The sequence below is a fragment of the Chenopodium quinoa genome, unplaced genomic scaffold, assembly GCF_001683475.1.
Source record: "Chenopodium quinoa cultivar QQ74 unplaced genomic scaffold, ASM168347v1, whole genome shotgun sequence".
Classification (NCBI taxonomy): Eukaryota; Viridiplantae; Streptophyta; class Magnoliopsida; order Caryophyllales; family Amaranthaceae; genus Chenopodium; species Chenopodium quinoa.
The window spans coordinates 2,636,235-2,707,371 of record NW_018743204.1 but is presented as its reverse complement, the minus strand read 5'-3'; the positions used below and the strand labels follow the sequence as shown (position 1 = coordinate 2,707,371).

Below are 71,137 nucleotides of genomic sequence, written 5' to 3'. Positions count from 1 at the left end.
ATTATTTAAATACTTTATAAAATAATATTTTAAATTAATATACGTATAAAAATACGGGGTATTACAAAAAAATGTTTTTCAAAAAAGTCTAAAAGACAAAAAAAAAGTTTTTTTGCCCGCATTCGGGGTATCCAATGTGCACTTTGTGTTCATTATTATTCCTCTTTCCTCATTAATCTTGAAACGGAATTCCTTAAACAGCTTGATCTAACTTTAAAATTAAAAAGAATAAAATGGGCTCAAAAGGCAGGAATAGACTGGAAGGATTGAAACACGAAATACTTCCATATTCTTGCTAGGGTTAAGAATAGTAAGGGAAAAATTTTAGCCTTAAAGGATGACCAAGAAAACTGGGTTAATGAGCAGTCTGCTTTGAAAGATATATGTGTTTCCTATTTAAAAAAAAATGTACCACTACAAACTTCACTACCCAGAAATATTCGTTTTACTCCCATTGTGGCTATAGATGATGCTAACTGTGCTTTTATTGCAGCTCCCGTGCATATTTATGAAATTACTAATGCCCTCAAGGCTATGATGCCCATGAAAATTCCAGTGACGGCATACAACCCATGTGTTTCCAAAGAAATTGAAAAGTGGTGGGTGTTGTGGTACAACTGTCGCGTGTCTACCAAAAATAAACCTAACTCCAACCTCCTAAAATGTAGTAGGGTAAGCTAGGGTCGATCCCACAGAGAATTGGTTTATTAAATTATAACATGTGTAAGTTAGAAACCCCTGTTTTGAAGAAATAGTACTACGATCTAATAAATAAACTACTATGAACTATGGGACAAATAAAATATGAAAGATAGACTACTAAAATTGAAATACGATGAAAATCAATAATATTAAAACAGGGATCGGGAGACATATTATAGCATTGGAGTATTTATTGATCATCGAATTATAAAAATTATGTTCTTATCTCAATGTTAGCCGATGAACGCAAACAAACATTCAACACTTCCCTTAATTACAAATAAACCAAACAAGCTCTTGGAGTATTGTCTAACTAACTAACAATCTAGAACAAGCTCTCTAGACTCGATTAATTAGTAGCATTAATAACTAGGAAGTAGCTAACTTAAGCCACAAATCACACAAGCTCAGATTTGTGCAACTTAAAGGGTTGATAATCTTAGGCATTAAAACAAGTTTTAGTCACCCATTAACCCCTAATTGCAACTAAGGAGTACTAACCCGGGTAATAACGTATCACAAGTTACTACTCTAGCAATTAAATTAGCAAACTATACTAAAGATGGCCGGTCTAAAATATAACTTGACTAACTCATATCAATAAAAACAGATCATCAATCCAATCAAGAAATAAACATAATATTCTCAAATCACAACATACTTATTCTCACATTACAATAATCCAATGCATTGTATATCTCCCTTCCCGTATTAAATTTAGCCTAACTAAAAATTGAAATAAAAACAAAGAAAGATTTATAAATCATACTGCTAGATCAGACATACATAATCGAAATGAAAATCGGTAAAAAAAAAAATAATAAAACATTCAACAAAAGTCTAATTGAAATTGCTCTAAACCACCTAATTTAACAAAAAGAATAAAAAAAACGAAAGCAAAATTAATTGGCAGATCCTATTACTTATTTGCAACAAATCATAAATTGCCAAATTACTACATGCAAATCTATAAACTAAGAGTGTAAATTAAAAGTACCAAATTCCTACAACTGAGAATGGGAAGTAGTTGCGAACAACACCCAAAGCAGGCTGCTCTCCTTCGCTGTTCTTCCTCTCTGTTCAGCTACTTCACCTCCTCTGCTACGCTACTTTGCAGTAGCTTCGCGAGCCCAGAACACAACCCCAACCAAGTTTGCTGATTTCGTAGCAATTGGAGCTCAAAAACGCTTCAGCTTCCTTCTGGTTCTGTTCTGAATTCCGCTGCCCAGCAATTCCCGTAGCAAAGAAGGATTACAGAACACAGCTAAGTCACCTCGACTCCGGCTGCTTCGCTTCACCGCTGCTAAACTGCTCTGAGGTCGTTCTCCTCTTCCTTTGTTGCCCAGAATGTCCTTTCTTATCGCATGCAATTCGACCTCCCTTCTGTTTCGGTGTAGCTCATCTCCAGCTAATCCGAATTTCTCGCTCCAATTTTTATCCAATTTCATCTTTATCTCTTGCTTGACATTTCAATCCCAGAAATTTCGCTCAAGGTGATTTGAGGGTCCTTGATTTTCGGTTGCCAGCATAGGATGTATGGTTGGATGCGTATTGTGAAGGCTGCTGGTGTGACTTAGCCCGGAAATATAAAGTAATCCATTTGGTGCCGAAATTCTCCTTCCTGTAGACAATTAAATAAATAGTAGTAACTCATGTCTTGAAAGGAAAATTGCATAATATACACTTAAATTATAAAAAAAAATCAATATAACATCAAGAGTTCAATATATATAAATGTTATATTTTACGACCCTATCATGTTGCTATTTTCACTCTCATCTCGGACTGTTTCAACAGCGGGGTGCTCCACCCAGATATTAATGAATCCTTTATAGCTCTTATTCCCAAAGTTGATAATCCCTCCTTAATGAATGAATTTAGACCCATCGGGCTTTGTAATTCAATATACAAATTGCTCATGAAGGTTCTAGCTAAAAGAATTAAACCTCTTCTTAATGACCTTATTAATCCTGTCCAATCCAACTTTATTCAAGGTCGGTCTATAGAGGAAATATTCTTGTCATAAAGGAGGTCGCTCATATGTTCAAAAGTAGAAGCAAGAAAAAACTTATGGCTTTTAAAATCGATCTTTCTAAAGCTTATGATAGTTTAGAATGGAGCTTCATCTGGGAAACTCTATTTTGTATAAACTTTTCGGAAAATGTGGTCAAGATCATTCTAAGCTGTATCACTACCCCCTCTATTTCAATATTGTGGAATGGTGAGAAAACGGAGAGTTTTAAACCTTCGAGGGGCATGGAATAAGACAAGGAGATCTCCTTTCTTCTTATATTTATTGTTCTTTGTCTTGAAAGACTTTCCTTAATGATTGAAAGAAGGATAGGTTTTGGGTGATTGGAAATCGATTAAAATTGATAGGGATGTTAATATCTCCCATCTCTTCTATGTCGATAATGTTTTCCTATGCCAATGCTTCTCCGGAGAACCTTGAAGTTATAAAGGAGACTTTTTTAGTGTTTGGTACCATGTCGGGATTGTTCATTATCCCTTCTAAGTCAAAAGTTATCATCCCGCCAAAAATGTGTCATTCTCTAAAGCTTTCCATACTTAATGCTTCCAACATTTTGGGGGATCCTTCTTTTGGGAAGTACCTTGGGGTCAACATTAGTCCAAATAGGTTGAAAAATTCAGATTATGGGGATCTTCTTATCAAGACTAAGGATAGAATTAAGGGGTGGCAAGCCAATTTTTTAAATATGGCAGGAAGGCGTACTCTTATCAAGTCCATCCTTACTCTTACCCTCTTTATGCTATGCAAACAACTCTTCTCCCTTGCTCTATTCTAGACGACCTTGAGCGAAGTTATAGGAGATTCTTCTGGAACAAAGTATATCAATCCCATCAACTTCCTAGAACTTGTTGGGAAAAGATTTGTCTTCCTTCGGATTTAGGGAGTCTTGGTATTCGTTATTTAAGCTATTGGAATCTAGATTTCATGGCTAAATTGGGGTGGAAAATTATTCATTAGCTGAACAAACTTTGGGTTAAATTCTTAAAAGCCAAGTATTTGAAAATTCTTCATTCTTTAATAGTTTTATTGCCCCTAATGCTTCACCTCTTTGGAAAGATATCTTAAAGGGCAAAGAGTTGCTCATGAAAGGTATTGCTTATCGAGTAGGAAACAGAGAGGACATTTGCTTGTGGTATCATCATTGGGTGGGGGATGCCCCTTTATATTTAACTTTAGATAAACCTATTCCCAACTCAATTACACATTGGAGGGTTAGTATGATTATTAGGAATGGTCAATGGGAATTGCGAAGAATTAAACATATTGTGCCTGACTATTTGTAGAGCTTGATTGAATGCATCCCTCTGCCTACTGTTGCGTCGGTTGAGGATACAATTTGATGGAAGAATAAGTATAATGGTCAATTTACAGTTAGTAGTGCTTATGCTCTTGCTTCAAACTTCTCCTCTCACCCTAACATCCCCTCCATAAATTGGAAAAAGCTTTGGCACATAAAAATCCCTTACAAATACAAGATGCTCATGTGGAATGCTTGTCACTATATTCTTCCTATTGCTACTGTCCTAGCCACAAAAATTTCCAATTTTGACACCTTATGTAAAAGATATGAGTTAGGGAGTGAAAACAATATTTACCTTTTTAGGGATTGTATAAATTCAAGGATTTTTTGGGCTAAAATTTTTTAGGGAAATAGGATTGAACCTAATTTCAATATCCATACTTTCTTCAATGTGGGTTGGGAGGAATGGCTGAATTATAATCTAGGGAAAAATGAAAATTGAAGAACTATTTTCTCAACCGCCTTGTGGAATCTATGGAAGGCAAAAAATGGATCGACGTTCCAGCTAGCAATGATCCGTCCTATTTCCATGTTCAACAAATATATGTGCGATTTGGTGTACTCTTCGTGTTTTTCAGGGTAAGGGCAAGGAGCCGATTATTGGAATCAATGTAATGAAATGGAAAAAGCCGAGAGAGGGGTTCATCAAACTCTACACTGACGGAGCCGGGAATTAAATCTGTTGACAAAGTTGGGGGGGGGGGGGGCTGCGTGACTGGGAGATGATGGTGGATGGAATATTGGAAGATCTTGGAAGACGAAAGCAAAAAACTCAAAGGAAGTAGAGCTCATTGCAATCAGAAATATGCTAGCCACAACAATAGGAGCTTTGTTCAAGAAGACTATTGTGGAGACGGATGCAATTTCACTAAAAAAACACCATTGAAGAGGTTGAACAATATGGAACAAATGAAATGGTGGTAATTCGTGAGACTTCGGAGAAATTCTCCAGCTGGATTGTGAGGTTGAGTTCAATTATGTAACACCCCCAAATCTCCCTCTACGGAAATACGAGAATAATATGTATAAAATACCGTAGAGATAGACTTGGGTGTATTGCCACTGCTTGAAAACTTATGGCTAACTCAAAACAACGAACATAGCAGCGAAAATCAAAACCAAATTTATTATATTAAAACTTGATCAAAGTTGTTGAGTACAATCTTATAATGAAACTTCAAAAGAAACCCTAAACTAGGTGATCAATCCCGAACTCCTGATGCAACATATAGAGTCCACCTGAAATCATGACTACCAGAATTGGTAAACAGGGCGAACAAAAAAAAAAATAGGAATACGTGTTAGCAAAAACGCTATGTACATATAAATGCAAGACATGTCAAATTCTTTTTATTAGGAAAACATGCTTCCGAAATAGTTATATTAATTTAAACATGCCAATATGACTTTCCAAATTTATAATTTTCAAATGTAGGCTTTCCCAACAAAGGAATATTTAAAGATAGAAACTTTCTAAAAACCAAATCCTCTCCTAAAGGACAATAAATATTAAATACTCAGCCTCATAATGAGCTGCAAATTTTAAATTAATTTCTTTAATTCAATAATTTGTAAACAAGTGATTTATAAACAACTTTTACTAAATCAGTTAACACTTTTAAAGATCAAACTTTTTATTTGTAAAATTATATTAACCCGTCATCAAAATCGTTAATTCAACCTTTTAAGTATTCAAACATATTTTTCATTCATTCAAATCAATCATCAAAACATGTAATCACAACTTCTATCAAAGGCCTAGCCATCTATACGTACCTCAACCTTCCAGAATTATTATCCTACCAATAACAATCACAACGATCTCCATGGAAGAATTAATGGAACATGATTAAAAGATTGAATTCGCGTTACAAATAATAGGCATAACTTGCAGAGGCCATAACTCCTAGAATATAACTCCGAATTGGGTGATTCTTGTGCCTAAACTCAAGGGTTTTTTTAGTGGAACAACTTTTTGTGAAATAGTAAACTGCAAAATGTAGGGAATTTTTCCTCGCCCTGCATGTGGGTCATGTTTTTAAGCATGGCGGCGCTCCAATCAAGGAAAAGAAGCTAAAGAAAAAGAGTCGCCAACAAGTTTTAGGAACTTGTAAACCGTTCACGATTCTGAAGGTTACACCCCATTCACAATCACGGAGATTGCTAACTCCATAGTGGTCTGGAACCATGACTAGATGTTCGGGGATGATGGTATGAATTTGACCTAAGAGAAGCTAAACCCGCCCTAAATAGGCCTCTACTTGATTCTTATTGATATTCATGTGCGCTTTTCAATTCGATCAACATACATACATCAAATTAACCCTAAACCTGTTTAATCTACGTTGGTTAATTATTAATGCACAATTAAATCTAATATTGGTGATCACTTAAATTAAAATCATGTTAAGCCTAAATCAAATTATTAATTATCTTATTAGGCGTGATTTCAAGTACAAATTCCCTTTAATCCTGCAAGAAAGGAGCATGATCAAGCAATAGCAATAAATCATGAATAATCAAGCAACATATGATTAACATAACAATCATCATCATAAGAACATCATCAAAACATTGTTAGTAGTAAGATCCTAGGCATGATATTAAACGGATTAATAACAATCCTAGCATGTCACGAATAACAAAATCAACACGTTATCCTAAACATAATACTAGGAATCAAAATAACATCCTAAACATGATTTCTAATCCAAAATTAGAAGAATAAATAAAAGGGTAACTGAATTACTCACTTTGATGCCTCAACCTTCTTGCTATTAAAATAATACACACGGTCGTAAACTTCAAGAAAGTTAAATCAATAAAGTAAATAAATCAAATATGAATTGAAATATAGATTTGGGACCAAACCCCCAGAACTTATCAACCTTTCACATCGAGGTCGAAGACAACATCGAGTATGGTTTGGAGTATTCAAATCACGCAAAGGAAGTATTGTGTCTTTTTTGGGGTGTTTAGGCTAAGAAGATGAGAATTCTGGGAAGATTTTTTAGGCTAATTGTGACTGGTTTTTTTATGATTGTGACTAGATGGTTAATTCAAGCTGATTTTAAAACGGGGAAATCGGCCTCTATTATAAGGAAAAAAGAGTCTGGACGATCAAAAAAAGATCAGAAGTTCTGGATAAATAGAACTTTACTATTGCGGGACGACAGGATTGTCGCGGCGCGTTGGCCTCTGTCGCGGCGCGACAGGGCTGACGTGGAGCGACAGTTTTGTCGTTATACGACAGTTTTTGAAGATAACAAAGTTATACGGAGTTTGATTTCTAATGGAATTATGTTTGCAGAAGATATCCGAACGTCTTCGTATTCGAATAGAACAAGGATTCTTTTATGAGAAGTTTTATTCAATCTCGAACTTCTTTGATCTTTATCTTTTCGGAAGGGATAGATTAGAACCTTCTAGAGGATTCTAAAAGCTCCTAACTGATCAGGATTAGGATTATGATCATATAGGGCCTAAATAAGATATTTGGACTCCATATAATCATTGGGTCGTTGCTAAGGTGGTCCTAGGCTCGGTTTAGTGTTTTGGCCATAACTTATTCGTTTTAAGTCGGATTTAGGCTTATAATACATCGTTGGAAAACTCTTTTAAAGCCCCATCCAACTAAACAATAATTGGACTGGTAACATGGACCAAAAAAATTAGGTTTGGACGTTTTTATAATTTGGGCACGAAATGAATGATTTTAAAGACACGAAATGGATGATTTTGGGTCTAAGGACACGAAATGAATGATTTTGGATTAAAACATTTTAATTAAAGTTAGAAATAAAGTCAAGGCTTAAGGAGACTTTGCGAGACTCTTCAACTCTTTGCCGAACTTGTCATTCAAAACGTGAAAGGTACTCATCACTGGGTTTGGTTTTTGGGGAGAAACAATCAGGTGTCTACACTAAAAAATGATCAAAAGTGCCCGAAAACTAGTTTTAAATGTATACGAGCTAATTATCGATCTTACGAAAAAGGTTTAGAATGTAGGAAAAGGTTTAGGGAAAAGAAAGTTGAGAAAAAAGAAGAGAATTGGGTTTTGGTGTGAAGAATATGAGAGGTGTGCAGGGGTATTTATAGTGTTTATGGAGTATAGAATTAGGGTTTTATGATTAGTAAAAGATAGAATTTAGAGTGTGAAAAGAAATAAGATTATTATTGATATATTATTTAGGAAAAATTTACGACAATAATCCTACCTTTTGCAAGTCTTCTCAAAATAGTCCCACCTTTCAAACATGTGGGAATAATCCCACCTTTTAAGGGTATCTTCTCAAAATGGTCCAAGTGACCTACAACCTAAAGAACCGGTAATTTTTTTTTCTTACATTAAATCATCAAAAATAATAATTAAATTTAATTCTAAATTAAAAAAAAAACAAAAAAAAAAAAACAAAAACCACCCCACCACCAACCAGCCACCCCCTCCCCCGCCGACAACTCCCTCCCTTATCAAACCAGCCGCCTAGAATCGCCCACCCCCGGCAACCAAGCCCCACCACCAGACAACCCTCTCCCTTTTCCTTTACCCTCGCCGCAAAACCCTAACTCCAACGCGAAACCCTAACCCAGCGGCCTCTTCCTTCTTTTCCCCACCTGAAACAACCCTAACTCCGACGCAAAACAGCGAGGGGGGTTATTTTTGGGTAGGGGAAAGGAGGGTGGCTGTTTCGTGATGGGTAAGAGGGTGGTTGTTTTTTTTAGGCTAGGTTGCGTAATGTGTTGTGTGGCTGTGTCGTGGTAGGATAAGGGAGGAACGAGGGCGAGGGGGAAAGAAAGGGGCTCGCCGGCGAAAGTAGTTACCTGCGCATCGGCCGAGGGTGGGAAAGCAGCCGCCGGCGTTGGGTTAGGGGACTTAATTATTTCTTAATTAAGTATAATTATTTTATTTTCTGATTTTATAAAAAAAAATGTTAAGGACCACTTAAAACAAGACACATATCAAGTTTACCTGATATATTACTTAAAAACAAGTTAAGAACCGTTTTGAGAAGATACCCCTAAAAGGTGGGATTATTCTTAGATTTTTTTAAAGATGGGACTATTTTGAGAAGAATTGGAAAAGGTGGGATTATTGTTGTAAATTTTTCCTATTATTTATTTCTACAAAGATAATTAGGAAAATACAATAGTTAATCATTTAATAATTTCAGGTGTGAAAAGATAGAATTTAAAGTGTGAATTTAAGTGTGAAAAGAAATAGGATTTACATTAGTTTTTGATTTATAAATAATTAGGAAAATAACTAAAATATATCCTTAAATTATTTTAATAAAAATCCATAAAAATCAGCTTTTATCTAAAATTTTGCAGCCACACTCTTTCTTTCTTTTTTTTAAATATCAAAAAACCAAAAACATAACTAATTTAGGAATTTAATCACTTAATTAAAATAAAATCTGAAATTATCTTTATAAATTCTGAAATTTTATGATTAACATGATATAATTTAATAATTATCATAGCAAAAAAACTTAAAGCTAGATAAGTTTTATAAACCGAAAATTATTAATTTTGACTTGCACGGTAAAAAATTGTAAAAAGCTAGTTGTCTCTGCTGCCAATTGGAACTACTTTGTTGAAGAGAAAAACTCTTATTTGCCTTTGCTTTTGTTGTTGTCGCTTTTGTTTTCTATTATGTCTAGTTGTCGAACTATTTGACTTTTGTTTGTTGGGGCTTTACATAGCCTTGAACTTGATATTATCTAATTAATACATCTCCTAATTTATATTAAAAAAAATTCCCTAAAGTGATTAATTGTTTGTAATTAAAAAGATGTGTTTATTTCAATATTTAATGCCATCTCTTACTCTCTCCATTTCCTTTTGTTTTTCTTGTTTGGAATTTAAACACTATTTATCCCTTCCCTACCTTATAAAATTTTTAACAGAACTCTTATGAATAGAGCATGGGCATTTATATCATTAAAAATGTTCTTGAACATATTTGTCCCATTTGATTTCAAAATCCTTAAAATGGTCTGGTCTCTTGAATCTCCTAAATTGATTAATTATTTGTAAATAAAAAGTTTAAACATGTGATGTCTTGTTAAATTTATTCAATTCGTCACAATAAGTACTTAAAATTTGTTAGACATTTGTATTTCTAGAACCCGATATTTTTATCATCATTACTTTGCTAAATCAAAATATATAGTTCTACAAAAGTTTCAAACATTGCACATCTACACAACATCTAACACTTAAATTTGTTAGACATTTGTAAATCTAAAACTCGATATTTTTTTTACCGTTCCTTTGCTAAATCAAAGTAGCTCTACTAAAGTTTCAAACATTGCACAACTAGAAACGTCCAACACATTTATCACATATATAGCCATTTATGCTAATAGTTATAATAAAATATCATGCAAACATAACTCTTCCTTGGCTATGCTTGGGGGACTTTAATACCATTCTATGTTCTGATGATAGAATAAATGACAATCCTGTTACTGACTATGAAGTCAAAGATAGCAAAGATTGCATTGAAACCATGGAGTTGACTGAGCTTAAAAGCACTGGGGCCGGCTTTCTACTCTTGGTCCAATAGGAGCTTTGGATCTAGTAGAATTGCTACTAGAATTGACAGAGCCTTTATTAATCAAAGCTAGTTTTCTCTTTATAATTAGGTAAAATCTGTCTACTTGCCTCCCTCTCTGATCACTCTCTTATTCTGATTGAGATGCAAATTTATAATCTTGGACATGGCAGACCTTATAGATCCTTAATTGTCTTGTTGATCATGCTGATTTTGTCACTATTGTTAAGGAGCATTGGTCTCAAATTTCTTCCAGGTGTCCCATGGTGGGGGTGTGGAGTAATTTGAAAGCTTTTAAGCATGGCTTAAAAACTTTGAATACTAAACAGTTCTCTAATGTGGCTGACAGAGTGACTCAAGCTCAAGCGCATTTGTTGAATATCCAGAATCAGCTTGTTGCTGATGTGAACAATGATGTGCTTCATAGTCAGGAGGATGATGATGTGCAGCATGTTAAGTACTGGCTGAGGATCCAGGAGAGCATTTATAAGCAAAAGTCTAGAGTGGATTGGATTACTCTTGGTGATTCTAATTCTCACTACTTTTTCTCTATTATGAAGCAAAGGCAGCATAGGAACAGGATCAATTCTATTTTTACAAAAGATGATGTCCTTATCAATGATCCTGGCTTGATTTCTGATGAAATAATTAGATTCTATAAGGATATTTTGGGTTCCAAAGTTGATACTAGATGCAGAGGCTATTAGTATCTTGTCTGCTGATGTTTCTCATGATGAGATTGATGCTTCTCTAAATAGTATTGATCATGAGAAAGCTCCTAGAATTGATGGGCTTAATGTTGTTTTCTTTAAGAAAGCTTGGCCTATCATAAAACATGATGTTTACAGTGCTATGTTGTATTTCTTTCACTGTGGTAAAATGGCTAAGCAATGGAACTGCACTACTATAACCTTGGTTCCTAAGGTGCAAAATCCCTCTTATGCTAAAGAATTCAGGCCTATAGTTTGCTGTACTATGGTTTATAATCTTATTTCCAAGGTTATTACTAGTAGGCTGTCTAGAGTGGTTGGTCTGTCATAAATGATGCTCAGGCTGGTTTTATTCCAGTAAAACATATTGGTGACAACATTCTCTTAGCTACAGAATTGATTAAGGGGTACTCTCACAAATTTATTACTCCTAGGTGCATGCTTAAGGTTGATCTCAAAAAAGCCTATGATTCAGTTGAATGGAGTTTTCTTGAGACTGTTCTTGGTGAACTTGGCTTTCCTAATAGAGTGATTAATTGGATTATGGGATGTATTAGCATTATTTCTTATTCCATTCTTATTAATGGCTTTCCTACCCTTCCCTTTCAAGCTCAAAAAGGCTTAAGCAATTAAGGTGATCCCATGTCACCTTTCCTTTTTGCCATTTGCATGGAGTAGGAAATGGTGTCTAATCCTGAGTTTAATTTTCACCCTAGATGTGAAAAACTCAATCTTACTCACTTAATGTTTGCAGATGATCTTCTCTTATTTGCTAGAGCTAATGCTATCTCTGTGCAACTCTTGGTTACTGCTTTTCAGAAGTTCTCTCAAACATATGGTCTTTCTGCTAATTTGCATAAGAGTGATGCTTATTTTGGGGGAATTGATGATATTTCTCATGCTAATTTGTTGCATATTCTTGGTATGGTTGCTAGCTGATAGTATTTCTTTCAAGTATTAGGGGGTCCCACTTTCTTCAAAGAAACTTACAGTTTCTCAGTGCAGACCTTTGGTTGAAAGGATCACTTCAAGAATTGATTCCTGGGCTGCCAGGATCTTATCTTATGCGGGAAGATTACAGCTTATTAAAAGTGTGCTGTTTGGAATCCAATTCTACTAGGCACACATTTTTATCCTTCCTAAGAAGATTCTTAGAGAAATGGAAGCTAAATTGAGGTGTTTTCTCTAGACTGGGAAGGGTAATCCTTCTAGGAAAGCTCTTGTAGCCTAGAAGTTTTTATGCCTTCCCAAGTCTTGTGGTGGCTGGAATATAACTTCTTTGAGTGATTGGAATTCTGCTGCTGTCACTAAAATATTGTGGGATCTGTCTCATAAAGTTGTCAGCCTTTGGGTGAAGTGGGTTCACATATACTATTTCAACGGGAAAGACTTCTAGAGTTCTGGTATTCCTAGTAAGTGCTCTTGGATTCTCAAGAAAATTTTGAAATGCAGAGTAATTGTTGATAATATTGGTGGCTGGGATATTATTGTTGAAAATGGCAAAATGCAAATCTAGAAACTGTATAAACTTTTGATTCCTCAAACCCCCAAGACGGATTGGAGAAGGATCATCTGCAATAATAGAGCTTCACCTAACAGCCTGTTCATTACTTGGTTGGGTTGTTGGGACAGGCTTGTAATAAAGGACAGATTGATGAGTTGGCATATCTGATCCCTTGTGATCCAGTTTGTTTCCTTTGTAATGTTGCAAATGAGAGTGTTAATCACTTGTATTTTGCTTGTATTTTGCTTGTTGCTTGTGAAAAATAGTTGGCTAGCAAAATCTGTAGGAAAGGAACAACAAAGAGGACTGTATGCTATGTGTTTTGTTGAATCGATTCATGGTATATGGCTACAAAGGAACTCTTTGATCTTCACTGTTAGCTGCAAGACTTCTGCTCAAGTTTATAGAGATGTAATTTTTAATGTAGCTTGCAGATGTATTGATAATGATAGGAAGCTTTTATTGAGCTGATTTGATATTTTTGCTGTATTTTGGTTTACTTTTGTTGTATATTCCTGGTGCTTTAGTTAAGCTCCTGAGTCCAGTTTGTGTCCTCCCTGTTCTTGTTTCTTCTGGTGAACCCTTCCTAGAAGTTGGCACCAGTAGTTTCTAGTTCAAGTTAGGGGTGAAGCCTTTTGGGTGCAGGGAACCCTTCCTAGAAGGTGGCTCTGTCTCTCTTTTGCTTCTTGGTGTTGATTGGTCTTTTAGGCTCTATGGTGTTTGTTAGGTGTTTGGTTGGCCTTTTAGGTCTTGTGGTGTATGTGTTGGTTTCAACTTGCTTTTTGTAAGTTGGCTCCTTTTTACTTTTGGTAATAAAATCTCTTATTTACAAAAAAAAAAAAAAAAAAAAAAAATCATGCAAACAGGCATAGGGCATAAAGCTAAAGCCACTTGTAATAATTTGGGTAGGTTTAATTTGGATATTTAAATATCATATGAATATGAATAGAATGCACCCTTAGACCTTGTTTTGTCCTTATTTCCACTTTGTTAGTTTATAAAAAATATGTCTAGATAAATGGTGATAAAAGTTAATTAATTCAAACAAAAACTAATTAAAATTATAATAAGTTCACATATTTGATGATAAACAACTATATATGTACAAGTTTAATTTACAACTTAAATAAGTTCTAATGTGTTCAAATATGTTTTATTAAGTGCATATAAGCTAAAAGGAGTTGGATTAGCAAAAATTAGGTGAATAGTACGCATTCTTTAGATAAAATATGATAATTTCGAACAATTTTAATTAATTTCCAATAAGTTTAGATAAGTGAATATCATGTTGAAGAAACACATTTATTGCGGTATTGTCAATATATATTGTTATTAGGGATTTTTTTAGATTTTTTATCCAAATCAATAAACCTAATTACCAGTCTGTACATGTATTGTGTATAGCTTATCCAAATTAATAAACATACTCTATTACAGTATCATACTAGCTAGTCTGTACATGTACTTTGCACGAATTATCCAAATCAATAATCCAACAAATTTACTTTATTACATAGTATCATACTAGTCTGTACTAAGGATGGCAATGGGTCGGATCTGGGTCGAGTCTGACAAGACCTAGATCCAGAACCGCATTATTGGAGGTGGACCCAAATCCGACCCAGATACACACTGGGTCTATATAAATTAGACCCAGACTCATATCCATTGGGTCTAGCGAGTCTCGGGTCTAAAACATGTCCAAAATGGGTCTAATTTTTTTTTTATCACTTAGTTTTTAATATAATAATTATCCTATTACTTGTATGACTATAAATATACATTAAACAATCTTGCTATATAGTACATATCAAAATAAACTTCATTAAAAAAAGATACATTAAAAAAAACATACCACTAAACATACGATTACATGACAATCGACTTAACGAGAGTAGGAGGTAGGAGCCGTTTGACTTGGAGCCCTTGGAAAAGTGGCGACAGTAGTTTGGAACTAGGTTCTTTAGGTTTTTCTTTTATCTAATTCTTTAGATTAGAAAATTATGACTTATTTATTTTTTTATTTTTTTATAAATATCTTCGGGTCTATGGGTCGAATCTGGATCGAGTCTAGGTCTAAACTTTTCAGACCCAGACCCAAACCTACCCAAAGCACTTAGATCCAGATCCGACCCAGATCCATTGGGTCTAAAATTTTAGGACCCAAATCCTAAAATATGGATGTCGAGTCTAGACCCATTGTCATCCCTAGTCTGCACACAATATCATACTAATATGTACATTACATAATATCATATTAGTATGTGCATGTACTCTGCACGATTTATCCAAATCAATAAAATTACTTTATTACATAATATCTTACTAGTCAGTACATTACACAGTATCATATTAGTCTGTACATGTAATCTGCTCGACCTATCCAAATTAATCATTATAATAATACTGATTTGTTTCCAATTTTCATCGATTTCAAATATTTGTATACAGAGTAAGATTGATCATTTTAATCATTTTCCATTTCGGGTGGATTTAGCTAGAAATTTTGGTAATTTAAATGATTTTAGCAATATTTAAAGTAGGTTGAATAATTGAGTTTTTAGGCCATTCTTTAATCCTACTTTACAATTTATTCAACCTACTTTACATTTGTGTGTGCATTTTTGACCATTTATATATTGAACCATATAAGTAAAAATTATAAAAACTTGATATTTGAAAAAATTACACTAAGTTGAATCTAGTATGATCACTCATGCTAATTTATTTTCCTTTGAACAAATCAGAAAATATGGTCAAAGTTATTTTATTTTGACCACATGAATGAGTCGAACTTTCAAAAACAAAGTTAATATATAATATATTACGGTATGATAAATATGTTTATTTGATCTAATAATATTTATAATCCTAGCCACACATTTAGAAAATATCATTATTGATCCTCGATAATTCAAAAACAATTTTTAAGTCAAAAAGATTTGAACATCATCTCATCAAAACCCCCTAAAAATTGGACCCAAATACCTAAAATACCCCTAATCACACACGTATGAGAAAAAAAGAAAAAAAATAAAATTGAATTTGACACGTTCGAAATTTCAAATTCTAGGGTTTATTGTGGTAGAAGGGGCAGAACGGGCAGGTATACTGTAAACCTCCTCTCCTTCTTCCCACAAAACCACAAACAACCACCTTCCTCCCGCTTCTTCGACACATTCGAAATACCCTCTTTTTCTCTCTCCTCTTTATATATTTTCATCGTCTTCCTCCTCCTCTTTCTCTCTCTTCTCTGCTACTCACTTTCTCTCTCCTCCTTCACTTTCTCTCTCCTCGTTTCTTCGATTCTTTCTCTCCTCTGAAAATCTTGAGAATATCACTGAATTAGGGTTTTCAGGGTTTTCAGGGTTTAGGTTTTTGGTTTTTGAGGTGTTATTGTTATCAACCCTAATTTTTCGTCATTCTATACAGGAAAAGTTTGTGTTGAGGTAACTTACTCTTTTCTCTCTTTCGTTATGATATTTTTTTTTTTTTTTTTTTTGGTGGTGGAATTTGATTTTGGATGTAATTTATGATAGATCTGCTTTGTGTTTGGTTGATTGTTTGGATTTTTAGTGTTATTTAGGGGTTTTGAATTTTTCAATTTAAAGGGTGGATTTTACTGTTTCATTTGATTATGTTGATTTTAGCGGATTTTTAGGGTTTTTGTTAGTTTAGGTGTGTTTGGATGTTGTAAATTGAATTTTCTGCCCTTTGTTTTAAAGTTGATAAAAGGAAGTTGCTTCTAAATGATAGTTTTTGAAATTATAAAGGTCAGTGATTTTATTTGAGATTTTGAAATTGCGATGTTATAGTTGATTAGCATTTGATTTTACTGCAAATTTTGAATTTGGACATGAGTTGTTACAGCTTTCAATATCAAGTGCAGGGTTTGATGTTACTATTAGTTGATTACGTTGGCGAGTAGTCCTGGATTTCTTGAAGGAAAGTTTTGACGAATATATGTTCAATACTGATACTATTACTGGATTTTCTGCTGATTTTAGGCGTTTAGCAAGTAGTGTTAATGTTTGTTCAGCAATGTGTAATGGTTTTTATGGTTCTGGTTCAACGATTTTAACTGCTTTGTCATCCCAATGATTTTAGATGAGAAATGAAGTAAAAGCTATGTTTTATTATTGAATTGATGGTGGCAAAATAACCGTGTATTGGGCATATCAACTAATTAAAGACTTAGGAAGGAAAACATTAGATAATAAGGTAAAAAAAAAAACACTCCCTCTATACCAAAATAATTTACAACAGCAACTTAACATACATGCCAAAGCAATAGTTTGACCCTAGATATGTACAGGTAAATATTAGTAAAAATACTAAAAAGTTGATATTATGAAACTTTAAATTAACACCTATTTGACAACATATTTCAAGATAAAATTTGTTTTTAATACGATGGTAAAAAGCTATGCTCAAAATTAGTATGTAAATAGTGAAAAAAGTCCAAGGTGATATTTATTCTGTGATGAAGGGAGTAGTATTTTAGGGTCATATGGAGCTTTTCCCTTTTTCTCAAATTAGGTCTTGTTCAAATGTCTGTTGTCTCGGTTTGTTCTTGATAAATATTTTATGATGTTGGTGTTTTGATTTTATTACGGTTTCATGTTTTTTGTTATTTTTTTTTTTTTTTTTAATTTGGTGTTCTGCTCCTTTAGCTGTCGAAGTTTTAATATGCTTATCTAAACTTATTACACCTTAGCATAATAAGCTGTGTTCTTGGGATAATCATTTTTCTTGATATGTGATCAATATTGTCCTCTTACATGCAGTGTTAAGAGAAAATGTCGATGGATATTACTTCATATCTGCTGGCAGCACAATCACCTGATACTAAAACCCGCACAGAGGCTGAGGCTAGCCTCAGGCAGTTCCAGGAACAGAACCCTTCTGGTTTTTTGCACGCATTGTCAGCTGAGCTCTCAAATGATGGAAAGCCAATGGAGTCTCGTAGGTTGGCTGGTATAGTGCTGAAAAATTCATTAGATGCTAAGGATGCTTCTCGGAAGGATCATCTTGTGCAACAGTGGGTGGCTATTGATGCTTCTGTGAAGTTGCAAATCAAGGAGTCACTTTTGAGGACATTAATGTCTGTGACGCAGGAAGCATGGCACACTTCATCTCAAGTAATTGCCAAAATTGCTTCCATTGAAATTCCAAGGAAGGAGTGGCCGGATCTGATTGGATCTTTGCTTAATAACATGACTCAACCAGATGCTCCAGCTTCATTAAAGCAAGCAACACTAGAGACCCTTGGATATGTTTGTGAGGAGACATCCCATGAACAGCTGGAGCAAAGTGAAGTGAATGCTATTCTGACAGCTGTTGTTCAGGGAATGAACTTTGCTCAACATAGTGCAGAAATTCGCCTTGCAGCAACAAAGGCACTATATAATGCTCTTGCTTTTGCAGAAACTAACTTTAAGAATGAGATGGAACGGAGTTACATCATGAAGGTGGTTTGTGAAACTGCAACATCTCAGGAGGTAGAGATTAGGCAGGCTGCTTACGAATGTCTTGTGGCAATTGCATCAATGTACTACATAGTGCTTGAACCCTACATGCAGACTCTCTTTGAGCTTACATCAAAAGCAGTAAAAGGGGATGAGGAGATTGTTGCTCTTCAAGCAATTGAATTTTGGAGCTCCATATGTGATGAAGAAATTGATATTCAAGAATCTTATGAAGGGCAGAGTGACCAGTCTGATCCTCCTCATTCTCGCTTCATTGAGAAAGCTTTACAGTTTTTGGTACCAATGTTATTGGAAACTTTATTGAAGCAAGAGGAGGATCAAGACCAGGATGACAGCACTTGGAATCTGTCTATGGCTGGTGGGACATGTTTGGGTCTTGTGGCGCGGACGGTTGGTGATGCTGTTGTGCAGCTTGTGATGCCTTTTGTCGAGAGTAACATATCTAGTCCAGAATGGCGTGCCCGTGAAGCAGCTACATATGCATTTGGCTCAATCCTCGAGGGCCCTAGCATTGAGAAGCTCTCGCCTCTAGTTCATGCGGGTTTGGAATTCCTGCTTAAGGCAATGAACGACCAAAACGATCATGTAAAGGACACAACTGCTTGGACATTGAGCCGCATATTTGAGCTGCTACATTGCCCAGCTTCTGGATTTTCAGTCATTAATGCTGCCAACCTCCAACCTATTCTGGGTGTTCTACTGGAGGGCATCAAGGATACCCCACATGTGGCAGAGAAGATTTGTGGTGCTATCTATTACCTTGCACAAGGTTTTGAGGAGGATGGAGCAAGCTCATCTACCCTCACACCTTATCTCCCCCAAATTATACCTTCTCTCATCACAGCTGCTGATAGAACAGACAGCAATGACTCTAAACTACGGTCTGCTGCGTATGAAACATTAAACGAGGTGGTTAGGTGTGCTAATGTGCCAGAAACAGCTCAAATCATTGAACAGTTGCTTCATGTTATAATGAACAAATTATCGCTGTCTTTTGAGCTTCCAATTGATAAAGAAAAACAAGGAGATCTGCAAGCACTACTTTGTGCAGTCTTACAGGTCATCATCCAAAAACTTAATTTTGATGAGACAAAACAGATCATACTAAAATTTGCAGATCAGATGATGATCTTGTTCCTCAGAATATTTGCTTGTCGCAGTTCTACAGTGCATGAAGAGGCTATGCTTGCAATTGGTGCATTAGCTTATGCAACTGGACCAGAGTTTGGGAAGTACATGCCAGAGTTCTACAAGTATTTGGAGATGGGTTTACAGAACTTTGAAGAGTACCAAGTCTGTAGCATTACAGTTGGGGTAGTTGGTGATATTTGCCGTGCCCTGGATGATAAGATATTACCTTATTGTGATGGAATTATGGCCCTCCTTCTCAAGGATCTCTCGAGTGGTGACCTACATCGTTCTGTCAAACCACCAATATTCTCTTGCTTTGGTGATATTGCTCTTTCAATTGGAGCACAGTTTGAGAAGTACCTTGGCTATGCTATACCCATGCTACAGAGTGCATCTGAGGTGTGTGCTCAGATGGACACAGATGATGATGAGATTATGGAATATGGCAACCTTCTCCGGCGCAGCATCTTTGAGGCTTACTCTGGGATACTGCAGGGTTTGAAGGATGCTAAGCCTGAGCTCCTTGTTCCGCATGCAAAGCATCTTCTGCAGTTCCTAGAATTTGTCTTTAGAGACAAAAATAGGTATGTCTGAACCCTCGCATTCTTGGTGTCTTATCACTTTCTTTCATATTTTCTTCTCGTCTAATGTTAATTATTTTCTGTTTGTGGTGCAGAGATGAGAGCGTGACAAAAGCTGCTATTGCTGTCTTGGGAGATCTTGCGGATGCACTTGGTCAAAATGCAAAGATATTCTTGAAGGACTGCTCATTTTGCGTTGATTTCATCCACGAGTGTCTTGAATCTGGTGATGAGCAGCTTAAGGATACCGCATTATGGACTCAGGGGATGATTGGTCAGGTTATGGTTTCATGAGAGGCAGTATTTTACATCGCTGCAGAAAAATTGTCAGCATGCGTCATTGCCTCTGTTCTAAGCCTTGTGTGGGGTATCAGGTATGGGTTATGTCAGGGTTTAAGAGTCTGGGGTCCAGTATTCACGTCATGTCTGACGTAAATTTTGGTCTTCGCAAGGTTTCAGTCACCTAAGTTGTTTTGGTGTCAAGATCTGGGTCGGGTAAGGGGTTGGGGTAATTTGTTGTTTGGGGGGGGGGGTGTTTGATCCTTATCTATATAAGGTCACTGAATTAAAAGGAGTGGCCTCTTATTGGCCTTGTGAAACTTTGATTAATTCAATGCATCCACTACTTTGGTGGTTCGAGTCTATTCTGTTTGCCTCTTAATTTCTTCATCTATTTATTTTTAGTGCATGAATCATGTGGTTAATTCTAAAGCTTTTTGCTTGATCATGATAACCAGTTCTATTTCTAAACTTGTATGTTATGGACCTCTGCTGTAATTTGAATGCTTTGTGCTGAAGTATATAAAATTGAATATCTATAATTGGACTTTTCTTGTGCACTAAATATTGTATGAAAATGCAAAGTTCTAGTGTTCACTTTTAAGTGGTAAATTTGGCTTACTTCCAAGTGTTCCAACGGTTTAGTTCTTCCCTATTTTAGAATTTCAGTATATGACTATCACTCTCTCACTCCGGATAACTAAAAGAGGCATCATTAATTAGCTATATCCTGGTTCCAAGATGAAACAGTTTGGTAGCCTTCTGTTGCTGCATCATTGTTCCTTGTTGAATCTTTAGAAGTAACCTATTAAAATTCTTTTTCGCTTAATTCACTCTCGTTCCTCACCAGTTTCACAATCAAGGTTTCTGCTTATTTCTGCCATACCATCCTGATTAGTGTTCTATAGGCTGGTAATTAAGACTGTTATGTGGTTGACTAGTTTCTCTAGCTGGGGCAAAAATTGAGGAATCGGCAAAACTTGTATTCAGTTTGTTTTCTTGCTTCTCACAACCACAATTTGTTTTAGAATAAAGATATAAAATTTTCTTGCTTCTCACAACCACAATTTGTTTCATTGCCCCTAGAAGCGTATGATTTTTTAACATCTCTGAATGTTCATCCCATAATTTTTGTTGTTATCGGTCTCATAGTATTTGCTACACTTCCATACAGGAGTGACTCTAATACGATGAGGGATGTTAGTGGGGCGGGTGAAGACTCGCCCAAATCCTCCTCTACGATGCCTGTATTTTTTTTTTTTTTAATATATATATATATATAAAAACATTGCTGGCATCTATTTTGGACACCATTAGTGGTTTAGGACTTTTTTTAGTAGTTGTAAAGCTTGCAGTTAACGGTGGCTGAGTGTGGTGTCAATGTGCCAGTGACAATAGGTGGTTAGAGAACTGTAGGGGACGAGAGGATAGGGAGAGATTAAAGATATGAGGGAGAGAGAGGAGATGGCGGTGGCTGGGGCATAAATGATGGCGATGGCAATGGTCAGTTGGTGCATAGGGTGTTATGTGTCAGTAAGACCTGTTAGTGCTGGACTACTGGTTAGGTTAATGGGGGAACAGGAGAAAGAGTTGAGTCACAGCTAATGAGTTTGGACTATAAAGAGTGTTGACGAAAGTTCACTATTTATGATGATGTGATGAAGGGAATAACAATATGAATATGTTTTTTTTTTAAGGAATAATAATTACGGAGTATGCATTATACTTGGTATAAACTTGTGTGATGTGCAATATATCCGTAGTATGTATTGTGAAAAGTGTTATTAAAATTAATGGATAGTTTTCAAATAGTTATAATAAAATTGTAGTCATTGTATTAGATCAAATCTCATCCCTTTATTTATTTTAATTTATATAAACCGTTGATTTGGAATTTAGGTTGACTTTTTTTTTTTACAAAAAGTGTATAAAAAAAACGTTCTTTCAGTTTCTCCTTCATCAATATTTTGTTTTGCTTTGCTACCATCTAGAATCCAACATGTTTTTATTTCATCTCCATTTTTTCTCGAACGCTCATTAATGTTGCAGTTTCTTGATCGTTACAATGCTCCTTCGGTCCTTTCCCTCTTCGTTTTATTTTAAAGGGGCTGAGTTTAAAGTTTAATATAACACCATGAAAACCGTTATTTCAGATCTTATTTATGTATTTATGATTTTATTTTTTTTCTTTTTCTTTTTTTGAAAAGCTGCTCACAATTTTCGTTTATCTTTATTCTATTTTAATTTGGCAGAATCCTTTAAGATCTAAAGGAATAGAGAATGATTCCAAAAATGAGAAGATCATGGATCAAAATACTGAAGGAGAAAATAAATCAAAGATGAAAGTAATCTCTCTCTCTTTTTTTTTATTTATTATTTTTTTTTTTTTCAATTTTCCTTTAAAAAAAACTAAATAGTTATCTAAATCAACGGTTTATAATAATCAAGATAAATAAATGGTTGAGATTTGATCTAATATAATGACTATAATTTTATTGTATCCGCTCAAAAATCATCCTCAAATCAATACATTAATAGTGCAAAAAGTCAAAACGTTGCCTTTATTATGAAACGAAGGTAATACATTATGAGGTCAAAATAACAACTATAATTTACTTATTTGTGGAAGTTATTTCCCTCTTGGGGAAATTCTCCACGTGCCCACATACATTTCTAGCTATTTCCGAATATCTTGGTAAAATTCAACAGTCAATGTAAGCTGATTCGAAAATCCAACACCTTTGTTTTTTATACAATACACGAAGTCTTTTTGCAATTCCTAGCTCAAATCAATGATTTAGTAGTTTTTATGAAGCCGAATTCCATGAACATTCGATCGATGTTTTTTGTTGGATTTGTAATAGAAATTAAAGCAAAAATTGAGTAACTAACCTAAGTCAAAGCTAAAAATCAACCAAACATCTTGAATTGAAAATACAGCGCATTTTTCAGGAAAAAATGGTGTATTGTCATGGAGGAAAAAAAAGGTGATGATCTTGGAGCGACAAAAATGGCGTTTTGGTACTATTTTGATGGAGAGAGGATTTAGAAAATAAAAAGGGCTTTTTTGTTTTTGTTTTTGTTTGTCATAATATGAATTGGGTTGGGCTTTTAGTAAGAAGTTGAATATGTTTTATGACAGGCTAAAGAATTGAAAGAACTGTCATTAAAAATGTTACATTAGTAAAAGGATTTTGAGTCCGTCATTAAAGGGCTATTGTAAAAGGATCAGATTTTTGTAGTGTTAGTGTATTACTAACCAAGCACGAGTATGAACAACACATTTACTATATTAAACCGTCTTCACACATATCACTCAACTTAGATCAAACCGAAACAAAATTTATTTTAAGTGTGACAAAACCATTGTTCTTAAAACTAGGACCTTTATCATCTAACTACTTTCATCGGCAACTTCTAATTACTCTATTACAGGCATTACAGCAGCATTCTTCCAAACTTCTGCTTATCTATTCGGTCTAATTATACTAGTCTTTCAGTTTATATTTAATACTATTCTTTCTAGTGCTCTTGATCAATCCTAACCTAAAAATCTTTGCTAATAGCCAAATAAGACCATTATGTCCATGACAACAAAGGGCTAAATTCTGCTCTTCCATCTTCAACATTATCACAACCTGGATGATTCTATCGATACCTATCTTAGAAGTCTAAACAGAAGGGTAAATGCCATCCGAAGATCAACAGGATACTTAACTTGTAGGCAAGGTTAAAATAGAAAGATTAGCCGAATCAAACCATAGAAAAAGTCTAAAGACTAGAGATCATAATTTCCAGCACCATTTTTTTGTTTATCACCAAGAACTAAGCCTTCCAACAACCTCTCAGCACTGCAGATATACTAGTGTACTGTTAAAAGTTCCGCATCCTACTTCCCATACCAGCCAGGAAAAAAAAAAATGTGAGAACTACTCGAAATATATAGAGACCTGGGGAATATCAACATCGTTGTCCTCTTCATCTTCACAAGCAACCACCACATCAAAATGCTTACGGTTCGAAGGAAGCTCAGCCTTGGCAACCTCCCTGGCAAGATCAACCATCTTCTTGTCCATTCTATCTTTATGCCTCGGGAACATACTATTGTACAGCAAGCAACTGCCATAGGATACACTGTAAGCACTAAGCCCCTTGTTCTGAAGCCAGTCAAGGAGCTGTCTCAATGTCGGATTATCCCTCAGAATCCAACGGTCCCAGACTGTCCAGCTCATGTCCTGGTGCTTGATCACTTTAGGTGGGACCGGTTCAGCCATTGAGAATAGAGGGAGTGCGAGGTTGGCAAAAGTATTGCGGTAGTCCTCCACTTTGTGCCCTCCATCCAAGGCTTTGTAGAGCTCCAGACAGACAAGACCTGTAGCCATGGCCGTGGATGTTGCAATAGCAGGGATAATCCTACCAGCAATGAACTTTGCCTTGAGTTTGTCAACCTCAGGAATACCATAGTTTCTTGCCCTCATGTTAGCAAGTCCAGCAATCATATCCATGTGATAATTGGTATCATCATCCTGCCAATGTATCGTAAGCTTTTTCAGTACATACATAACTAAAGTATATATAAACAGGGAATTAATAAGCTCAGAAAATGCAGAGTACAAGACTTAAAGAGTCTAGAGCTAATAGAAGGATGATATAACTTATAAAGCATTGACAAAAATTGGTGTGGGACAATAAACAAATTTCACATCATTGGCATATTATCTCACCGTAATCTTGAAGCTTCTCAAAAAATTCGTACAAAGAGATATTCACTACTGGTGATTAATAGAGATGAACAATTGCACTACATTTTTACTCAATTAATATGCACCTTAGCCCAAAAAGAAAACAAAGTTTACAACAAGAATTGGGAAAAAAAAATAGTCAAATAGACTAAGATTAATGTCGGAATTAATTCAATGCCAAAACCAAATTAAGGTGATAAACTTAGGTTTTCTTTGTTTTCACGAGAGAGAGAGAGAGAGAGAGAGAGAGAGAGAGAGAGAGAGACTAACAACTACTTGTATATTTTAAAAGTGAAAAGAAAAATAAGCCCCATAAATTCATTATGCAATTTAATTCTAAACCAATAGACCATAGAAGTACTGTCTAAAGTAAAACAATTGACCATGGAAGTAAATTGTATTGATACAAAATCAAACTCCAATGATGAACTTTTGTAACTCAATCTATTAGTTTTGTAATGAAAAGAAAACATTGAGAACAAACTTCTTAAATCTTATTACTCTAAAATTGATATATAAGAAGTCCATTTAATTTTTTAGTAGATGAAAAAAAAACTCATAAAACAAAGTTGCTGCAAAATCAAGAAACTGACATTAACGGACATCTTGATCATATGCAAAATCAAGAAACTGACATTAATGAACATCTTGATCATATAATTATGAAGATCTAATGGGCCAAATTGTTCTCACTTCTTATTAGATCCTACTTTGGTGAATTCAAGACAACAATATGGTGATGGATTCAACATCTAGAAACAATTATACAGGTATGAAATAGATGACGCTTACCTTCTCAAACTGCACTGGGCTCATCCTGAAGCTAGAGGAGAGCTGGCCCCTGCAGTTCTCTAACCTAGCGACCAATTGTTCAATCACCTCAGCATCATCTATTGAAGCATTAGAAAGGCTTGTAGCTTTCTCATCCGTAACAATCTTTGCATCCTTCTTTGGCTCAAAATCAGGAACAATCACTTTACTGACAGCATCTGCTAGTTTTTGGGGAGATCTGATCCAGTCAGGTATTGGGATACCAAAAGTCTCTGCACGCAATACAGATGCCGCCACCACAAAGTTAAGGTGGCCTGCATCCTCCACGGAGAACTGCAAAGGGCGTGGAAAACGTTTGGGAGCAGACCAGAATGGGGCACCTGTACTGGTTACAGCATCTTCAGGGAATGTAAATGTCAACTGCTTCACGCGGTCCGAGAAGTAGTCTTCAAACCTATAACACAGAATACATGAATACTAATTCATTAGAGAGACAACATATCAACAATGTAAAAGAGCAGTAATGAGCCAAGCCCTAGTACCTCAAACGTGCCCAGGTAATGCAGTCCTGGAAGTCTTCACATTTCTCTTTGTCAAGGCATTCAATCACACGTTCTAGGGTCTCCCTCGCCTGAGCATCACCAGATTTCCTCATGGCAGATGCATATTCACCAGGGTTATTCAGGAAGGCATTTACTTCAGCAGGTGTCTTCTCAAGCAATCCTTCAAACTCAGAGCGTGCCCAAGTCAAGCAATGGTCAATGTTGTGGGGGAAAGAATGGACAGTACACATAGGTGCCTGTCTCTCAGGCGGGTCACGAGAAGCACCATAATTTTCTGTCAGATGAGGTATAACCATCTGTGTATTGCACCTGGCACCAAGGGTCCCTGACTCGAGAAGAGGTTTCTGGAAATACACACACCTTTGATCAACATAAAGCCTAGCATTGACATTGTCCAGAGCATTGATAACCACATTCAGATTTTCCCAAAAATTGTCATCGAAGACATTCTCTGTCTCAGGACTTGCACGATTTTGAAGAGCTTCAATACGAAGATGTGGATTCATAGCAGCAGCTGCTGTTGCAGCAACTGTGGATTTTGACTGCCCAATGTTCCAATCACGGAAAAGAAATTGTCTGCTGAGGTTACTCTTTTCTATAACATCATCATCTGTAATTGTTAGTTTCCCTTGGCTTCCACAAGACACCCCCATTAAAGCCAGATTTTTCAGAAACTCGCAACCCAGAGCACCAGAGCCAACTACAAACACTTTTACATCCTCAAGCTTTTTCTGGAGCTTGGCTCCAAAAACAGAAATTTGGGCATCATATCGACTCTTCAAGGGCTTCAGATCCCTTGGATCCAGTGGTTCAGTGGGAAGGGATTCTACAGAGTCAAAGTAGAAAAACTGCAAACAAGCACAATGCAAACATAAATGCATTAATATCCAAATGAAAGGTATGCTGGAAAATGTATGCTGGACAATATTGATATGGGTACAACTATTCAGCAATTTCCAAGAAGAGAGAAAACAATAAGTTGGAAACAGTCGGAAAATTTGGAGTTTGTTGAGAGAGAGATGCATGGCAAGGAGGCAGAAAGGTTAGACCTAACCAGTCTAGCAATTTTGGGAGGTTTAATTTTTTTTTTTAATTTTTTTTTTTTTTGGGGGGTGGGGGGGGGGGATGCATGGCCAGGTGGCATAAAGATGAAAACCAACTATTTTACTTATTTTATGTGTGATCGGAAGGGTAGGGTGGGGGTGCATATAATTTAAACATCAACACTAAACACATGCAACTCAACGTGATTTTTCTTGTTTCACAATAGCAAATTTGGAGGGCTACTTTTACAAAAACTTCCAAGATTTAAACATGCATCTGACTGATTCCATTTGAAAATGGAAAGGTCGGTTTGATCATTATTATGCGATATGTAGGAAATTTAGGTACAGTAACACTGAAACAGAAAAACATGCCTCAGGGAGAGAGGGTGAAGATGAGGGAACAGAATTAAAGAGAGCAAAACAGAAAATTGTAATTAAATTGTGATGCAAGGAACAAAGCATAAAGTAGAACGAAAACTTCGAATTTTTTTTAATAAGCTCCCATTTTGTCACAGTAGATACATACATGATCTCGTATTTGTTCATGAGCAGCAATTCAGGTGAAATGAAGAAACAAACCTGGAAGAGTGGATGGAACTTCCCAGAGCATGCTTTTATAACTTCTTGCCCAACAATGCCGCCAAACATTGCAGCCATAGGATTCAAAACAGCCTTTGAACCGAAAGCGAACTGCCTAAGCAAGTCTCCATTGATATCATCAAGCTTACCATCAGTTAAACTATCATTAATTTCTTTAACAAAAGATATAAGCTTCTGAGCATCCTCCTCGGATCCAGCAACAGGAAACCGACCATAAGCTGATATGAACTTATCTAATCCTTGAAACGCCAGATGAAGAAGCGGTGGGCGATCAAACTTCGAGAAATCGCTGAGTAGGAAATCGCCAGGATCCTTAAGAGCTTCACGGAGTGTTTTGAAATTCAACACCTTTGGCTGCTTCACCTGCGTCACAATACCGCCTTTCTCATATGGGCTAAAACCTGTGGTATCTTCATCAAGAGTGAATGAGTAGGGCCTAGCATTCTTGATTTTCCTAGGCTTTCCATCATTTAATTCTGTCATCCCATAGATTTCTGAGAACGTAACCAGATCCCCATCCTGAAATTCAAGCCTCTCATCGTCCACACATGAAATCAGAGCAGGATTGTCATTACTGATAGATGCAATAATGCCAGTGTGTGGATCATTTCCATCCACATCAACTACAGTAAACTCAGGTCCAAAGTCACAGAAGACACTGCCAAAGAGGCCACATACTTCTGACTTGATGAAAGCAATAGGAGGCTGATGGTTGTGGCAATACTCATCAAATTCAACTGCTTTATCTAGACTAATATTTGTAAACACAACAGCCTGCAATATATACACAAAGGAATAAGATATAATACAAAGGAATCAGATATAATACAAAGGAATCAGATATGATAATTATGCATAACAGGAGCTGAACAATTAATAAAGCATCCATCCATAAAGAAGCTAACAGGACAGCCTGTATTCACAACAAAATAGCATTTCTGGCATTAGAAAATGTTCAAGCACCAGAACTATGGAGGGAAAGAAGTAAATGCCATCTACAAACTTTTCATAATAAATCAATCATAAGAAACCAGCCCCTCAACATCGATGATGTTGACTTCATCTGCAACTCTCACAAATTCATCACAATTTACATACGGTCAATCAGTCAGTAATTCTTTTGCAGCTATTAGTAAAATTTCTAATAGAAAAACTAGATTTCCATACATCATCTGCAACACACACTAATTCATCTCAGTCTACATATCTCACTCGGTCAATAATTCTTTTGCAGCTAATAGTAAAATTTCTAATAGACTAACTAGATTTCCATACATCATCTGCAATACACACTAATTCATATCAGTCTACATACAGTCAGTCACTCAGTCAGTAATTCTTTTGCAGCTATTAGTAATCCTTTTGCATAGATATAGTACTGCTAGGATGATAAATTTGTAATTGCACAAATTTTGTGCTGCACTGAATTAAGCAACTCTGCACCAGCATTGCTTGGGTATTGACTTTTTTCCTACCCAAAACCAGTTTCTATACTAACTTTTGGCTGTGTTTTCAAAACTAACATACTAAACCGAAAAACTTGAAAGCACTAGTCAATATTCAATCTGTCACAAAAACATAAAATCAGTTATATTTTTTATCTGTATATGCAAAAACCATATTTGAAGGAAGGCAATGTAGCGCTAGTAGATGCAAGGCTTAACAAGGAAAAGCTAATGGGCATACATCAGAAAAGAGACGGTTCAACAACTACACGCAACTGACAAAATTTTCAACATCATCATCAACCTCATCAGTAACATCAACTGCAGCAGCAAACCAAATGTTCAAGTCATCCAACATTAACAAAGGTACAATTAGCCCCAATGTCAAGCTCATCTATCCTAAGTAAAACATTAGAGCCAAAAGGCCAAAACCAAAACTTCCATTTGCTTTAGATAATACATTGAAGAATTATTTATAGATAAACATAGCATTGGTGAAGAATTATGTAAGGTATGTTTGGGATTACCCATTTGTGTAATGAAAGGCATATTTATGCTTGAAAATCATTTATGAAAAGTAAAATAACTAAGAGCAACAAAAAGGATGAATAAAAGAGAAATTACAATTTACAAGGCAACCTAATGTGTAGGATTTAAGGGCATTCATGAAGATAGGCAATCCATAAATTCGATGAAATTGTTTGATGAATAAATTGCTCAAGGGCACTATTTGGATCACATATCCACATCAATTTGCAGACTGACAGTTAAGGTTGTTTACATTTTCAAGGATTTTAACTTCATGTGGGTGTTGCACTGTAATTTTAATCCTGATAATTCCCTGTCATCTAGCCAGGATGAAGGAGCCATGATGGACAGATAGAAAATCTACCTACAAGATGTTGCTTTTATTTTAATGAAAGCCAACTTATTTAACTTTGTCATCAGAGTTGTAACACCAGTTAGACTGTTATACAATAAAAATAGCAATTACATTAGATCAACAGAAACACTTTGGAAGAAACAGAATTCGGAAAAATTTTAATTGGAAATTAATAGTAGTGATAAACTTGCAACAAATGCCCATACTACCAATGAAATTTCAATTATGGTGCACTTAGCGCCCAAAAGGAAGAGAGAGAAAAAAAAAATGCTAGAATTGTAAAGAACTTAACAATACCCTTCCCCCACAGATATTAAGATGTACTTTCAGGTCGTGGACTAATAAGTAGCTCTGGCAAATCATAATTCATTAGGAAAGGGCATTCCATCCTCTATAGTGTAAAACCCAATTGCTTTACTACCATAACCATATTTACCTACTGTTCCACAAATAACAATCTCATCTCTCAAGGCTCAATGGCTCATGCCAAAATAATTTCATGTTTGGCGAGGAAGAAAATCTGCTTGCCAACAAAAACACTTCAATGATACATCAACACACATTTGGAGTCTTTATCAATACAAAACTAGGGTACTACACCCACCCTCTCTGATGTTACATCAAAATTATCAAGCGCCTAAAACAAGAGATTTATACAGATACACCTTTTCTCAAGTAAATCAGATATGTCAGCGGTCCAAAATTAAATTTCCTGAATGAAAATCCATAATGAGGTTTACTAATATCACACTCCTTAATCTTAAGATTCTTATTAGTAATACTGTACTACAGCAGTACTTGTCAGGAGTAATATAATCAAGAACTAACAAAATTAAATAAGCATTGAATTGTACAGAGTGCTTACAAACAATGCAAATCAGCTCAATCAGACCTTGATTAATGATGAAAGGGCTTTACAATTATTTGCAAGCCAAACATTAATGTACTGCGAATAGCACACAAACAAGGTGTTTGCAAAATCTAAAGTTCTAATCATCTATATACATGATGAATGGGCAGACCCCTACACTAATAATGCAGCAATTAAATGTCAGGCTGTATGGATATTAATATGAAATGGGCGATTTCAATCTGTCAGCTGTTTACCTGAAATTCAGAAAGCATTTCCTTGGTTATTTCATTGGTTAAAGTAGAAACAACCACAGCGTTATTCAGTTCTTGCAACTTCTGAACAGAAACAAGGGCACGATTCTTTCCCACATCTTCCTCTGAAAATATAAAATTGCTGGACAGATCCCACAACTCCACAACTCCTTCATCATGCAATGTCACAGACTTAACACCAGCAAGGATAAGATTCTTTGCTGCAAGACCCATGTTCACAGCATTATTATGCAATAATAAAGCATATAGTATTACAAATGATGAATGATGCTCAGCTTTTAAGACAATAATACATGCAAGAATAATTCATGCACCAACACTAGTGTCTTATCAAAAAAACTGGGTAACTAATACTTCCTCTGTTCCCCAAATATTGCAACATGGGGATGAAACACGGATTTTAAGAAGGGGATAGAGATAGTGAGGAATAAAGATAGAGACTCATGTGATGTGGAGAGAGAAAACATGTGCAAATAGGAAAATGTTACAATATTTGTGAAACTTCCTAAAATGGTAATTATTGCAATATTTGTGGAACGGAGGAAATATGACCTTTAAACAAAGAAAGGGCACAACCACTAGATTGAGACTTACTTTCTTGCCAATCAAACGGACAAACTACATTTCAATAATTGAAAGCCTATTCAAAGATTTGTCATTCAAGGCACTAACAACTTCATGCTGTAATTAGATTTATAGGGGAAAAAACACAGTTTGACAAGCAGCTTTTCTCTTAAAGCCTCTCAAGCATGGCACCAATTCATCAATTATAACAAGATGATAATGTTCGTGAAATTCACATGATACAGCGATACAGGAATATATCTTAGCTTCTGTTCAAAGTCTTGAACAGCAGACTCGAATTACCTCCACTTATGAACATAGGGACCTCTCATTCAATTCAACTCCATCAACTATAGACAAAATACAAAACACTTCTGTTTTTCATTACTTCAAATATTCAATCACTAAAGTGCAAATCAAATAAAACCATGCAGTTTGTGTTTTTAGCTACTCCAAGCACCAATAAATTATATCAACATCAGATGAGATGACATCTACTCCACTAACACAATTTAGTTGACCTCTAAACACACATAGAGATTTCAAGCCGTTGCTAAAACTTGCCTATTCATGTAGATTATTTCACTCAAATTAAGTACCAAAGTACCAATCCAAAACTTCTTAAACCACTTGTAAATTTAAATCACGTAAAAAACCAACAACCTTCAAATGCTTAATTCAAAATGAGATAAGCCAAAGTTCTGGTCACTTTGAAACACTGGTATTACCAATAAGGCAACTATATTCACAATGATCATTGATCTTTCCTTTGCCAATTTTAAATCCACTTTTCTTTGCATTTATCTTTGAACAAAATTATCATGTAAAAGTAAGAACCAGGGAAACACCCTTCCTTTTCCCTTTTCAAACATTACAATTATCCATCATTAAAATGAATCAAGGAATAATAATCTAAAATCATCGCATGTATAACATAATATAAATAACAATATATGAAGAGAGAGAAAAAAAAAAAAAAAAAAGTCATAAAATGAATCAGAACTTCACAACAGATTTGATTAAAAAAATAGATAGAGCAGAAGAGAAAGAGAGACAATATGTATACCAATTTCAGCACCGAGGCCTTGCAAACCAGAAACAAGGATATTAGAGGCGAAAAGACGACGCATCGTCTCACGGCCATAGACGGCAAGCTGACGACTGTGCAAATCCTCGTCGATGTCATTTGGATCGCTGTTGTTATTACTACCTTTTCCATTTCCGTCACCGAAACCCATATTGGAACGCTCAGATTCACCGTTCTCCAATCCTTTACTGTGTCCGTTAGCAGACGCCGTTAAATCAAAAGAAGACGAATTAGAAGAAGAAGCAACAGTAGCGGTAGAGATCAAACAAGGCTTCTTGAGAGCAACGTTGAAGGCGGTGACCTCCACAACTTCGTCGTCAGCCTCTCCTGCCACCGCTCTCTTAACTGGAAGCATATAGTGCTTTCAACTTCTCTGCAACAATTTTTTGACATTTGAACAAAAATCAGACGTAGAAAAATCATCAGAATTATAATCGAACAAAAAAATCGATTGACGATTACGTTAAAATAAATCAAAATTCAACAAAAATAAATAAAATTAAAAAAATCAATAGAAAAATATAATTAAAATGACGATTTAGCTAAACTAATCAAACATAAAAATAAAATCAGATGAAAATTCTAAAATAAGATGACGATTTAATTAAACAACATCAAAAACTACGTAGCAAAAAAAAATAAAATCAAATGATAAAACTAAAAATAAAATGACGATTGAGCTTAAAAAATCAAAAAATCAATTGAGAAATTCTAAAATGAGTTACGATTAAGCTAAAACACATCAAAAAAACAACAAACAAAAAAATCAATTGAAAAATTCTAGAATAAAATGACGATTAAGCTAAGAAAAACATCAAAAATCAACAAACAAAATGAAATGAAAAATTGAAGAAAAATGACGATTAAGCTCAAAAAACATGAAAATTCAACGACAAGCAAAGAATCAAATGAAGAATTCGAAAATCAAAAATGACGAAAATCGTAGAACTGGAAAAATTAATCGAAGAATAGCTTAAAAAAAAAGCAAGGAAAAAGAGAGAGAGAGGAGAGAGAAAGTACCGACTGCGCGATGAGGAGGTGGAAGATGGAGGAGAGAGAATAAGTAGCCAGGAGAGAGAAAGAGGAGGGAGGTGGTGGGTTTGGTTTTGTTTGCTTGAGTTGGGGATATTTTTCTGTTTTAAATATTTATAGTATAGTAATGGTAAGGGAGTGAGGGTTTGAGGTTTGGACTGAACCTGTGGTTTAGGTATTTATGGATGGAGAGGTTGAAATGGGAGACGGTTAATGCTGTGAATTCATTTGTGGAGTTTTTCATTCAAGGAACAACTTTTGTGTGAGAAAAAAATTACTACTCGTAGTATGTTGAGAGGTTGCAGCGTGCGGGAAAAGTTACACTTGGATTTTCGAAAATCAGACAAATGTCGTCGATGGTAGGATTCGAACCGATGCGATAGTGCCAATCTTGCTTATTCAGTCCATTGATTTATCTTATTGGGCTTGCCCGCTTGGGTACGCTTGTTTTGGTCAATTTATGTTTTCAACCCTGACTAACTTATGTTTTGATGAAATTGATTTATAGAAAATCCAAGTTTATAATTAATTCATGTTTATCAAATTACTAGTTTAAATTCCGTGCAATGTACAGTTATTAAATTTTATAAAAAATTATACTCATAATACTAATTTAAAAATAAATCTAACTTTAATTTTATACCTAGTTATATCAATGTCAAGATTAGTGATACTTAAATTTGATTTTAAAAAAATAAAAAATAAAAAAAAAAGGTCTATGAGGTTTTATTTTAAAAAATAAAAGTCTAAGGATAGAACTAGCGCGTGCTGCGTTATTATTGATACGACTTTTACGAGTAGAAAATAAAGTGTATATGTGTGTTAACAAAATGATTTTAATTTTAATTGAATTAAACATTATTGCAAAAGTAACAAAAAATGGAAGAAAAAAAAAAGTTAATAGTATTATAGAAAACTAAGATAATATAGAGCAATATTGTTTAATAATATTTACTTAATATACGTCCATTTTCTTACAAAAAAAATACCTAATGTAAAAGACTACGTATATGTAAAAATATATTAGTTAGATTTATATGGAGAATTATTATTGTTAAGAATTTTGATTGGAAGAAAGATATCTTGAATAATAAAATAATTTCCTTAAAGAACCTGCATAAAAATGGAAAGTAAAATGGACGGGAAATTTTTAACCAGGAGATGGCATGTGTCATTATTGGTTTCACTTTTAGTATATATACTGGTTATATTCTCGTGATTTTACTAAATTATATAGTGAAGCAAAACATTAATTCCCGTGCAATAGATGCACGGTTGTTCAATACGGAGTGATTATAATACAACAATTATAAAACGACATAGAAAAAAATAAGGACTCGACACCAATTATTAGAAAGTATGAAGTATATAAATAAAAATAACCACATATAATAGTTATAATGAACAATTTAATATTTTAGAAAGTTTAGTTTAGATTTTATGTAAAGCAAATCTCATTATTTAGATACAATGATCCTTCATTATGATAAGATTTTTTTTTTTTAAAGCAAATACTTTTGGAGGAAAAATACTCAATACAATGCTACCAAGTGTCATTTTAGGTTTGCCTATATATATATATTGATAGAATCTTATGATTGATAATATTATGTATACAATAGAATCAATTACACTTAGAAATAAGCAACACATTAAACACTAACCAAAATATTGTGTCAATCCTTTCTAAAAAAAAAAAAAAAATTGCGCTAATCATAAGATTTATATTCATAGTTTATCACACATATTATGTACTACCTCCGTTACATATTAGTGGCAACTTTGAAATATTTTATGTCTCACAAATAATATCCCAAAGTTGCAACTAATATGTAACGGAGGTATTAATATAATCTTATGATTGATAATATTAAGTAAAAGAATCACACATATATAAAATATACTAAAATATTAATTATTTTGTTAAAATTTATCTATTTATATTCTATACATATATTTATATAAATAATAATTAAATAAAGTAATAATGAAAGTGGCGGGAAAATTATTAATGACATCGTGACAAGTGTCATTTTAGGTTGGCTTTTAGTATAGGTTAATTGATTGATGTCATAAGTAACTGCGTAATTTTATACAATGTCTAGGAAATACCACTTTAAAGAAGCAATTTTAGGGTATAACAACTATCTCAAGTAGTAGCAATTTTGTCTGTAATTATTATAATTTTACCCCTTGATAAACGAAACATATCATGTTTATCAATGAGATAAACTAGGGCTCCCTCATAGAGTAACTAGTGTGCAACTAATTTTCTTCTCAAGTTGTAAGTTATGCAGAGTAACTTGTAATCATATACAAGTAATAGATAGTTAGATAGATATGGGTGAATTTTTCCTTAATTTATAAGTTGTGACTATTTTACAAATATAACCAAATTTACGGATAATTGTAGCTTTATTCACAGAGTTTATATAGTCAATCAATAAAAGAGAGTAATTTTAAAAGTGTGTAAAAAGGGAATTTATTCATGGGGTTAGATACATATTATTAAAATACTCAATTGATCCATAGAATAAAAACTCGCCCGTTACATCGCGATGCGACCGAGATGTTATGGATGTGAAGGTTGTCGTTACGAGATTTACCGGTTTGTAACGGAGTTTTAAAAAATCCTGCATTTTCGACCGATACGACCGCTACACGGCTGAAACGCCCGGAAAAAAAAAACAAAGCTTGAAGGGGTGTAGCAAGCCATAGCAACCGCATCATAGAGAAATAGAGAGAGAAAGAAGAAGAAATTAAAGTAAAAAGGTGGAGGGGTTGAGGGCTGATAAGAACGAGATAAAAATATGCGGTAAGTGGGACAACTGGGTTGGGACAACTGTATGATGCCCCCACTTTGGTTTTATTTTATATTTGACTTTTTGACCACTCAACCTCTTTTTTTTTTTTTTAACTAGTTTTTGAGCCCGTTCTACCGGCTATGTATAAGTTATTAATTTACTAAAAACATTCAAATTAAAAGTATTAAATTGCATGATAGTTATATAATACCTTGTATCAAATAATTGAAGAACAATCCCTTTTCATAATTTTACATTTGTAAATCAATATATGAAATTACAAAGTTTTTCTTCACCAATTTATTTTTCTTGCACACTTAATATCTTGAAATTATTTTTTATTACATGCAAGCAATTTCGTATAATGAAATTAGTTCCTAAGTTCTTACACCAAACACTTTTTTTTTTTTTTTATCATTCATATCTTATTTGCCGCTTCATTTTATCTCATTTTCAATCATGATATTCATCGTTGCAACAATTTTATATATATATATATATATATATATATATATATATATATATATATATATATATATATATATATATATATATATATATATATTTGGTGGTTTGGGTGATATGAAAGAAATTTATTAGAAATTTATATTAGGAGAAGATGATTTAGGGTCAATAAATAAATGGCAAATTTAGTTAAAATGAAATTTAAAGACGGAGAGAGTGAAAGAGGAAGAGGAAGAGGCCGGATAACATTAAGAGAATTCAATTTATTGTATTAAAGTGAAGGTTATAGAAATAAAAAGTCTAGAAAAGAAAAAAAATAGTAAAGAAAGTTAGAAGGAGAGGGGTACATGTGGCGGATTGGTTTGTATTTTGGTTAAAAAGAGAGGTGTATATGTGGCGGATTGGTTTGTATCTATTAACTATTACTAAAACAAAACATGCTGACATCATTAAGGGATACATGTCAACTTCTGATGAAAAAATTTCTCGTCTAAACTATTTTTGATATCATTTTTTTCTCTATTTATTTACTTCTAAGTTTCAAGACTAAAAAAATACAATACTTCTTTCAAAATTAATTAATGAGATTACACTTTTTTCTAATAAAGAATATTGACAACCATTTTAAACAAATAATAGCTATTTAATCCATGCAACGCACGGGACTAAACTAGTTTTGGTTTAAAAGAGAGGTGTACATGTGGCGGATTGGTTTGTGTTTTTAAATACTAAGTATAGATTTTTTTATTTGAAAGAAAATTGTTAGACTACCTCAGTATTGTAATTACTACATACTTGTACTACATTACTTTTCAATCTCTTATTATTATAATTATTATTTTATAATAAATTCAATTTAAATCTATTGGATAAGAAAATATCTATTTAAAAATTTAAATAAGTTATCTCTAAAAATATTTTTTAAATTTCTACCGCAATGACCACAACCCGGTCCACGATCAACGCATCGTATCTGTACCGCAACATCGCGACCGTACCGCATTTTTATTTTTATTCTATGTTTGATTAATTGGATGAAAGACAATACCTATTTTTCCTTGAAATATATATAAAAATAATTACTCTCTACGTAGTCAAATGCGTACTTTTAAAATACGTTGTACATATTTAGCTAATTGACTCTATTTTGATAATCCATGTTTTTATTATAATAAAAATGTGCATGATGTTTAGAAGAAAACAAATATATTTTGATAGTTTAATTCACAATATTACTAGACAATTTTTTTACACTAATTAATTTTCTCCTCAAGTTGTAAGTTATACGAAGTAGTTTAACTCGTAACCATCTAATAGATGTGGGTGACTTTCTTAGCCGTTTATACATTACATTGTGACATAGATATAGTCCATATGGACTATATCCAATGAACACTTGATATGAATCTAATACGGCAAAGATCCTCTTACATGATCACACATCATCATTATGAAAATTATATGCTGGAATATACGAGGTGGGAAAAAGCCTGAGGCTTTGGCTAAACTAATAATTTTAAAAAATAAACATAAGCCAGACATAATCTTTGTCTTGGAAACAATGACGAACACTGCTAATAGTAAAAGAATATTAAAATCTCTACATTTTGATCACACGTTTATTATTAAACCAAATGGTCATTCTGATGGCATTTGGGTGTGTTGGAATGTTGATAAAATCAGTATTAATCAAACTACTTTGACGAAAAGGTGTGCCCACTTAAATATTATTTTTAAACCTCTAAACTGCGAATTGTTAATAAGTGGCATTTATGGTCCAGCCCAAGAGTCTGTTAGAAATGATTTTTGGGAGTACCTTGATTCTTTTAGCTCAAATATTACTATGCCTTGGATTATTCTAGGAGACTTTGATGAAATGTTGTGTGTAAATGATAAAATCGGTCAAAGACCGATTCTTCCTCACTAATTACAACGCCTACCTAATTTTATAGCAAATACTAATGCAATAGACATTCCTAGTACCCAAAATTCGTTTTCATGGAAGCAATGCGTCAATAACAGAGTTATATATGAAAAACTAGATAGAGCGATTTGTAGTAATGATTCCTTCGAACTTTCCCGAAAAGTCAAATAAAATTTGATGTCTTTACAATATCATATCATGCTTCTCTAATTTATGATTCTCATTATCATGATCAAATTATGACCTATTGACCCTTTCGATTCCAATACCATTGGACACTGGAGGCCGATGCTCTTGCAATCGTGAAAAAAACGTGGCCATTACCAATTCGGGGATCAAGATTCTACAAAATTCAACAAAAATTGTCCCGTACAAAGGTCGAATTAAAACAATGGCCATAAAAAAGATATGGAAACAATAATAATAAGCTCATACTTAATGCAGAAAAAATAAAGGACCTCGAAAAAGCGTTATGCATATAACCCTTTAACCCGATTTTAGTAAGTCATATGAATAGAATGTAACGCCAAAGAGAAAAACTTCTACTCTTTGGCCAACGACATTGGGGTGCCCTTTCTAGGAAAAATTGGCTTACGCAAGGTGATAGAAATACAAGATTCTTTCATAATAAAATGCGTAAAAGGATAGCTCTTAATACAATTTACAGATTAAAAAATACAGATGACATTTGGGTAGAATCTAGGGAGGAAATCCACAATCTTCTCCTAGAATCCTTCAAATATAGATTCAGTTCTAATTCACCTACTAGTCGACAAATTGATCTTTCGTTCATCGAACCAATTGTTTCACCAGATGATTGCAACACCCTCCTCAGCCCAATCTCTAAGGAAGAAATAAAAAGGGCATTTTTTGTTATGATGAATCCAAATAAATCCCCTAGATCACATGGCTTTGGGGCTAAATTTTTTCAAGCCTATTGGCCAATAGTTGAGAACGACATCAATATAGCGATTCAGAGTTTGTTTTTGCATGGGCAGCTTCCTCCCTTTGTGAACCACACTATTATTACCTTAATACCGAAGGTAGATAGCCCAGAAACCCCAAATCATTTCCGGCCAATTAGCCTAGTAAACACAATCTACAAAGCTATATCAAAAATCATGGTTAATCGTCTATGTACAATCCTAAAGAAATCGGTTAGCCCCTTACAAAATGCTTTTACCCCCGAGCGCTCAATACACGACAACATCCTTATAGTGCAAGAAATACTTAACACCTTCCATAAATCAAAAAATAAGACGGGTTGGTGTGCACTAAAACTGGACATGGAAAAATCATATGATAGGATTGAATGAGATTTTTTGTGGGAAACCCTCAAATGTTTTGGATTCCCCTCGAAATGGATTCATTGGATCCAGGAATGTGTCACAAAAGTGTCATATTCTCTCAAAATCAATGGAGAAATTACAGAATGGTTCAAGCCTTCAAGGGGGTTAAGACAAGGGGACCCCCCCCCCTCTCCGTATTTTTTCATCTTATGCATGGAAGTTCTAATTAGAAAATTATCCCTAGAAAGCCAAAAATATAAATCAGGGATCGGGTTCAAAATTGCTCCTCGCTCATTTAATATTCCATGTCTCCTTTTTGCAGATGACAACTTAGTTTTATGTAAAGCTACAACGTCGGCTTGTAATAATTTAAAGAGATTACTAAATGAATTCTGCTCCTCCTCTGGTCAACTATTAGTCGTCGCAGTGCCCTTGCAGCCCATTTCAACATGACTCCCAAGTCCTCTCTCGGAAGATATTTAGGGGTCTTTTTTAGCTCTTATTACCCTATGAAAAAAGATTTTAAGAGAGTGCTTGATAGCACCCAACAACGAATAAGCTTTTGGGAAGCAAATTACCTCTCTAAAGCGGGTTGCCACACTTTAATCCAAAGTAATTTAGAATCCCTTCCATCCTACATTTTCTCTTCATCTCTTCTTCCCGCTGATATTGCAAAAAATCTAGACTCCCTCCATAGAAATTTCTTTTGGAGGCAGCAAAAAGAAAAAAATGGTACCCCTCTAATAGCATGGAATAAAGTTTGCAAACCCAAGAACCACGACGGCCTAGGTTTAAGGCGAACCCTTCCCTTAAATAAAGCATTCCTCGCTAAGTTAGGATGGAAGATTCTATTAGACCCTACTAATCTTTAGGTTAAACTTATAAAAGAGAAATATCTCCATAGCTCCTCATTTTTTGACCATCATCTTCAGCCTAAAGACTCACATATATGGAAAACCATTCTCGCGCAGAGGGAAATTATGCGCAAAGGGCAATCGTTGGAAAATCGGTGATGGCAATGACATTTACTTTTGGCTAGACAACTGGATGACAAACAAGAGCCTCCTAGAAACCTTAGAGTTACAAGGCCACCAAGTCAACATTAACTTAAGGGTTGCAGACTTTATTCTCCTCGATCGAAATTGGAATAAACATAAGCTTTGTTCTTTATTACCAAACTATATTGTACAACTAATCATAGGCATCCCCTTACCTAACTCTCAAATGACTTGACACACCAGTATGGGGCCCTACGCCTTCGGGAAATTTTTCAGTAAAATCGGCTACATGGATAGCACATGATTTAGAGCCAAATGCTTACAATGGCCGCATCGTTGGATATGAAAATTAGACATCCCGCCTAAACTCCAAATCTTCTTATGGCAAATAATGCATAATAGTCTTGGAGTTTGAGACACCCTTTATAAAAGAACGATTATTCCTTTCAATCATTGCACCTTTTGTTCCGCCTATCCGGAATCTCACGACCACTTATTTCTTACTTGTGATAAGGCCAAAGACATTTGGAACCACACTTTAACCCAAAACTGGTTGCCTGGTGCACTTTCACCCACAGACTTGATAACGACATTATCTACGCTTTGGAAAAACAACTCCTCCCTCCAAAAATTTATCTTCCTTTTATGGAGTGTCTGGAAAGAACGAAACTCTATTATTTTCAAGAATGAGACTTTTAGCATCCCTAGAACCTTCCACCAAACGCAATTTGCGTTCAAAGAGTGGAATTATCGCATTCTCATAAATACCTCTTTAAGCTCGGGGTCTCCAATGCAGAGATCCCAAACCCATCATCTACCTCACCCAAACCACCCCAACCCACAATTGGTTACATGGGAGGCTCCTCTTCTCAACTCTTTCAAACTCAACTTCGACGGTTCGGTAAAAAACACCTCAACAGCAGGAGGAGTCATCATCAGAAGGTACACCCATTGCAGCACAAACTTTCAACCTTGGAACCACCAACATCTTCGTAGCTGAAGCTTTTGGTCTCCACAAGGGAATCATCCTCGCCCTCCAACAAGGAATACAAAATCTTCACATTGAAGGGGACAACCTCCTTGTTGTCAACGCAGTGAACGATATTTGGTCGAACCCGTGGCAAATTGATCACATTATAGAAGATATCAAGATCCTACTTCGCAGATTCCCCCATTGGGAACTTCGGCATGTCTACAGAGAAGCAAATAGAGCAGCAGATTGGATTGCACATGTTGGGCATCTTATCACCGACAAATTGGATATTTCATTTTGTACCTCTTCAACTTTATACCCCATTCTCACCTCAGATGCTTTAGGATTGCCCCTCGTGAGGAGGGGGTCCTAATTCTTTCCTTTTTTCTTACCTTAAAAATAAAAAAATAAAAAAATAAAAACAACGAACACTTGATACATACTTCATTTTAGACCAAAATTATACTTGTATTTCATTACAGAGTACATTATGCGTAGTAGTCAAGACCAAACGTAACCAATTAATGACACTTCAATGTGTGAGTTGTGACACCAACTCCAGAATCCAAAAAACTCAGATTAATTTACACATCTTGTATGAATAAATATTTTCATTTACCCCTACTTTCGTACAGTCAGTAAAAAGCACTGTAAACATTAAAAATGAAATAAAAAAAGAAACTAGAAATGAAATAAAGATGGTAAGTAATCTGATATCTACGGAACCATACGGCATGTCTATTTAAACTTTAAAGCACCCTTTCTTCTTTTATTACACTTTGTTCTTTTCTTCAATTCATATCTATGCTCTTTACTTCTTTACTCCCTTAAAACTCTGTTTTATTAATGTCATACTCAAAGCTACCCTTAAACTAGCTAGCTTCATTTACACTCAATAAGAGTTGTTCAATGGCTTTTCATGTGTATCATCAAACTTTTCTTTTATTTTTTCTTCTTCACACATTTTTCTTTCAGTATAACTCTTGTTCATGTTATGCTCAGATTTCTGAACTTAATGATCAGAAGGTTGATTTAACTTTGTATTACGAGACACTTTGCCCGTATTGTTCCTACTTTATTGCTCATGATTTGGTAAATCTCTTCTCTAATGGCCTCATTTCCATAGTCAATCTTAGGTTGGTTCCTTGGGGTAATGCTGCTGTTGAGCCTTCTGGCTATTTCCAATGTCAGGTACGACTATGTTACATTGCTTTATTTTGAATTACGTAAGAAAATTACATGTTATGATACCATCCAATCCTTGTGAGGGCCGAGGGGAATACTTAAAGAGTCTCATTTAGGTATATTTATGCGCGTATAGAATCAATAGATCGTAGTAAAATTTTCTTTAAATTACATTCATTATTGTGGATTTCTTATTTAATTTCAAACTTAAAAGAGTGCTTAATCCTTTTGTTGCAGCATGGATCAGGAGAGTGTTTGCTGAATGCTGTTGAAGCTTGTACCATTGATTCTTATCCTGATATTGTAAGCCCTCTGTTACTCTTATAAATAATAAATAAACAAACAAATAAATAAAATTAAATTAAATGAAAAGGTTGGTAATTTCAATTGTATAGCAATTATTTCAAGACGTCTCAAAATAGTTTATGTAACTATAAAGTTTAAACGGGCAAGTGCATTATAACTCGCACATTATTTGCACCGTCCAAGTGTTCAAATCACTGACATGAAAGGCATGTGTTTCTTTTTCCATAGATTGCATGAGCCAAGATATTGGTTGTATTTATCTTGTGAAATGTGGAGTTCGGGTCAGAGAGCAAGTGGAAGTGGAAGGTTCTAAGATTGTGCAAAACTAGAACTGCAATGATATGAAGGATGGCGGCAGAATTCATTGATTAAATTGTCAATACCCTCAATAGTAGGAAAAGGATTTATTAGCAAAAAAATGACATGAATAAATTTGTTTTTGTTTCAGTACAAGCACTACTTCTTGATCCAATGCATTGAGAGTCTAGCTTATCAGCAAAGAGAAGCGGAGTGGCAAAGTTGCTTTGATAAAGTATCACTTGATTCCAAGCCTATCTTTGACTGCTACAATCAAGGAAATGGTCGAATGGTCAGTTACTCAGCTCGACAGTTCCTATTTGATTGGAATAAACTGTCTAAAATATAATATTTAGCATGTTAAATGATTCTGCAGCTTGAAGTACAGTATGCATATGAAACTAGTCAGCTAAACCCACCTCACGAATACGTGCCATGGGTGCTTGTCAACAATCAGCCACTCCGTGAGGTGTAACTCTCTCCCTCTCTTTCTCGCATGCTCTGTCTTGCTCTCAAGTATGTGTAGTCTAATGTGGGTGGTTGCAGGACTACCAAAATTTCATCACGTACATCTGCAAAGCATACAGAGGCACGTCAATTCCTGCAGCTTGTAGTTCGGCAGAGTTCATGATCAGCTCGTTTGGTGACAAAGCAATGGATATATCTCAACAGGTGTGCTATGTAGGAGGCCAGCTGAACTTGACCTCATTTGTGCCAACTGAAATTCTTCAGCAGAATAGAGAAGTATTCAACTGAAAAGCCAAAATGAAGCACCAAGTTTCAACAGTTTTTATCTTTCAAAAGGCAAAAGGCATAAAGGCCTGGCCTAGTAGTGAGCTTAGCTTGTGACGCATCCCATATATTAGCTGATTTGAAGCATCAGCTAATGCAGAAAACACGCATGTTTGTGAATTCTATTGCAAATTTCCAATCAAAAGTTCTATTAATTGGCTTCACTATATATGTACAAATCTCTTCGAACGACTAAGAACAGAAAATTGACACCACAGCAGTTTACATACAACCTTGAATCCTGTAACAACCCTCAGCTCCATGTCAACAACATTAAATTTCTAATGATAAAATCACGGCCTGAAAAGAAAATCTTAATCAATAATCTCCTTTTAAAGGCATATAATAAATACAGCATAAGATCCATACTAATAAATTGATAAGAATGCTCCATATAACAAAAATATACAGAGAAGCTAGTCCCACTACAAGAAAAACAAAAATTTGCAAAATGGTACAATCATACATATAACACAGTCACATGAATAGTTATAGGTTTATCATCTTCCATGTCTTGTTGCATATATCAAAGGCATCTTCCTGCAGTGGATCAAATTCAAACTTCTCCACTGCCTTTTTATCACGATCTATGATATCTGGAAACCAGATCAAGGTGTAACAAATTTGGCAAAACAAGATGGCACACGTACACGCGCACACACACGGAGAGAAGCATAAAATTATGTTGAGAGCAAAGACCAGGGGAGGAATAAGCAGAAAATACACAATAATAATATCCAAGATGTAGTTTGTTATTAAAAGAGGGGGGGGGGGTAGAGAAAAGGATACGCCCAGAAATTTTTGATGGATTCTCCAGATCTGGAATAATCTTTGTGACAGATGCATAAAATGAAAGTTTCCTCCTGCAATATCATATGATTCTTATGTCAAGAACAGAGTAATTTAGTTGTAATCAAGACATAGAAAGCAAATTATCCATTCAACTGGAAAAAAAATATATAGCATGTTTGTACAATAAACAAAATCTTCTCGAACAAGCATTCATACATTTTAATCCGCATTTATAAAATTGCTCTTCCTTGGAAACGGTATGACTACTACTGTTCCAACTTTTGTTTTAATTACTACCATATGCAAGAAAGTCAGGCAAAGCATTTACCCAGTATTAGAAATTGTGTTTCCGAGCTCAACATAGCTCGACAGAAAACCAGCAAAGTCTATTTCTTAAGCCATGAAAACTACTCCATAACTACTTGATGGGTTTGTACCTCTCTATGTACAAAAATATCCAATAAAATAACTTTCAAACAAGCAATATATCAGAACTGTGAAAGACAGCTGATCACTCAAATCCTATAAAATTAAAGGATAAATACTCTAATATCTCTTTCACTCATGAAAGACCCAGTAATTTTCAGCCTATATTACCTTGAGCCTCTCTACTAGCTTCAAACTTCCAATAACTAAATGGAGAAGAATATTACGCAAAGACTCAACAATGCAGTAAAGAGCATGCATGGACAAAAGTGATCAAATAGAACTTCAAAACACAATATCTATGATGAAAATTCCAATCACCAATATGTAGATCATTAAGGTTTTAAGAAAATAATTTTTACAAAAGGTGTATTCTCTTGTAATCTTTAAACCTTACTGCCAACAAAATGCATCAGTAGACCATAGTGAATATAATGACTAGTCAGATGTGACTTCAATAATCTTTGCCACAAAGTTTGAAAATGAAATGCAAGCATATACACAATGTTCACTTTCATAGCATGTTATAATACTCATATGGAGTTACTTTTGAGAACTGTTACAAACTTGTTGTAACACACTAACACCCCAATTCTCTATTTCCAAATAATCAAGCATTCCAAAAAGTAAAGTACAATCAGGGAATACATAACAATAAAAGTTAACTAGAACTTTGTCAAGCACACTAGCATACAATTAATTAAACAAACATTAAAGTCATACTAAGCCATCACATAATTGCATGTTACATGTTTTAATCCTTAATCATGGTACGTGGCGGTGACACGTTAGTAATTCTCTTGTATTTTATTTAATGTATTTATTTGGGAAAGGGAGAATTATTGGGGTGTTACACTTGTGTCACATTATTCTATTATACTTACTGTTCTTTCTCATGTTCGTCTTCAAGTTTCTTCAGCCTCTGACTCTGCTCCTCTAACGAAAGCCGTTGATGGTCTAGCTCATTAATCTTGTCAACAATTACTGTGTTCATACAACAAATAACTCAGTTTGAAGAACAGAGAACCAACATATGACCAGCAAATATAACTGACAAAACAGAATACTTATCTAAGATCCTCTCGAAGCAGCTTCTCTCTTTTGAGTTCCTCATCAAGCTCTTTCTGAAGGCGCTCTAATTCTTCATTGGAAACCACTTCAGATCGTGCCACTTCTATCTTGTGCTTGCAATCATCAATCTTATCCTGATAATCTATGGAAAATGTGAACGTGATTAAAATAACTAACAACTTCATCGAGGTGGCAGTAGGCACCAATACAATCATAAGCAAATTTAAAGCACTATACTAAGACATACATACACGGCACTTCTTACTGTAATATACACATATATCCTTACTTAAAGGAAACTTCTTTCTATGTATGCTTAAAAGTAGATAGAGCATACAAAAATTTCTCAACAAGGGAAATTGAATGGCATCAACATTAGACAATGAGAAATTCACCTCTAACATGACTTAAAAAAGAAGCATATATTTTTTGAAGAGCATGACTAGTAATCAAATAAATGGTTACCAAAAAATGGCTGGACGGTATAAATATCTGAAATCGGGCAAATAGTGCTAGTATGGTACCCTACATCCTTCTTGGATAGAAGATTAACATGACAAGATTGAATATGTTGTCTTGTCTCCTACATCCTTTTTGGACACCATTCAAGTGATCAAGAGTACTTCATCCTTCAGTGCAACCAAGAACATCCTTTTCATATTGAAACCTGCTATCTCTAATTTTATGCTAGAACTTCCAAAGAAATTAACACCCTTGAACTTAAGGCAATTTGCAAGTCACAATTCAGAGCTCATTTGTCCAGTGGTATTGTGAGCAGTGATGGTAGTCGATGTGGTAAAATTGATTGTCCTTTGCTAGTGACAATTAATATAGGGATAACATAAATACAAAATGCTGCTCACAAATGAGAGGGATATGGCATTACAAACTCAGGCCTTAAGATTTAAAATTCGCTCACAAAATAAGCTATATTGAGGCACTTGGTTTTATGTGATACTGCATACAATGCTTTATGTGATGATTAGCACTCCTCGTATTCCTGTCCATCCTATACTTTCTCTCAAACTGTAATGCTGTTTGGTTAAGATCAAATCACACAGGAGATACCACTTTCTAGGGAGCCATTTGGTTGACAAAAATTAAAGTTTCATCCTAGGATTTTCTATTTCCTACAAAATGAGAGAATTCGATTACCTATTCCTTCCAAGGTAAGTAGAATTTCCCACGGTAAATTCAACTTCTTACAATCAACCAAATTGTTTTCGATACGACCTCCATGGGAATCAAAATTCCCACAAAGTGTTACTCGTATTTCTTATGTGCAACCAAACGACCATTGAGTTATTAGTTGGACTCGCCCACAAGTTTAGCAGTACAAAGAATGACAAGTTTACATTAAGTTTATAGTTTATACACCTTTCCATAAACATTATACTCAGGCAATCATCTCATACAGAATAATTTTCCAACCAAATTACACTACATATATAGTATCTTCCCTCACCCAATCAGTTCAAACAACCCCAACTCAAACAATCCACTAATTCAAGCATAATTAGTGCACCCCAAAATCCATCTTTGGTTTTAAAAATCAATTCTCTAAAATAACAAATTTCCAATTTTTCGTCTGCTAAACAATGCAATCCCATATACAATTGTACATAAAACAAAGTTAAAAAGAGGGGGGGTGGGGGGGGGGAACCTGAAATGGCGATCTGGGTAGTGTTGAAATCAGAGTCAGAAGATGATTGAATAGATTTGGATTGTTGAACGCATTGGGTTAACAAATTGAAGTCTCTCTTATCTCTGAGAACACCAACGAGGTCGTCGCAGTAAGATAATAACTGATTGATATCGATTTGCGGCGAATTATCGACCATTTTTCTAGGGTTTTGGGGGTTGAAGAAGAAAATTCAACAAGGGTTAAGGTTGATTATCAGAAAGAAAGAAAAGGGTTTATGCTTTTTAGTTGTATAAAAGGAGCAAGAGAGTAGGAATTGATAAGGTTGATAATTTCAAAATGAAAGTTGGCGCCCAGTCCACTCCGAAGAGTCCGAACACCACTCTACCGTCCAGGATCGGTGGGAAATGGGAGGTTTTTCTAATGCGAGAGTACGGAGTAACGGGGAGTGTCTCACAACGGCATTTTCGCAAATAAGAGGAAAATGAAGTAAAACGGGGTGGTTTTTAGAGGGAAAACAAAATAGTATAGTAAAAATGAAAACGGGGTGGTCCCAAAAGAAGGATAGTGATATTTTGTAACTTTAGGGGAAAAGTAAAAAAGTAAGTGGAAAAGGGAAAAAATTCATTCCATCCACTTGCTTTGTAAATGTCGAAGGGAAGAACCATGAAAAATTGAAAACACCATGAAAGTAAGTTGAAAACATTGGGAAAGAGGGCAAAAAATAATCGTCATAGCTGTTTTTAATAAATGGAGGGTGTTGCTAACGACAGATGTGTCGTTAGTGACACTGGTAATGATAATGGCGCAGTACTTGATTTGGTGAAGCATGGAGGTGACAGCAGCCGACGACATGGAGCTGAGTACGAAGAGGATGGTGCGGCGTTGCAGGCGTTGTTGAAAGGGCTAAGTATAAAAATTTTGCCTTTAAAAGAAAAATGGGTAAGTTAGGGTTTACTCAGAGCACCCACAAATTGAGAAATTGTTGTTGATTGCCCTGTGGAACCAATATAGGAATCAGATGACCATGAAAATAGGAATAAGAATGTGGTAATTTATATGGAATTATTGTTTAATTCATGCTGAATTACAATTTGAGTAATTATTTACTGTGAATTATTGTGTGTATTAGATGTTTAATTAGAATTCTAGTAAATATGTTAAATGAAATGTATATGTAAGAGTAGGAGACTGAAATTTGTGAAATGGTGGCTAAAGTATGAAATAGGGGGAAATTTTAGTTAATGTTACTATTTACCAGGGAATTAGTTGTTGTATGTGTTTTCATTGATGAAATGTGGTTGTTGGTGCATTCAGTTAGTTGATAAATGTTTGGTGAACAATGAAAAGTTGTTGGTTTTGCTTAGTTTTCATGTTATTTGGTTATGGTTATTGTTTTTGTTTTTGTTTTTTATCCAAGGTTGTGATTGGTGAAGAGTCTTATAAGACTCCAAAAAAAGGCTTTAGTAGTGTGGCTATTTCAGTTGAGATAGAAGAGTATGTTGAAGTGGATGTTGGTCTTCCTCCTCCTGCATTTGGAATGGTTTTTCAGTCATGGCAGGAACTTGATGAATATTTTAGGGAATACGGGAAACAAAATGGATTTGGGGTAGTTCGTACTAGTGCTTGCAAAGTAGGAAAAGGCCCTAATGCAAAAATGAGAAGGAATTGTTTGTGGACATGTGAGTGCTATGGGTTGCCTGATAGGAAGCGTACGAAGGTGGAGGAGAGTTTAGTGACTGATGCTCAAATTGTTGAGGAGGAGGAGTGCGCTGTGAAGAGGGGGAGTAAGAAAGTTGAATGTCCAGTGAATATATATGCTAATGTTAATGAACGTGGCGAATGGGTTATTCAGAGGGTGAACCTTGAGCATGGTGGACACACCCCCACTCCAGGCAAGGCTAAGAATATAAGTAGGTTGAGGAAAAAGTTTCTGGTGGAGAATCCTCATGTTGTCAGGCAGCTTTTCAATGACAGGAGGTTCGGGGTTCCCGTGTCACAAATCTATAATTGTATGGCTAGGGACCGTAATAGGTTGGAGAACATGCCCTTTGCTCAGAAGGATCTTCATGAAGAAGTGGCAAAGCAGAAGAAAAAAATATTTGATGAAGGTGATGCTAAAGCAATGTTTGCTTATTTCCAGACAATGGTTGAAGATAACTCAAATTTTTTCTACACCTATCGAGTAGACAAAGAGGGTAGGTTGAAGGATGTACTTTGGGTAGATGTAAGGAGTCGGGCTGTCTATGAAGAGTTTGGCGATGTAGTGTGTTTTGATTTCACCTACTTGACTAATGAATATAAGCTACTGTTTTGCAACTTTGTTGAAGTGAACCATCATGGTCAAACTATTCTATTTAGGTGTGCGCTTGTTAGTAGGGAGACTGCTGAAACATTTGAGTGGGTATATAGCAATTGGTTGAGGTGTATGGAAAACAAAACCCCTCTTGCAATACTTACCGATTAAGACCTTGACACGAGGAAAGCTCTGAAGGCCACAATGAAAGGCGCCACACACAGATGGTGTATTTGGCACATCCTGCAAAAATTTTCAACAAGGTTAGGAAAGCATTCTAACTACCCCGAGTTGAAGGAAGACCTTGATAGTGTTGTGTATGATAGTTTGGATTGTGAAGAGTTCGAAAGACGGTGGCCAGAAGTGATCAAGAAACACAAAGTTGAAACGGACTACTGGCTGGAAGGTCAGATGATGTATTTTCAATGTATTTTAATTTTATTTTGTTTTACCAGTAACATTAACAGTGACATTTATAAAGTGATCTTGCATAAAACGGTTGCTTATTATTTTAAGTTTGGATATGTTGTTTGTAAGCATTTCAGATTTTGCTAATTTATTGAATTGAGTTATTTGTGTTGTTGTGTGTGTAAGTGTTGTTGTGTGTGCAAGTGGATTATGTTTTGATAATTTACCTGATATGAGTTTATGATACTTTATAATGGATAGGCCTGTTTATCGAACGTCATATATGGGTACCTGCGTTCGTGAAGCATATGTTTTGGGTCGGCATGAGAACAACCCAGAGGATTGAGAGTATACATAGCTTTTTTTATGGTTATTTAAGGAAGCACACACTGCTTAGTGAATTTGTGGAGAGATATTGTGAAGCGTTGGAGGTTAGAGCTATTAGTGAGAAACGAGCCGATGATAATAATTCTAGATTTGTTAGGCAACCCACGACAGCGTTCCCTGCCGAGTCTGTTTTACGGAAAATCTACACAGATGCCAAATTTAAAGAGGTACAAAGGGAGTGCAGTAGGATGCTATATGTGACCAATTTGGACAAGAGGCAAATATCTGATACACTGAATGAACACTCACTTGAGGATTATGTTTGGTACAAACCAAAGAACTCAAGGAAAGAAGTACCGTCGAAGAGGAAATGGGTGTACACAAGGTTACGTGCAATAGCAGCACCAAAGAAGCAAATTGTGAATGCAGGTACTTTGACTGCCATGGCATCATCTGTCGGCATATGATTATGGTGTATCAAATGAACGACTGTGGAGAAATTCCTGAGAATTACATATTACGTCAGTGGAGGAAAGATGTTATTAGGAAGCACACTAGGATGAAAGTTAAGTACCATGATCCAAACAAGACGGAGGTGGTCTGTAGGTTTGATAAGATGATGGTGGAGTTCTCTCCCATTTGTTCTAAGACATCGGTTTGCAAAAGTGCGTCGGATGTTGTATTGAACGGTCTGTAGTTGCTTGATATCCAAGTAGAAGAGAAATTGTCTATGCTTATCCGGAACAGATCGGACCTTTTGGGGTGTAATGGCACACTTCCTCTGTGTGCCTGTAAAAGGAGGGTACACCACCAACCACTGAAAAGCAAGGCAGCTGTGCCCAGAATTTGTCTCTACAACTTGCTAACATAAAGGACCTGCCAATTCCGAAGAAACCTCCTCACCGTACAACTGATTCCCGATATGTCATGTGTTGAAAAATCGAAGAAACCTGGTAAGAGGAGTTATGGGAACCAAGGTACATCTGTTGCTGGTAAGAGTCAAAACAGCCGACAATTGTTTTGTTCTCAGGTAGTTGATTGTTGTTATTACAAGTAACTGATTAGTGTTGTTTGTTTTAAGAGATAAGTGCTTGGTTATTGATTTATGATATGTTATTAACATACTGGGACTTAATTAATAGTGGTAAGAACAAGTACCATTTCCAATGATGGGTTACAAATGATAGATGTTGATGGCTCGTCGGGTTATTTTACCTCATTGTCCGGAGTGCAGCGTCCTCCATTTTCTGGCAGACTTTCAATCTCTTTATTAAGATGGCCTCATCCTGTTTACCCGCCTCATTTCCTGTCGTACCAACAGTTTTGTCAAATGCAAGGATTCCCGATGTAAATGGGCGGTTACATGTCTCCTAATACGACTGTTTCTCAGTCCCTATATGTGATGAGGCCTGCAACTCCGGCAACTATAACTTAAAATCCTAACTTTTCTCTGTGAAACCAAAGAGGAGCTTAGCAATGCAGGCGAGAGAGAATGTCGCCCCTGTTCATGGAGCACCCTTTTTTGTAGTTTTATTAGGTTCTGGGTTCTAATCTGCTCTTTTGGGGACTTAAAATCTTTATGTAGCGTAGACCTAACACCTAACCTCACCGGAAGCGAAGAGCACCCCTTTTGTTTTAATGGGGTTTAAAGTTGAAGATGTAAAGCTGATATATAGGCCCATTTTTTGTACAGAAATGCTTATTGATATCTTCTGGAAATATGTAATTATGAAGGTGGGTTTATTTTGAAAACAACTATGATTCCTTTTGAAATGAACTATGATTAAAATGGTGAAAATGGTGTAGCCTTCAAATATATTTGCCTAAAAACCCTATTGCAGGTTTGAGTTAGGTGTTTACACTTTCGACTATAATTGTGAGCAAATGTACTTTACCCTTTATATCCCTCAGTTGGATGTAAATTAATGACAGAGGTATCCATATCAATTTTAGTTAACAATTGAAATCCCTCAGTCGTATGGTTATTACTGTTTCACTATGGTTATTGAAGAACTTATCGGGACGATTTCATCCTGTCATTGGTTTTGTTTATGTTTGGGTATATCCTTTATGGCTTTTAATTTTAATATCCTTGTTGTCAATTAATAAACCCAATAACGCTTTCTTTGGTTTGTTTTGGTACAACGTTTTCTCAGTACCCTGATCTACAATTGTAGTGAAACCCCCTTTGTGTTGAGGTGTGCCTCATCATATTTCAAAGGTACTTGCTTTTAACCTCTGTGAGTAAGTATTCTATGTTCCATAGTTACATAACCACTAAATGTGATTGAGCCACTACATCATTGTAATCATCTAGGGTTCTGCTGTACTGATGAAGGGTTCCACTGATATGATAGAGTACGACAATATCAATTAGTACCATTGTAATCAACAAAGGATCCTTTACAATCCACAAGGGTACCAGTACAATTTATTATGGAGAGAGTACCTTTGTAAAAACGTAGGGTACCAATGAAGTGGTTTATGTATTAAAACAATATACTACACATGCATATGTAAAGGTTTTAATTTAATAGGGTAGTGACCGATATGAAAAATATATGGCTACGATCCGATGTGGTCTACGGTGTATATTATCAGGATAAGAATATAATTCAGAATGGGGTTGACGTAATGACCACCTGATACGAATTTTTTCTATGTTGTCAAATAACACTTTAGGTCTTACACTATACAGTGTAAGAACAAAATTTATCAATTGCTAGTATTTATACTTTGAATTACATACAAAAGTAAGTACTAAGTGTATCAATTAGTAATTAGGAAGGTTATATCCTCCTTAATGCAATTGATAAATTTATCATTTGTTACAGTGTGCGTATGTCTCCTACAATACGGTTGGTTGGCTACAAAGATTGAACAACACCCTTTCCACAAACCATTAAGTCAAACCCTCAAGCATTTGTAGTGGTACCCTAGGATGTTTCCACTGTACTTTATTTTCACCTCCATGAGTAACAACTGACCAAATTTACAATATTAAAGACCCACTGATTGTGATATATTCACAGGTCCATTGTAATCATCTAGGGTACCAAGGTACTTATAAAGGGTTCCACTGATATTAATGGAGTACCAAAATAAGATTCAGTACCATTGGAATCGGCATAGGATCCGTTAAAGTAAACAAGGGTACCGTTTAAATTATTATTGAAAGGTTACCTTTGTAATAACCTAGTGATGTATGACATATAAATATGTAAGGTCTCTATTACAAGGAATAAGATATAATTGATACATGTTGAGGGGTAACTTTGATTGTTGCCGACAGAGGACTACATAAATTAGTTTATCATAAGATGTTGTTTAACAACAAAGGACTTGACATAAGGAAAAACGTAGTTCGCGATTTTCTTACTTGTCGATGGAGCCTTTGGGTGTACTTTGTATAGTTAACAACACTGAGTGTATCAATTAATACTTTTATTAGTTTCAACTACTCGTATGTTTTTATGTTAGATAAACAAGAGATGTGTAAATTTTGTACACACGGTTTTTGAATGTACCTTCATAGTTGAGTTTTGTACCTTTGAAATTGAGACATTACAATTAGATTTGGAATATTGTACCATTGACTAAAATCAATCAACACATGTTCTGTACAGTGGTACTAACCACACATTGGTCTTTTGTTTCGTGGCATTACAAGCCCAGGGCCCATCTAAAAATTAGGCCGGTAATTTAGCGGGAAATATTCACAAGTTCATCGCCAAATTTTGAGGTTTTATCTCTAGATTCACCTCTTCCTTATCACTTATAAATACAAGGGCTTGTAAAACCAATGTAAGCAGACCAAGAAGGTTTTAAGAAAATCACTTCCCCTACCCTAAATGTCATTCAATTCAACCTCTTCAACTGCTCGAGGAAGTCAGAAGTCAGTTTATGACTGGTAACGGCGACATCGTGTGGGTCACTGCAAAGCTGTGTAATTGTGGGGGCCAAGCAGTTGTCGAATTTCGTATTTCACTTTCCGAGGATAACCCAAGACGGTCGTATTATAAGTGTAGATGTTGTTCCTTTTGGCAATGGGCGAGGGAGGAGGATCTCATTCGAACCACCAACAACAACGGGTTTGGCATGATTTGGCAAAGGGTTGATGTCCTTGAACAAAAAATTGCTAAGATAATGAAGTATGCGGTTGTGGCCTTTGTTGTTGCTCTTTTATTGCGTTTTTTTAGTTGAAAATTATGGTTGGTTTGTGTTATGTCTATCCTATTATTATGTCGGGTTATAGTTTTTGTATCGTATAAGTATGTCTTATATTAATGCTAGTTCTTATAAATATGCTACTTGTGATTATATTGTTAATGTTTGCCGAATCGATATTTAATTGCATGTTCGTTACTTGCAAGTTAACATCTAAATAGTCATAATAACCATCCAAACAATCTAAATTTTTAAACAAGCACAAATACTACTAATTTTAACAATAACTATAGTCTGATAGCTTCATAAATTTAAACAGGACTAAGGAAACCCCTAGATTTGTTCGTAGCTGCATAAATACATAATGCGACAACACTTAAGAAACTATTAAGCAAACAACAAGGACTTCATTGAACAAGGGCCAGCTGCACCGTCGGTCTTCCTCGAACAAGTGATCGTTCTCTGAATGAACAGCTCCATCGTCATCCCCCTCCGTCTTCGTACCAAGTTGAAGCCGGGTGGAGTCGTTGAAGGGGTGTTTCAAACCCCTGGTTGGAAAATAATTGTGGACATGTTATTACTACTTTGCATAGTTATTTCAAGTACCAACTCATGACCAGTTCAAAGGTCAAAAATTATTTGTATCGAATAATTTAAGGTACTATAACCCGATAAATATAACTTCTAACAATTTTAAATCCATAACACTAACACTTCACTGCAGAAATCAATAGCTAACTCATTTGAACACTCAAAAAAATTAAAGTGTAGGGCGTGGTTAAAAAATTAGCAAATAAATATAAATTTAACAATTAACTAAATTGAACACAATGCAGCTCATTTAAGTCATGTGTGTCTTTATTCGATATCCACCATTTAAAAAAATTAAATGACCGTAGTTCTTGCCCTTCTTGGTCCGTATTTAACATTCTGAAAACTGATTTTATGTATAACAAATAATTTAAAAAAAATAAGGGGAGTAAGGTACCTCAATAGCAACCCCTAGTTGGTGGCCGTAGGCAGCTTGACCCCTGTGAGTAACCCAAGGATAGACATCACTCTTCTCCCAGATTAGCAGGACACCATAGTAGCCATTGACAAAGCCGAAACCATCAACCCTATACACACCTTGGAGTACGTCCCTCACATACTCGAGCAAAGCACCATCGGCCTCCGTTATGACAACGACTTCTGAGGAGAATGCATGAACAACTTGTTAAACGTCTCTTTGAAATAAGGATGATGGACGTTCTTTACATTCCAAAGGACAAATGTGGCCCCCTTCGGGAATTTGGGAGCTTGCGGGATGTGCCCATCAGAGCCACGAATAAAAACACGATGGTACCTAATTTTTCTTGGGGAAGTTTTCCAAGTAAAGAAGTTCAAGTTCACCAATTTCACCTGAGTGTCGACTTCCATCACATGAATATCAGCGATTTTGGCTCCGATGAAGATGTGCCTTTCTTGAAGAGGAAGGGTGTAAATTGGAATGTGCTTGGTCATGACAATTGGCTTCCGATAAAAAATTGGGGTGAGATCCTTAGGTATGAAGGGAGCATCTTCCACACCCATGGATTTTTGACATAACCACCTTGAAAAGATAGGAATACCCTTGTGGAGGTAGCCTTCGAGGTCGGAGAGAGTTAGATAGTAAGCAGGCCTTACATCCAATTCCGCCACCTCCATAAGGCTGTCGGGGATGAAGGTAGTGGTCTCATCTTCAAAGGACTGGATGAGTTGGTCTCGTACAACACTTACCGGTATTGGATCCATGTTAATGAAGTAATCACCCCCAGCATAATTAGTAATCTCATTGAAATTAAGCTCGGGTTCAAGGGTGGTTAAGAAAGGACTAAAGTAGAAGATAGGTTCAGATGGGTGTGTTTGCATTAGCCTACCCTAAATGTTTCGAACACTACCGAGACGATTAGCCATGAATTCGTGAGTTTAGTGATTTGGAGTTATGTTCTGGATGTGTTATGAAGAGGAGTTAATGCATGAATGAGTTTAAGAAAAAGACAAATGAGAAAAAAATCCCAGGAAATCCGTTTCTAAGTTTAAACCAATTGAAAACCTGTTTTGTTTAGTCCAACAAGCAAGATGTTCAGCTGACAAGGGAAGTGGGTCTTGATAAGACAATTCATTACAACAGTAAAAGTCAAATTTTTAATATTGTAAGTTTTTTGTCCTGTTAGCTGAAAACTAAATGACCACTTTGTTCACTCTTTCAAGTTTATTATATGTTAAAGTGTAAAATTGTAAAACCACTATGCTATCTTCGTGTTTGGCCAACTTTGGTTCGGTTCATTTACATTATCGTCGTATGGTACTAAATTTTTCGGTGAAATTAATGGATCAAGTTTGGTTATTTTATGACTTTCAAGATCGTTAATTGTTCGCCGAAAACATATATTTGTTCATGTGAAATTAATGGACAGTATAACATAGTTACTAGTGTGTTCCTTATATAAAATTCAACCTTTGTGAAAATGAACCATATCCTTTTAAAGTGCTTTTTGAAAGTACAACCGTACACTGCTACAACCTTTAACTGAAAACATATAAAGTTCAACTGAAAAAGCAAAAGACCCATCTGAAAGGGAAGTGCAGTTCTTCATTTGGCTCAATGCAACATAGACAAAGACTAGGACAACTAATTTCCTCCTACAGTCATTTAGGATGGGAAATGGGTGAAGAAGGTGGTTGGAGTTTAATAATACTTATATTGATTATAAGGTCTGTCTAAATAACACCGAATAAAAAGGATCACTTCTTTTTAATAATACTCATTCCAAAATAAATATGGTCTAAATTTGTAGTATTGACTTATTCATTACAAGGCTGAAATAATTATTTATAAATACAATCCAAAAAGAACGTACAAATGCAATCCACACAGATTGTACTTACGGATAACGTAATCTAAAATCATCATGTGTTGTCATATCAAACTTATCCAATATTGTGTGTGTGTGTGTGTGTATGTGTGTGTGTGTGTATATATATATATATATATATATATATATATATATATATATATATATATTTGACTAGCATTTTTATTCATACTAAAATGAATAAAAAAATGTATAACCAACTGTCAAAGAATAGATTTTATTTTAGATGGTGGCATAAGAACCGGTGAAGTCACATAAATTTATGGTGGAAGCGGGGTGGGCAAAACCCAAATATGTTTGCAGCTTCTGTTGACTTGCATGCTCAAGCCTCGAGATGGTGGGCTGTATGGATCATCTATTTACATTCAAGCATGTTCGGTGTTTCCAACCAAGAGATTAAACGAGCTAAGTACTAATTTGTGTCCTGGTCAATTAATTGATGAAAATCCTCTTAGCTTGGTTCTTGTTAAAAAAATTGATAACCCAAATCAAATTTTCTTGGTTTTGAACCAAGTCGAGCAAATGGTGCTGCACTCCCATGAAGGATGCAGACATACGAGGGTTGTGGTTCTTGATTCTATAGCCTATTTATTCAGGCATGCACATGACAACACATCCACAAGGTTATGGAGCGGAAGCGGTTGTTAGTGTCCGCAGCGAGAAAGATGAAACAAATTGCTAGTACTTACAACATTGCATTCATTGTGGTAAATGAGGTTACCGATGTTTTTTACAACACAAATAGTGCAGACGGGAGCACATACACTTCAGGCCGGGAAGTTAAGGCATCCTAGGGACAACATGGGCAAGTATGATTCCGTATAAGATGTTCATTTCGAAGCAATACGACAAAAAATCAAAATCATGGTACCGCGAATGGGTGGTTGTGAAGAGCACAAACACCTCCTTATAAAGGCGGCGATGTGCATTCCGAATCGCAAATGCGGGGTTGGCATCATAAGGGATCGTTATATTGCGAATATATTAAAGCCATGTTTGCATTGTAACATTTAGGTAATCTAGGTGAAGAGTACCTTTCACGTCTTTGATTATCGAGTTAGGTGAAGAGTTGATGAGTCTCGTGAATTCCCTTTAGCCTTGACCATTCCTAACCTTTCCTTAAATGTTTTAAACCAAAATCATTCATTTCGTATCTTTGAAAATCATTCATTTTGTGTCCTCTTTATAAAAACGTCCAAGCCGGTCTATTTTGGTCCATAATTCTATTCTAGTTATTGTGTATTTGGATGGGGCTTGAAAAAAGCTTTCCAACGATATATTATAAGCCCAAATCCGACTTATAACGAAGAAATTATGACCAAAATACTAAACCGAGCCCGAACAAAGTCTTACCTGCGACCCAATGACCATGTGGAGGATCCAGTTACCTTAACCTCATTCCTAAATCCATTAGGATTTATTGTGAGCTTCTAGAATCCTCTAGAAGGTTATAATTAACCCTGTTTTCAAAAAGATAAAGATTTAAAAATTTTACATCGGATAAAACATCTGTTTTTCAATGATCCTAATCCCGATCAAAGTAGAATACGTACGGAAATTTGATTAACCCAATCCGATTGGAAATTGGATTCCGTAGGAATCCTATCTTTCAAAAAACATCGCTGAGCGACAACATCATCGCGGCGCGACGAGTCTTTCGCGCCGCGATGAACCTGTCGCGCCGCGATGGGAAGCGTTTTACTCCGAGTCGGATTCTGACTCTTTTATGATCCTTCGACCCTCTTTTTTACTTATAAATAGAGGTCATTTCACCCCATTCACCAAAAATCATCATAGAATCCCCTCTCTTATACTTTCTCTCTCTCTCTTGATTCTTTTCTTAGCCTAGCCTAAATACGTCCTAACACACAGCCTTGATACTTTTCCCAAGCAAACACCATACCTCCTTCACGAGCTTTGAATACTCCTGGACAACCTGGAAGTTGCCTTTGACCTCGACGTGAAAGGTTGATAGTTTTGAGGGTTTGGTCCCAAATCTATATTTTAATTTTTATTTGATTTATCTGATTTAATATATCTTAAAGTTTACTAGTGTGTGTATTGTTTTGATAGAAAGAGATACAAGGCATCAAAGTAAGTAATTCGATTAATTAATTATTCTTTTGATATAGAAATCATGTTAAGATGTTTATTTTGATTCCTAGTATCACGTTAGGATGTTATTAAAATTCCTAGTATCATGTTTAGGGTGTTAACTAATATTTCTAATATCATGCTTCTAGTATCATGTTTAGGTTAATGCTTTGATCTTTATTATTAGTGACATGTTAGGGTTTGTTATTAATCCGTTAAGTATCATGCCTAGGATCTTGCTAATCATGTTTTAATAATGTTTTGATTATGATGATGATTGTTGTGTCAATTATTATATTGCTTGATTATTCATGATTGATTGTTATTGCTTGATCACGCCCCTTCTTGCAGGATTAAAAGAATTTGCACTTGAAATCACGCCTAATAAGATAATTAATAATTTGATTTAGGTTAATATGATTTTAATTCAAGTGATCGCCAATAATAGATTTGATTGTGCATTAATAATCAACCAACGTAGATTAAATATGCTTAGGTTTAATTTGATGTATGTATGTTGATCGGAAAGCGCATATGAATATCATAAGGATTAAGTAGGGGTCGATTTAGGGCGGGTTTAATCTCTTTTAGGTCGGATTCGTACCTTCATCCCCGAATATCCAGTCATGGTTCCGAACCACTATGGAGTTAGCGATCTTCGTGATCGTGAATGGGGTGTAACCTTCACACCCGTGAACGGTTTACAAGTTCCTAAAACTTGTTGGAGACTCTTTTATCTCTAGCTTCCTTTCCTTTAGACGCCACTATGCTTAAAGACATGATCACAGTGGGGCTCAAAGTTGAGTTTGAAAAATTCCCTACAAGTACCAATAATACGTTTAAGGGTACCCCTACAATATTAAAGTCTTCCATCTATCTCTTAAACTGTGGTGGTAACCCTACAATTTTTACTGGTACCCTCGTTAATTTAAATGGTACAAGTCAAACATTATTTGTAATGCTTAAAGGTACCAATGAAATGTTTAAGGGTACCACTACAATATGAAAGTGTAAGTATTCTACATGACATGCAACAATGTTAGAGTATACAATCTTGCTTTGTAGGCAAAAAGTTATTATATTTGTAACCGTTGGTCAACTATGGTAATTACTCCCACCTTACGTGAACGTGGGTATTAGCTACTAATATAAAATGGCTTTAACCTCCTTATATGTCCTCACCAATGACTCGTATTTATTCTGTCATACCATATTTATGCATTTGTCACATACATGATCACCAATGTATGTAATGACCATTTTTCCCATTCGGTCTTACGTAAACAAATACCTTAAAAAAAACAAATTTATCTTGAATAGGCCTTAGTGAGTAAGTAATAAATGTACAACAACTGTGGATCATTTAAACTCCTTCCTTTAACATGCACTACATCCTTAGGTTCTTTGCTGTATTAACTGTATTATAGCTGTATTATTGACGAAAAGAAAAGTTAAACTGAACAAGCAAAATATCTATCTGAATAGAGTTAATAGTTTTTCGTTGGGCTCAATGAAACACTGACAAACCAAAGTATATGATGTGAACTTTAGTCTTACTCATTAAGCACGGTAAATGTATCACAAAGGTAGTTGGAGTTCAATAAATTCTATAACACAACGCCTACATAAATTGGAACTCCATACAACAACAACTACAAACCATCACAGTCTATAAACAAAATATCATACAATTTATGAGCTCTAAAATTTAAACAAAGTACCACCAATTTGACTTGGCTAGAGATTGTGGTTGCCATGGGGAACAAAGGTATTCACTCTTGTCTGATTCTTAATGTTTATCATGATAACAAAATCTTTACTTGTAACCAAATTGTTGGCCTTTCTTTATTTTAACAAACTTTTGTGTTCAACAGGTTGAGTGGTCCTTACATAATATGCAGTCGTATTAAACTACTCTTTAGAGGTACTTATATGAGCGTTTTTAAAATCTGTAATGTTTTCAACTGTTTGGTACATATATAATGTGTAGTGGTACTAATCTAATTTTTAGAGGTACTTATATACTCTAATTTATTTAACTTACGTTATAATTTACATTTATCTTATGTTTTCAACTAATTGTCGTGCTGAAAAAAGGCGTAAGAAGCTCTTATGCAGAGTTACGAAGATAAAGAAAGTCGGGCAACACAATCCTAAGGATATCATAAGAAATTTGTACATGCCTAAGCACAGCAAGAGAATGATGTTAAGTCATCACCTAGCCACTATTGCAAGAGGAGGCTTAAAAGAACCCGTCAAAGGGATTGATTTCCACCTGGACTATCCATTCTTGACATTGTTCAAGATTGGTAGGGGAAGGTACTTTCGCAAGGAGGCATATTGTTTCATGTTTTACTTGCTTAATGTTTCCAAGATAGCCGTGTGCTTCAACTTGAGGACATTAAGGAGATCTCTGGCTGAGTTATGCCTACCCAATTTACCACATTTACCTCAAACGCTTCTTTGAGCTTTTTGAGGATCTTGAGCAATGGTGGTTAACTGTGGATGAGGCGGTGGACAAGGGAGAAGAATGGGGAGTTGTTCTTCTTGGTAGGAGGTTCACTACCCCAAATCAAGGCCGCATCCAACTCACTTGTGAATGACTTCATTTCTCACAAGAGGATCCAGTGGAGACTATTACCAACGACAGCGAGCAGTGCATGTATTTTCGAAGCAAAATGTTGGCAGAAAATGGATACGATAAGATGGGTAACATGTCTCTCGTCATTGCCGAACCGTTTAACTATGATGACTACCCACCTCAACATGTGCACCACCTTCAACATGCACTGCATTTGTATGAGACTAACACGGTTACGAACTCGGCTCATGGGTATGGGTGGACATCGGAATCAAGTTTCGAGTTATGTTGATGATGCTACATTTGCACTTACATCTTGTTATTGTTAAGGTACTCGTATTGTAGTTGTTACTTTTGGTAATGTTTATTACTAATTAAGGAAAGGTTGTAGCTAAATTACTACATTTATGTATTAGGACTCTGAGATGTACTTCTAATTATGCTTTCCAGGCTCTAAGCCAAAATTTTATATGTATGGTAGTCGTGTGCTTCAATAAGAGGACTGAAATTATATATTTATGTATGCTAATCGTGTGCTTCTTCAACTTGAGGACTGGAATTTATGTATGTGCCACTCGTTTGTTTAATTATGTTGTCATGTGGCCTATAACCCAAAAAATTATAAATTAGGACATATTGGGAGTTTAAAGACTGTATACGACCAAAAGTGCTAGTCGAATTACTTCAAAAAACATCATGCAAGCAGAAAATACAGCCACAGTCCACATTACCTTGCTTGTTCCATAAATATTGTCTACCATCACAGTTGAAAACATGAACTACAAAGACTTAGCATCACAGTTCAAAAGATGAACAACACAAACTTAGCATCACAAGTCAATTACAAAGCACATAGTCTACCATCTCAACTCAAAACCTGAACTACACACAACTACATAGTAAGTTGAGAAGATCCTGTCCTTTTGGGCCAGATGCGTTCCTTGGGTCGTATGTCATCGAACTTGTCTCTGAGTTCGTTGTAGTAGTTGTTAGCATCCTCTAGAAACAATGTTTTTCGCAAGTTCTTGTCCTACACCAAAGAATAACTGTTATAAACCAAACCAAGATGCGCTCCTTCCATAGACAATATCAAATCACCCAATTTTGCAGCAACATACCAGGGGGAAACTGGTATCAAAACTACTACGTGCACAGTGTTTAATGCAACCAAGCATTAGGACACCACAGGAGAAACTATACATGAATAGCAAGAATGGTTAGTTTAAGTAAACAAAAACTTGCAATGACATTTCAAATTCAAACTTTAATACCCCTAATTATATAAGTTATATAAGTTATTAACATTAACTGAATAAAATCTTAACAACACTGCAAGGATCCGGGTTCTTACGTATCAGTTTCCTTCACCATGTCAACCACCTTCTGAGGCCACTTGTCCAAACTTCCCAACTCCCACAGAGGATCTTTCAGTTGGAACAAAACATCTACTGCCTTCACCTGCATGACAAAAACCAACATTAGGCTCCAATTACCATAACAAATTACTTATAGAAGGGAACCTACCAAGAATGGGTGCCCAACTTACTAACCAGTTTTGTAAGAAGCTCTGCGTGGTCTTCGTAAGGATCCCAATATAAGGAATCAATCATCCAAAACTGCTTCTTCACCAAATCCATTACAAGGCACCACCAGTGTTTATCCACATCATCGGCAGACTCATCAAGCACAAGCATGAACACCTGTTCCAGAAACAATACCCAAACAAATTAGAAGATCTCCTAGAAAACTTTTACTGCCAAACTGACCTAAAATAAAAAAGAATAGGTGCATACTAATCTTATTTCATCGGTGGGGATGGTTAACAATGGCTTTCCATACTTCCTTGCAAGTTTCTCATAATCCCTGTCCTTCGCCTTAATCATCATGTAAACATGTTCATTCAATCATCAAAATTAATAATGTTGTACTAACAGGTGACTTACTTTTCATATGAATTACACCAAATCATGACACCACTACCACTAACACTTACTGATTATGAGGGATCCAACAAAATCTGTTTCCTCCTATTCAGAAACTCCATTGGGCTCCAATACTTTGTGTACAAAGTCGATGCCATCCGCACATATTGATGCCTAAGATGCGCTCTAGGACCTACTACACCGTAACAGTCCCTTTGTGGCATTCATCCCATTGCATTCAATGATCGACGGTCCTGGCCTGCATTAAAACAATAGAAAAAAAAGTGTAACACATCTAAAACTTATTTTTACAAGCACAACTACTCCATCTTTGTCATAAATCTAACTTAAGTTAAATTTAACAAAAAGACACAAATGAAGTTGTTTTCATCCTTCAAATCCTTCCACCCTTTAACAAACGTCTCTAACCACTTATCATAAGTTGTTTCCCGGGTCACCGTAAGAACAGGTTCACCATTGCCCTAATGACTTCCACATGAAGATTCCTTCTCTTCATTTGGGCACTTTTCTGTGGCTGCATTCACCTTCATACCCTTGTTACTGTTCCCACTATGACGGGGCTGGCTCCCTTTACCGGTGCTAATAGTGTGCACATCTTGATCGTTCTTTGGTTGACCCGCCTTGGAACCAGTATCTAATGCTGTCCAACAATCCCCTCCACTAGAGTTACAAGCCTAGGAGTTAACAGAGCAAGGACCTACAACAGCCAATTGTACATAACAAAAAATTGATTATCATAAAGTACGCTCAGTATTAGTCACTTTTTAACCTAAATGATCACAAAAGTTAGATACCTGATCCGCCATAATATTAATTGAATTATTAACAACACCTTTACTTTCCACCAACCTGACATCACTATCTCGTGGAACTAGAGGATGTCCTCCCCATAGGCAATATCAAGAACCTGTTAAGGACCACCAAAATTAGTTAACTGTTATACACGGCAAAAAGGAACAGAAACGTCACTAACAATTCACCGGCAAATGCCCAAATTCTTCATCATACCGTCGGTCTTCGTCTACAGCTGCCCTCACCTATTCAGAATTCCACACCTTCACCCTAGGATAAACACCACTGACTTAGTACACGGTGGAGGTGATCCAAGTAAAAAATCTGCTATTCCACTACCTTCATTAGTAACTTTGAGGGGTTAAATCCTTAAAAAACAAATTAAGTACATAAGCTTACCAAGACAAACACAATGCTCCTACCACATCTGCACTGATAACCATTTTTCTGAAACTTTGTCTGAAATCGATTAGCACAGTCGCGCACCCAATCAATTGTGAACTTGCACCAATCATACTCTACAGCTTCACATGCCACTGTTAATGTCAGCAATAAGGATGTAGCCAAATTCGAACTGTTTGTCGTCATGCAGACTACCATCCCTAGGGAAACAATTAAAAAGCAATCATAAAGTCCTCTTTATCAACTTCAGTCTCAAGCTCGACAAGAGAACCATCTTCCAGTTCAGGGCACATGGCTGCAACTGCTAGATTTAGGGTCACCGTTTTCTCTTTCGACCTAACACCATATTGTTTAAATACCCTCATAATCTTCTGGGTATCCTCTTCGTCATCCCCGAGAACTAGAGGAACTTCCTTAGTTCCCATTGGAGTACCAAGAATGGACCTTACTTGATTTGGCCCCAAAGGAAGAATTGCTCCATCTCCAAATATCATTGTCTCATCAGCAAACACTTTACTCATCAGCCAGTAAAATAACTGCCTCGGGATATTCTTCATATCCAAATTCAACAACCCCCCAAAACCCATACTATTCACCAACTCCCGCCTCATACGATCAAACTTCTTCAGAAGAACACAAAACTTTTCCACTCTGCATACAACATTGGGCTGCTGTAAAACAATGCCACAAGTTAGAACCATGATCAATGAACAACTATATTTCAGTCACAATGTTACATCCAACTTATTTTCTTAGCATTAATCATTACAAAATAACATAAATTTGTTTCAAGTTAGCTCCAGATCATTTTCCTTACACAAAAAGTATAGCTATAAAATATAACTACTTATACAATCAATAACCTTAAGAAGAGCATCTCAATACCTTCCCAATGTTCTCAAAATGTGTCCTTAAGACTACACCGTCAGCCATAACTCTATGTCCTTCTGTTTTAATACCCTGTAAATACATTATTTACCTGGTCACCGTTCAGAAATTAACAAAAACAAATAAATTTAGTTACTGCCTCTATAACTTAAAGCATTGTAAGCTTAACAATTAAATATTTACGACTGTAAGTGATCAAATTTAGATTCAATCAAATTAAACAACACAACTTCAGCTACCAAATTTGCATCAAATTGTTTATTCCATCAGCAGAACTACACCTTCTTATTTGCCCCGCCGTAGACCGACTTCCCTTATTTCCCCCTACTCTTTCTCTTCAAATACTCCTTAACCAGCACCTCCATAAATCCAGAACTTGAATCTGAACCACCCTCATTGCTCGAATGTGCAGATTCCTCACCTTCCTCATCTCACCTTCTTCATAGTCTTCGTCAACATCACATTTTGCCTTACGTTTACCAGTCAAAGCCACAGGTTTCGATTGACCCACAGGTTTTTCCTGTGATGAAGAACCCACAGGTTTTGACTTTCATGGTACCTCCCTTTTTAATGGACCATGAAAATTATCAAACAAATAACTTCAACACTTAGAGAACAGTCAATCTACCAGATCATGGTACATTAAAAACCATAAATACTCACCCCCCACTTTGTCCTATTCATTGACTGCACAATTGACTTCTTCTTCTTGACTTCAGTGTAGCTGATCCCAGTTTGAATTCAAAATTAGTTCCAATACCAATTCATGTCAATTTTCAGTTCAAAAATAACTCAATTCATTTAGACTTCAAAAGCAAATAAAACATTCACTACTCAGATGCATTTTTCATCAACATATGCATTCTATCATCAACTGGCAAATGACACAAAATACCCCTCAGACACATAACAACGTATTACTCAACTAGCACAGACCAATTAATCCAACATAGATAACTTTCACTCCTTTTAATCAGATAATAGACAAACACATACTACACAACAGGTTAGGTTAGTACACCCTATACAAGCATATCAAATAAATATTAACACAAATACTTCACAAAGCATATCAATTCTACGCAATAACATACTACACAAGCATATACATAACTACCCATCACTACGATAAAACATTCAGAGCACACTACACAAGCCATGCAGAACTGCCTATCACTAAGATAAAACACTTTCATTATTAAAATCTAAAGACCCAAACTTACTGCACCTGACCATAGGATCATTGACAAACAAACCCCAAAAATATTCACTAGTAATTCAGTTATAAATAGTAATTCAGTACGCCATGAAAAGTGAAATCCATATGAACACCAAACATTACAAAAATAATGAGGCTAAAGATAATAATTCCCCAACCAATCCTACATTAATTCCATCCCACCAATTCACTAACTACATATATACCCAGGTTTTTTCCCAAATTAATGTTGAAATTTTAGAATTCCCATGATAACAATGCCCAGAAAAACCCACGTTTTCCACAAATTAAATTAAACCCTACCTGCGACCCAGCGTCATAATTGCAACCCATTTTCACAATTGCGACCCTAATTGCAAGCCATTTTCAACACGATTAAGGCCAACTAAAAAAACCTATCTTTCCCCGAAAGTAAACCCTAATTGCGACCTTAATTGCAAGCCATTTACAACACGATGAAGCCCACCTAAAAACCCTAACTTTTTACTCCCTTACTCTTCAACAATTTTTGGTTTAAAACCCTAACTTTACTCACATTTTCCCCGAAATCAAACCCTAATAGCGACCTTAATTGCAAGCCATTTACAACACGATTAAGGCCACCTACAAAACCCTAACTTTGTACACCCTTACTCTTCAACAATTTTTAATAAAAAACCCTAAATTTAATCATGTTTCCCCCCAAATTAAACCCTAATTGCGACCCATCTCGTAACCCATGTTCCCAATTGCAACCCTAATTTCAAGCCTTTTAGAAAATAACCCTAATTTTTAGAAAACAACGATTATAGGAAAACCCTAACTTATTCAATTCAAATTTCAACAATTAAACATATAATTACGCACCTAATTCAACAATGGAGGGAGTATGTATACAATTGGTCAAATGAATCGCCCCGCACCGCCCTTTCCTTTGAACAAACCTTCACCAATTTCAAATACTTTCTACCACTTCACTACCTTCAACTTGCAACAACTATGTCTGATTATCTAACCTCAGTTACGTAGAATAAATGGAGAGGAGAGGAGCTCAGAAATTATGGGAAAGATAGAGAGACGAACAAGTTGAAGAAAGAGAATTTCGTCAAAGAGAGAGAAAGACAACAAAGTTGAAGAGAGAGAAAGAGATTACTTTTTTGGGGAGAGAGAGAAACATATGAGACAAATTAACTTTTCATAACGGGATGCTTTTCCTCGAAACGGCGATCAGGTGGCAATTTTCAAAATTCTTATTAAATGATCCTTTTGACCCCGCGAGACACGCCTTAATGTCTCTCAACCCTCCATTTGGAACGCCTCTTATTTAAAGAACCACTATGGTTATAGCGATTCATTAAATAAAATTCTTAATGTCAAGCTTTTTTGTTATCGCTTTTTTGTTTTCAGTTCTCTTGAAAGAAAAAAAAATGAGTATTTCCTCCATCTTGTAATAATTGCAACACTTAGTGTTGCACAAAGTTTTAAGAAAAATATAGGGTGAGAACCAAAAGGTGATTTTATACTAGTATATAGAGTGTAGTCAGCGAAGAAATATTCAATTGTTATTAGGAGAGAAAAATAATAAATAAATAAAAAAGTACTCCGTAGTGTAAGTGGGGTTGATAGGAGCTGAGAAAGAAATAATAAAATAGTTGTGGGTCTTTACCAAATAAGGAAGTGTTGCAATTATTATGAAACGAATGTGAAAGAAAAGTGTTGTGATTATTACGAAACGATGGAGTATATTTTTACCCTTTTGTTGTCAATTACAGGTTTGACTAAATTTTGAATTTTATATGACTTATATATGTCATAGGACTATATAACTAAAATAAAAATTTAAATTGAAAAGTACATTGATGCCAAACAAGCTCGCTATTAGCGATTTTCATTTCACATACTATCTCCGCTTCTAAAAGTTCGACTCACTTACTATTCATGTAATTAAAATAAAATGACTTTGACCACATTCTATGATTTATACAAATAAATAAATTAGCATGCGGGATCTTATTAGATTCCCCTTATTATAAAC

General features: G+C 35.4%; 8 protein-coding genes across 8 annotated transcripts; 4 read left to right on the top strand and 4 right to left on the bottom strand.

Annotated features, from left to right (window-relative positions):
* The first annotated feature begins 15,807 nt into the window (after nt 1-15,807).
* Nucleotides 15,808-20,836, top strand: LOC110733899 (importin subunit beta-1-like). Its single transcript, XM_021913975.1, has 3 exons — nt 15,808-16,256; nt 17,595-20,011; nt 20,104-20,836. The coding sequence occupies exons 2-3, from the start codon at nt 17,607-17,609 to the stop codon at nt 20,300-20,302; spliced, it is 2,604 nt and encodes an 867-aa protein (XP_021769667.1). The 5' UTR covers nt 15,808-16,256; nt 17,595-17,606; the 3' UTR covers nt 20,303-20,836.
* A 2,988-nt stretch (nt 20,837-23,824) lies between these two features.
* On the bottom strand, nt 23,825-34,339 carry LOC110733898 (ubiquitin-activating enzyme E1 2-like). The gene is made up of 7 exons (XM_021913974.1): nt 34,134-34,339; nt 33,093-33,486; nt 31,445-31,662; nt 27,989-28,783; nt 26,343-27,211; nt 25,822-26,254; nt 23,825-24,813 (listed from the first exon to the last, which is right to left on the bottom strand). Exons 2-7 carry the CDS (start codon nt 33,466-33,468, stop codon nt 24,217-24,219), a joined length of 3,288 nt encoding a protein of 1,095 aa, XP_021769666.1. The 5' UTR covers nt 33,469-33,486; nt 34,134-34,339; the 3' UTR covers nt 23,825-24,216.
* An 8,139-nt stretch (nt 34,340-42,478) lies between these two features.
* Nucleotides 42,479-45,165, top strand: LOC110733896 (gamma-interferon-inducible lysosomal thiol reductase-like). Its single transcript, XM_021913972.1, has 5 exons — nt 42,479-43,789; nt 44,021-44,086; nt 44,538-44,678; nt 44,763-44,855; nt 44,933-45,165. The coding sequence occupies exons 1-5, from the start codon at nt 43,508-43,510 to the stop codon at nt 45,140-45,142; spliced, it is 792 nt and encodes a 263-aa protein (XP_021769664.1). The 5' UTR covers nt 42,479-43,507; the 3' UTR covers nt 45,143-45,165.
* A 487-nt stretch (nt 45,166-45,652) lies between these two features.
* Nucleotides 45,653-49,560, bottom strand: LOC110733897 (protein diaphanous homolog 1-like). Its single transcript, XM_021913973.1, has 5 exons — nt 49,131-49,560; nt 47,468-47,609; nt 47,281-47,382; nt 45,968-46,041; nt 45,653-45,774 (listed from the first exon to the last, which is right to left on the bottom strand). Exons 1-5 carry the CDS (start codon nt 49,306-49,308, stop codon nt 45,668-45,670), a joined length of 603 nt encoding a protein of 200 aa, XP_021769665.1. The 5' UTR covers nt 49,309-49,560; the 3' UTR covers nt 45,653-45,667.
* Nucleotides 49,561-49,728: 168 nt separating this feature from the next.
* LOC110733895 (protein FAR1-RELATED SEQUENCE 8-like) lies at nt 49,729-53,928 on the top strand. The gene is made up of 2 exons (XM_021913971.1): nt 49,729-51,811; nt 52,075-53,928. Exon 1 carries the CDS (start codon nt 50,452-50,454, stop codon nt 51,574-51,576), a length of 1,125 nt encoding a protein of 374 aa, XP_021769663.1. The 5' UTR covers nt 49,729-50,451; the 3' UTR covers nt 51,577-51,811; nt 52,075-53,928.
* On the top strand, nt 51,610-52,607 carry LOC110733763 (protein FAR1-RELATED SEQUENCE 5-like). The gene is made up of 2 exons (XM_021913828.1): nt 51,610-51,811; nt 52,075-52,607. Exons 1-2 carry the CDS (start codon nt 51,610-51,612, stop codon nt 52,605-52,607), a joined length of 735 nt encoding a protein of 244 aa, XP_021769520.1.
* A 10,648-nt stretch (nt 53,929-64,576) lies between the features above and the next one.
* On the bottom strand, nt 64,577-67,014 carry LOC110733894. Its single transcript, XM_021913970.1, has 8 exons — nt 66,831-67,014; nt 66,617-66,729; nt 65,873-66,519; nt 65,673-65,753; nt 65,430-65,579; nt 65,231-65,337; nt 64,998-65,073; nt 64,577-64,909 (listed from the first exon to the last, which is right to left on the bottom strand). The coding sequence occupies exons 5-8, from the start codon at nt 65,571-65,573 to the stop codon at nt 64,772-64,774; spliced, it is 465 nt and encodes a 154-aa protein (XP_021769662.1). The 5' UTR covers nt 65,574-65,579; nt 65,673-65,753; nt 65,873-66,519; nt 66,617-66,729; nt 66,831-67,014; the 3' UTR covers nt 64,577-64,771.
* A 4-nt stretch (nt 67,015-67,018) lies between these two features.
* LOC110733893 lies at nt 67,019-70,335 on the bottom strand. The gene is made up of 3 exons (XM_021913969.1): nt 69,970-70,335; nt 67,902-67,976; nt 67,019-67,687 (listed from the first exon to the last, which is right to left on the bottom strand). Exons 2-3 carry the CDS (start codon nt 67,947-67,949, stop codon nt 67,229-67,231), a joined length of 507 nt encoding a protein of 168 aa, XP_021769661.1. The 5' UTR covers nt 67,950-67,976; nt 69,970-70,335; the 3' UTR covers nt 67,019-67,228.
* Between the last annotated feature and the right edge of the window lie 802 nt (nt 70,336-71,137).

Excerpts from the sequence above, each read along its gene's own strand:
- LOC110733899 (XM_021913975.1), top strand. The coding sequence starts at position 17,607 with ATGTCGATGGATATTACTTCATATCTGCTGGCAGCACAATCACCTGAT. Across the intron at positions 20,012-20,103 it reads GTCTTTAGAGACAAAAATAG|AGATGAGAGCGTGACAAAAG; the intron begins GTATGTCTGAAC and ends TTTGTGGTGCAG.
- LOC110733897 (XM_021913973.1), bottom strand. The coding sequence starts at position 49,308 with ATGGTCGATAATTCGCCGCAAATCGATATCAATCAGTTATTATCTTAC. Across the intron at positions 47,383-47,467 it reads CTGCTTCGAGAGGATCTTAG|AGTAATTGTTGACAAGATTA; the intron begins ATAAGTATTCTG and ends TTGTATGAACAC. Across the intron at positions 46,042-47,280 it reads GACGAACATGAGAAAGAACA|GAGGAAACTTTCATTTTATG; the intron begins GTAAGTATAATA and ends ATGATATTGCAG.
- LOC110733898 (XM_021913974.1), bottom strand. The coding sequence starts at position 33,468 with ATGCTTCCAGTTAAGAGAGCGGTGGCAGGAGAGGCTGACGACGAAGTT. Across the intron at positions 31,663-33,092 it reads AGGCCTCGGTGCTGAAATTG|CAAAGAATCTTATCCTTGCT; the intron begins GTATACATATTG and ends TGGGTCTTGCAG. Across the intron at positions 27,212-27,988 it reads AGTTCCATCCACTCTTCCAG|TTTTTCTACTTTGACTCTGT; the intron begins GTTTGTTTCTTC and ends GCTTGTTTGCAG.
- LOC110733763 (XM_021913828.1), top strand. The coding sequence starts at position 51,610 with ATGAAAGGCGCCACACACAGATGGTGTATTTGGCACATCCTGCAAAAA. Across the intron at positions 51,812-52,074 it reads AACGGACTACTGGCTGGAAG|GCCTGTTTATCGAACGTCAT; the intron begins GTCAGATGATGT and ends TATAATGGATAG.
- LOC110733893 (XM_021913969.1), bottom strand. The coding sequence starts at position 67,949 with ATGGCTGACGGTGTAGTCTTAAGGACACATTTTGAGAACATTGGGAAG. Across the intron at positions 67,688-67,901 it reads ATTTTGAGAACATTGGGAAG|CAGCCCAATGTTGTATGCAG; the intron begins GTATTGAGATGC and ends ATTGTTTTACAG.
- LOC110733896 (XM_021913972.1), top strand. The coding sequence starts at position 43,508 with ATGGCTTTTCATGTGTATCATCAAACTTTTCTTTTATTTTTTCTTCTT. Across the intron at positions 43,790-44,020 it reads CTGGCTATTTCCAATGTCAG|CATGGATCAGGAGAGTGTTT; the intron begins GTACGACTATGT and ends CTTTTGTTGCAG. Across the intron at positions 44,087-44,537 it reads TTGATTCTTATCCTGATATT|TACAAGCACTACTTCTTGAT; the intron begins GTAAGCCCTCTG and ends TTTTTGTTTCAG.
- LOC110733894 (XM_021913970.1), bottom strand. The coding sequence starts at position 65,573 with ATGCTTGTGCTTGATGAGTCTGCCGATGATGTGGATAAACACTGGTGG. Across the intron at positions 65,338-65,429 it reads CAGAGCTTCTTACAAAACTG|GTGAAGGCAGTAGATGTTTT; the intron begins GTTAGTAAGTTG and ends TTTGTCATGCAG. Across the intron at positions 65,074-65,230 it reads ATGGTGAAGGAAACTGATAC|TTTCTCCTGTGGTGTCCTAA; the intron begins GTAAGAACCCGG and ends ATTCATGTATAG.
- LOC110733895 (XM_021913971.1), top strand. The coding sequence starts at position 50,452 with ATGAAAAGTTGTTGGTTTTGCTTAGTTTTCATGTTATTTGGTTATGGT.